Source organism: Pempheris klunzingeri, chromosome 11 (assembly GCF_042242105.1).
Source record: "Pempheris klunzingeri isolate RE-2024b chromosome 11, fPemKlu1.hap1, whole genome shotgun sequence".
Classification (NCBI taxonomy): Eukaryota; Metazoa; Chordata; class Actinopteri; order Acropomatiformes; family Pempheridae; genus Pempheris; species Pempheris klunzingeri.
This window is the reverse complement of record NC_092022.1, coordinates 24,208,490-24,280,578: the sequence shown is the minus strand read 5'-3', so window position 1 is coordinate 24,280,578 and position 72,089 is coordinate 24,208,490. Positions and strand designations below refer to the sequence as shown.

Genomic DNA, 72,089 nt, shown 5'->3' with positions numbered 1-72,089 from the left:
AAATGTTGCCAGAATGGAATTGAGCCAGCGGTTGCGACCATATGGCTATGTGGCGTGTGCTGGATCCATTCAGCTACAGCGGCGTTCCACCACCGTAGGTTTTCTTAACGCCTCTCTCAGAGCCTTCATTAGATGCCTGACGTTAGCAATGGTTCAATTCATTAAAAGCGCGACTCAGCCTTTGTGCATTTGCCTATAAATTGGTATTGATCTCTGAGAGGACAGGGAGGAGGGGAGACAGCAGGGGAGGGTGGGGAGGAGTTTGTCAGTGTGTGTGTGTGTGTGTGTGTGTGTGTGTGCACGTACATGGGGAGGGGGGGGTTGGTTGCTTGTGGATCAGGGACTGAGGCTAATGGGAGGGGGCAGGGGGTCTCAGGTGAATGGGGTTCACTGAGGCAACAAGGGCAAATGAAGACACACATATAAACACATATACACACACACTATACCCGCTTCCATACATTTACAGATTGACAGATATGCACAGTAGGTCTCTCTCTCACACACACACACACACACATATATATATATATATATATATATACTGGCATTCCTTTAGTCTGCTCTAGCTGCTTTTACCCTTAAACCTGTCCACGTGCCACGCCACATATGCCATTCAGTCTCATCATCACCAGCTTCTGCTCAGCGTGAGACTGTAACGCTACTGTAGTTTGACTGAAAGAGAGGTAGGAGGGTGGGAGAGTGTGTGTGAGCAGCAGAGGAAAAGAGAGAGAGAGACAATGAAAGCACATGCTATATAGAGGGGAGTGGGCAGTCAAGGGGAGACTGCATAACATGGTAGCCTATAGACTGCATGGGACAGTGTGTGTGAGAGAGAGAGAAGGGAAAGAGATGAATGGCACAGAGGGGGAGGGAAAGAGAGGAAAAAAGAAGAATTGCTGTCAGTGGTGGAGGACCGGTGGGACGAGTGGCTGTGCGCCGGACTAAAAGTTTTCAGTGTGAGGAAGAGGGAGAGATTAAGGAGAGGAGAGGGAGAGAGAGGATCAGAGTGAGGCTGTTAGAGAGAGAGAGAGAGAGAGAGAGAGTGTGTGGCTAAACACAGAGAGGGAGAGAGAGAGACTGCAGAGGCAGCACCTGGGACACAGACTGAGAGAAGAGAGAGCGAAGCACTTCTTCTTCCCAGTCTCCTTTTCTTCTCTGCTCTCGCTTTATTGCTTCTCTCTTTGGTGCATCGGCCCGGCTGAAGCAGGGGAGGAGGGGAGGGAGGAGGAGAGAGCGAGGGCGGGGGGGGTGGGGGGGTGGGTTCTATCCAACATCTGCCTGTAGGTAAGTGCAACATCTCCCTCATTTCCCTTCATCCCCCCACCACCCTCCCCGCTTCACCCCTCTCACTCCAGCGCTGCAGCTGAACCTCTAAGCGTGACACTCAAGGTGAATCGCGTACCGTGTGTGTGTGTGTGTGTGTGTGTGTGTGAGAAACTGCTTCATAATGTACAGTATGTCTAAGAACGGACACATGGTCGGCAGACATTGTAGTTGTGCAATAGTATTGCAGCATTTTTTTTTTTAAATGTTTTTTTCATGGAAAAGAGGCCATTTTAATGTTAATAAAGTGAAAACGGACGTTTTAAAGTGATGTTTGTAGGTGTTTCTAATGAAGGGGATGAAAATGAGCTCGATCTAATGCCATACTGTGATGTGACAATTTTATAGAAATCCAGTTTTAGATGTTTGGGTCTGTTTCTTGTTCTGTTACAAGCTTTGGTCAAGCGCTGCATGACATTTCAGAGGAGCAAGAGGGGTCATTTTTAAAAGAGTTGAAAGAAAAGTGTAAGTGCAATAACTGGCGATTTAGCATATATTTGTATGAACATGTGTTGTTTTTTTATTCCTAAGTGCCTATGTGTGCGTCTACCTGTGTGTGTGTGCTTCTGTCTTAGTCACTGATCTCCGGTGGGACCCTGAAGTGGGCGCCATGAGGGATCAGAGGGAGGTTATGTGCATTTAGTGTTCCCCTCAGAACCTGATTCAACATTTTTTCCTCCCCGTTGAGTGGGCGGGTGTCAAGGGGGGGAAGGAGAAGCTGGGATGGAGTGGGATTGAGGGTGGGGGGGGGGGCCTGATGCGCCACCAAGGACAGTGGCCTGCTTGGGGGACATACTTCTTTATATGCCCATATGAACAAGAGCAACTATGGAATGTAAAGAAGTATGTATCCCAGGTTGGGAAAAAAGTCAGCGCTGCATCTGAACAAAATCCAAACATCTAAAAAAATAACTTGACTGAGTCTGAAAACTGAGTTTACCGTATGGAAAGCCATTGGAGAAGATGCTCTGAGTGCTTCATTTCCTCATAATATTCCTAGGTACATGTGCAGTGTGTGTACTTTTGAAGCCCTGATGTGGCCCAGTTGAGTCCAGTCAGCTTGGTGCTGCAGAGAGATGCATACAGTAGAAAACCGTAGATGCAGCTGCAACTCCAGTCAGCAGTTTTCACTTGCCCGCAATAGATTTCTGGATATCTCTTTCAACCTGTTCTTTTCAGTTTATTTGCGGAAAGGCGGACGCAGACTTTAATGGCGATGATTTCAAGAGCACCCTCTGCTTTCTTTGGAATACTCATTTTTTGTTATTTATCATGCTTTTGGATTTTATATTGTGAATTTGCTAATGCTTCAGAAATACACACACATACACACGCACCGCAGACTGACAGCAGCTTCCAGTAAATGGTGCAGTGATTAAATGCTTGCTAATGGATAGCATGGTCCGAGAGGATGGTCAGAAAGAGGAAGAGGCAGAGACTGGCTGCAGGACTCCCTCACAGACTACCAGGCTCAGACGCCTGTGTGTAGTCACACTGTCTGGATCTGGACTCAACTTGTAGGCCCTGTTATGGACGTGTCACGTTTAATGTAGTGATTTAAATCACAGAAATCGGTCTTTTGTTGTGTGTTCCTGAAACTCTCACAAGCAGTGTCTGCAAGGAGAAAGCGTACGTCTGGCATTTAGTAGACAGCTCAAAGAGGCAAAACTGACAGGACAAATGGGAGGCAAGAATGAGAAAATGACTTATGATGATGGTTCTGAGTCAAACCCACAATGTCAGGATACATGATATCTGTCTCAGCCTGCTTAGCCAGCAGAACACATAGGCACCACTTTTTTTTTTTATCACTCCTGTGTGATAATTCTTACAGCTCTGATGAAGTATATGTGGGATGTAAGTGTGCTAGAACAGTGACTAATCTGGGTGTGGTTTGGGAGCAGGAACAACTATTGTGTCAGGTTTTAGTGTATGTATTTTGGCCTACTTTGTATATAAATACTGTATGTGACCTAGTTAGGGTTTACCTGTCCCTGTTTAGGTGTTATTTGGGCCAGTTTCAGTGCAGTAATTTGGTCCTGATCAGGTGTGCACCCCGGGGCGTTGTGCCTGTGTGGGAGCTGTTGGGCTGACGGGGATCTGCAGCTGGATTACACTTCCTGCCAATCTTATTTTACAAGAAAAAAAATGCTAACAGGGAATCATAAACAAAAAGAGCTGCTTTGTGCCAAGAAGAATTGTTTAACATTATAGTGCACACAGCCAGGCAGCATTTCCAAGCTAATTAACCATCAATATAAGAGACAGGGGGAGAGGGCCTGTGAGATAAACTGGGTCCTAAAATGCACACTTCAGCAAGGAGCATTTTCATGACCCCCCCACCACCACCACCACCCCCGCGCCAAAAAAATGGAAATGGGTGTAAATAAACGCAAGTGTGTGAATTACGCACGTGTGTAGGTGTGTTTATGTTGGAGGGATTTATTGCAGTGATTTTGAGGAACCAAAGGGAAAGGTCGTTGTACTGTGGGAGAATTCAAAGACAGAAGGGCACAGTGCTGAGGGTGAGAGAGAGGGGGGGTGGGGTGGGGGAGGTGGGTGACAAAAGGGAAACGAGAGAGCAGCGTAGACTGAAGTGGGATCGGAGCGGAGGGAGTTGTGGCGAGTGAGCGTGTGAGATGAGGCGAGGCGAAATAGGCAGAGAGAGAGGGAGACTGGATTGATGATGGTGTTCAGGGCTGGTGTTTGTGTGTGTGTGTGTGTGTGTTGAGGGGTGGGGGCGCGAGGGGGCTGGGCGGGTATTGTTCTGTCACTTTGCCTGTGTCAGCAGGTGGAAGCTCTCATCAGGACATTAAATATGCAACAATGCTGACTGCGGCACCGTGCTGAGACAGCCAAAGCCGGACGACTGGGGGGCCCCACTAAAAGTAAACCAGCGGCACCGTTTTGCATCGCTCCACGCTAGACAGCCATCCATCCACACACACACACACACACACACACACACACACCCCGAGACCTCCGGCTTCTTCTCAGGGCTGCCCTGACCCTCCCTCTCTGCTCTCCTCGGCTGGCTGGCTGGCTGGGTAGCCGGCTGGTAAAGCTGGCTGACTTACTGGCTGACCGACTGACTGGTTGACTGGTTCCCCCATCTGGGAGTCCACACAAGGGCAAAGGCAAAGCTAGTAATCCACGGGCCCAGCAAGGGATTAGCTGTAGTTACATACAGATCAGTCATGTGGAACATTCACTGTAAAGGCCAAAAAAATGCCTCTGTGAATATGGAATTTTATTCAAAATCTACAGTACAGCTGACTGTATGTATGTGTAAATGAATGTTTGATTGACCACCCTGTCAACTACTGATAAAGCACAATAGTCAATCAAGCTTACTGAGTTCATGAGCAATTTAAGATTTGCTGATCCAAACATCGGGGGCCAAATGTATGAAACTCGTAGTTGGTTCATGATTGGAACAATTTCTTTACGCAGCCACGTACATGCACACTTCTGTTTTATAAATCTCAAACACGGTGGAAGAGCCACTCCCGCAGTTAGGCCGCATTCAGACCGACTTGAACCCCGTTTGAAAAAAAAGCAGCCACCTCATTCGCTTGAATGGAACCAGTCGGTCGACGCAGTGCAGGAGTGTGTTTGGCTCTGGCAAAATAACACAGAGTTGTGACCAGTAAAAAAAAAAAACAGGACGTAACTCAACTTTTGCTGCAATGCAACGTGACGACATTCTGCGTTGGCCAATCCGATGCACATTTGTAGCATAATTGTTGTATGTCTACTGTTAACCCAGCAATCAGCCAGGCAAAACATAAAGTAGTTCCTGTAAAATCCTATTAATGGGTATTACAAAGCTTTTACACCAATCATCCATGATGAAGCGCTAGATGAACATTGGCATGTCAGTACTTCTGCCTGCTCCGCCTGCACCTCCACCCATCACACCTGTCAATGAAAAGAAGGGCAAAGAAGAAGTGCAGTTTGACTGACTGCGTCGCACCAGCACGCTTCTCTCTGCTTTGGCTGTTTATTCATCATTAAGTTGTCACATGTAACTTTTCCCATCATCATTAAACACCAGAAAGGTAATTCATAATTTATTGACAATGCTCATATTGACACAGACTTTTAAGTAAAGTTTATAAATCCCAGACAGCTGAGTATGGCTGCAAAATAAGTTTATTTTTAGATTCTCTCATTACTTTTCACCTCCCATTACGTCATCCATCCTCGGGTGAATGTAGAGAAAATGTATGCTGCATGTATGCACATTCTCAATGCATGAATTGTTTCTATAATGACCAGTTTGTGTTTGGGATAAAGTGTATTCATGGTTTCTGTGTGTGTGCCTCAGGAGTGTGTACTGCCATTATACAGATAAGGAGAGCTGTTTTAAACTTCTGGAGGGTTTGAAATAAATAGAAGAAGAAGAAGAAGAAGAAGGAGAAGACGTGGGTAGTTTGCAAGGAGCAGTAATTGTTAATATGGCTGAAGAGAGAAAAAAAAAGGGAATCTGCAACAAATTGGCAAAATGTGTTTGCAGTGGGGAGTTTAGTGAAGAAACACGGCAGTGATGATGACTTATTCTTACTTTTTTTTATTATATATGCTTTAGTTTATTTAGAAATTAGTTTTTTTTAATTATTGGAGATGTTTGTGGTGTCATTTTCTATGGAGAGCCTTTTGCGTTTTAATGGCCTTTAGTTGGGAGAGTTTAGTTTCTCTCTTCGTGTGTGTGTGTGTGTGTGTGTGTGTGTGTGTGTGTGAATAAAACATAAGATCATTGATTATTAGTATGTATCCTTGTGCGGTGCACATGCGCTATATGTGCGTTATAAAAAAAGAGGTGTCTGCAGGATGAGATTGTAAAGCCAGGAGTTTTATATTAAGTGTCAGAGTTTATTGCCAGGATTTTTTTTCTCTTTTAATCATGTTTATAGTAAGTGTGCATCGGCAGCAATCCACGGAATATAATAGGGGTAAAGAGTAATGGAAGTTGAAACAGATGCGGTGGAGTGGTAATGTATGTGTCGTCTCGCCCTGATACAAGGACACAGACACAGCCTATTATATCCTCTTCTGTGTTTATGTCTCTAAAGTGAACCTCAGGAGAAATGTACATCTGAACCCCCCCAAAGTCATTCCTCAAACAATAGCCCCACACATAAAATACACTCAGAGATACCGTCACATGTACCGCTGTAATGTAAATTAAAGGTGCGTATGGACACACCACTCGCAAAGTTGCAGCATATATATAAAATTTTATTTTAGTTTTTTATTTATTTGTTTTGCTGGCATCAACAGCAGCAAACCCAGCCACAGTATTGATTTATCCTGCTGTTTATGGCCTTTTTTCTAATATGTACACATTACATGGCTATAATGTATCTGTACTGAGAGCAGTGGCTCGCTGATTTGTTTCTCACTCTAGAAGCAGCTTTTATTTGTAGTATCAGCGATGGGCTAAAGCCAAGGTAAATGTGTAATTTCACAGTTTGCACTGGCAAACTGCTCATGCACTCAGTCATTACAGAACCATGTTAAAGTGTGCTGGGCTTATTAGAGATGGAACATGTGCTGTACAGTAGATGTGTCACTAAAATCACGGCAGACAAATTACTCTCAAGAAAAAGAAAAAATACAGATGACAGCAGATGAAAGAAAAACAGATAAGGCGCTGATAATAAATGACTTCAGAAACCTATTGAATTACTCATAATTATGAGCCTTAAAAGTCAATTAGTTAATTGGCCCAGCGTTTTAATGTGAGAATGATGGTGCATCAGTTCAAAGAGAAACAGAATCGATTAAGACAACACACAGCATAATCAGAAACCAAATTACGATTTATCATTTAGCGATTAAGGCGTACATTCTCTGTGAGTGGGTCAGGTCGAAGAGCTTCATCCTACCCTAAACACACACACACACACACACACAGATACACACAACACACACACACACAGTGCATCTCCAAAAAGCCGATCAGTCCCTGCGCCGGGACGGCGATCAATGTTGAGGTAATTTGTTTCAATCAATTAAACAGACATCTGCTTGAATTAGACTCCAATAGACTGCAAAAGGTCCAACCCCTTCCCAATCCGCCTGTGTATGTGTGTGTGTGTGTGTGTGTGTGTGTGTGTGTCCTTTGCATGGACACAAAAAGCGAGCACACACGAAGGCCACAAATGACTAAAAGGTGAAGAATCTAATGTTCCCACAGTGCATCACTGATACGAACAGCTGTGGGACACCAGCTGGATTTGTAAATTATTTCATTACTTTGGAGTTTATTTCCTTGTTTCAGCCTGTTATAAGTTTTGCCAAACACGTTTACCTCCTAATGCAGGGAAAACAAAAAAAATCACATCTGGAATGAGCAATGCCACGGGCAACTTCAGCACTTGTTTATTGTTTGTGGTGCAGGGAAAAAAGGAGGTAAAAGACAGTTGTACTAGCCCAAGTCTAATTTAATGACTCCCACTAGTGTTCTCTGTACATCAAGTGATGTTGCTGACACCAGAGCCTGTCCATTACTGTACGATATGAAGAGAGAGGGTCTGCTCCCTTCAAATGAACACGCAGGATAATTGTTATGCAGTGAAGCTGTGAAGCAGAGGGAAGTAATTAAAGGAACAAGGGCACTGTGGTGGTGGTGGGCCGCATCCCCCTCCTCTACGTCCCCACCGCTACTGTTTCCCCCTGCTTGCCAGAGATTACACACACACACACATTTCACATGCAGGTTCCCCTTACATTGACACCCTCATAATTACTGCCAGGGTTTACAGTCATCCTAATATTCTAATTACACTCTGTCTGTGTTTATAAGGTCATAACATTTACAATATAATGACACAGTAATTGTCATTTGACCAAAAAGTGAGAAAAAGGCATTTCCCGCTCTAATTGTTTCTTCTGATGACAACACATATTGTACATTACCACCCCAGCATAAACACTCCATTTTTTAATTAGTGCAAAATACATTTGGGTTATAGAATATACAGTATCTGTCCCAGCGCCTTTCATAATGCAGCCCCCACCTCGGAGCACATGCATCGTTCTCCTGCAGTATTTCAAACACATATTGCCTGGAGAGGCATCTCATATATCTCATAAGGTATAACTGGGAATATAATGCATTCCTGGGCACATTGTTATTCCCATTACTGGTTATGAGAATAGTGAATGAAGCCTGTGTGAGAGAGTGGTTTCGTGTGCTGCAGTTTCATTTTTGGGAAATGGTCAGATGAAGCAGAAGAGGAGGAGATGGAAACTAAAAAAAAAACTATATATGAAATTACAGTTAGAGTTCAAGTTCAATTAAAGTTAAAGAAAGTGAATTATTTCTATTGGATGCTCCAAACTACTGGACGGGTTGGCACAAAAGTTTGTACAGGCATTCATGGTCCCCGGAGGATAAACGCACGTATTGGGTTTGGCGACTCCCTGACATCCCATGTGTGTAAAGTCATCGAAAAGAAAATGTTCTTGTTGTTCTGGTGTATAAGCAGCCAAGAAGTACATGAGGTGTGTGTAGCTTTCACGTGGCTCTGCGTGATGCTGATGATGATCTGTGTACAGACAAGCACACGCGTGCCTTCATAAACCTGCCTATGTAACATATCTTCTATTCATGTGGGACCTCGTGTATCCATCTTCCTTCGGTGGAGGACTGTAATTGGAGGGGTGCAGGGTGTCAGAGAGCCGGTAAGCCAGTCTGCGCTAACTGGAGATACAGGACGATATAGGAAGATGAGTGGAGCAGCCAGCAAGGCAGCAAAGCAGTGCGTCAGTCGTGGCCCGTCAGCCGGTAAAATCAGTCAGAGAGTTCTTCAGTCAAACGGCAGAACGCCGAGCCAGGCAGGGATGGGCTGTGACCACCCCCGCCCCTCTGTCCCTCCTGTAAGTGCACATATATATCTAAGAGGAGGAGAGTGCAGCATCAGGACAAGGCTAGTTAGCATTCCTCTGTCATCACCCTCACTGCTCAGAACTTGTGTTATTGAAGAGGAAAACAGGGACAGAAATAGAGGTTGGAGCTAGAAGAGGTAAAGGACAGAAGAATGAAAGAACGAAAGCAAGCGTGGTGGCATGAAGGCTACATAAGAAACACAAAATGTGTTTGGGGGAGGGTGTGTATGTGTGTGTGTGTGTGGGGGGGGGGGGTCAGGGCTAACAAGAAAAGCATGGAACAAATGATCAATAGACAAAAGAAAAACGAAACAAAAGAGAGAGTGTGATCATAAAGACCGTGAATTATGCAGAGAGAGAGAGTGTCAGTCGCTGAAAGTAAATCTCCCAAACCCATAAAGAGTTATGCGTTGTGATCTGTTCCACCGATCGTTGTGTGCTTTGAGATAATTGCTTCCATTTTGTTGCACAGAGACTATTACAGTGTATGATAGCCGGATTACCATCTGTAACAGTGGGCTTTACACAGCAGCAGTAGTGCTGTATCAGCAGCAGGGCTACTGTAGAAACTATAGGTTTAGTGAACAGCGTGAGTGGGTATTGGGTGTATTGGCCTAAGGCTATTGTTGAAGTTATGGTCTCCTTTGGTAGAATTCCACCCGGTGGAGTGGAAACATTTTTTTTTCCTGGTGGATCCAGCAACATCAGCACATCACCTCGATGGGATCACATCTCACTGTGGGTCCGGAAAGTGCCAGCTGTGTGACCAAGTGGCTCTCCAGAATCAGGCTGGCGACTGTGTGAGGCAGACTTTTACATTCTTTTGTGTTTACTTACATGTTTTTAAAATGAGAATGGACAAACATCTAATCTAAATAATGATATTTCTTGTTATCTAGTGGAAACACACAAGAGACAGAGTAGCAGGCTGGTGATATTCTATATTCTAACTACGTTATAGTTTGTGTCACTCGGACCCAAGACTCCTACTGAAGATGTGAATCTTTAAAAAACGAGTTTTGATTATATATTATGTCACTTATTATTTTCAGGGCTATTTTCTACCGTGGATTAACCTGTATGCGACAGCGTTGGCTCGTTGATGTGACTTGTAATAGTTTTTGGACAACAATGGAGAGCCATGGCACAAAGGAATACGATATACCAGGCTTTAGAAACAAACACAATATTTGTCAGTAGGATCAATTAATTGATGGGTTCCACGGGGTTTGTTGACAATGAGAAAAATACAGAATATCACAAAACGATCTTGTTCCAATACGCTTACAAAAATCATCATGCTGAAAGTGCACATGATAGTGAGTAGCATCCACTTTGAGCAATGAGTAAGTCACACCATGGTGTGGCAAAATGCATTTTCTCTATTGAAAATATATGTTTAGCTGTATTAGCTGCTATTTGTATAATGATGCTGACCGACTGGAAGTCACATTTTCTTCGCTGTCATACTGGCAGCAGCAGCAGCGCGTACGTAGCTGTCCATAACACTGCTGCGTGTATACATACTGATAGTAGTGCTGTATATTATGGAAAAGAAAGTGACTGCTCTTCCATTCCCACATTTTGTTAACTTCAAGCAGCAGCTTAAAACACTTTACAAAGAAATAGAAGAGAAAGAACTGGAACAAGACGGAGGGGATGATATGAAACATAGGCGTGTGTGTTAAAAATTGCCCGACAGTAACTGCTTGCATTAACCGGGAAGTTGTGTGTCACACAAAATAATACAATTTCATGTGGCATTACGGCCACATGTCTGTGGGATCTGAGCTCCTTTCATGTGTCTCCAGTGGTCAGTCTGTGGCTGAGAGGGCTACTCTAAGCTTCACGAGGCAAGGTCATAGCGCTGGCAGGGAGTGATGGAGAGATAAAGGAAGAAGAGAGACTCCTGGGCTCTTGTGGTTTGTTATGGGAACAATAAAGCTGCAGGGCAGCAGGGCATTCTGGCCTAAGAGGAGAGGAGAGGAGAGGAGATGAATATTCAAAAGTATAGTGGTGGAAAAAAGTATTAAAAGTGTTCAGCTCTTTCACTGACCTTAAGGAAAAGTCACAATTCTACAATATTGACTTGTTTCATTTGCACATCATACTTTTTGTATGTGCTGACTAGAGCTGTGGCCTGTAAAACCAAAACAATGAGCTGAAAGATGCTGAAGTCTCTGTAAAGCAGAGTAATAATTCTCTGTGGCTTAGTCAGTACCAGTGACTCCTTTTTCATTTGACCCCATTTGCTGTCTATTTCTATAGCATACATGTGTGAATTCATAGCCATATTATTCATCTTTGGCCAACAGTTGATCACAAAATCAATGAAAAGCCCAGACCGTTCTTTAGGCTCCTTCATCTCTACCCATAGTAAACTTTAAGCCACCCGCTTAGTTGACTCACTTTAATCACACTTACCCGTCCCGACGCATACATCTTTACACAAGCAACCAAGAAGCTGATCTGCCAAAGATTCTAATCTAGATGGCTCTAACTAGCTCGGGCCTCTTTCGATCCTCATTGTCCCAAGTTAAAACAGAGCCGCTGTAATGAAGCCTTTCACTCTCTGGGCGCTTTTCAGGCTTAGGAAAAGCGGGAGTCCCACTCGCTCACAATAGAAAGCGTGTCAACAGGGGCTATCTTTACGCCCGAGCTCCTTTCTGACTTAAACTGCATTGGATTTTCTGTTCCGCGACACAGCGTATATCAAGCGCGCCTTTGTGGCCCTGCTGCGGCCTAGTAATGAATGCATGGCTAAAATACCTAAGTGCGGTGGTGGTTCGTTAAGAGAGGGGATGCAGGGAGCAGTGTTAGGGGTGGAGGGTGGGCGGGGGGGGGGGACGTTAGAGCGTGCTTAGAGTGAGAATCAGCCTGCATAAGTAGAGAGAGAGGGAGAGAGAAAGGTGAAGACAGAAGGCAGGTCTGCTGCGGTTTGGCAGCCACTGCATATGGATCATGACATCACTCCCTGACAAAACGAAATGACATCATCTCCACTTTAATATCGTTCAGTCTGAAAAAAAAAAATTCTTAAAAGAGTTCTTTTTCAAACCTGCACGTTGGATTGTTTAATTTAACTTCTGGGGTGCACTTCATTCTCTTAATCCGGACTCCTTTCGCTTCAGAAGCTGAAGCTTTTCCCATCATTTCTTTCCATCCAAGCTGTCTCCGTTTATCTCCCTTTGTTCTACTTTGCCAAGAACTTTTCCTGACAGCCTGTACGCAGGAGTTAGCGGCTGGTGTTTTTTATTTCCTAATGTTAGTTTATGAGCATGTAATTACCGATATTGGCTATCCCAAGCATCTTTAGACACCACTTCCATCTTTTTTTTTAAGCTGCATCTCAGCATTTTCAGTAACGCTGGCTCGATGAGATCTTTCCTGTGCTTGTTGCCATGTTTTTTTAATCTCATTACAGTTATTGATGGTGTGTTACTGTGGTGACGACAGGTCCGAAGGGCTGTTAAAGCTTGTTAGACGACTCATTCACATGTACTGTGTGGAGGCCTGTTTGCTGAACACTGTTCCAGCTTACATACTCTCTGGATATATCTAGTGAAATGAGTGGATAAAGTGGCTCATTAAGGACGCTTACGGTGTCATCCTTCTTACATTAATATGAAGAATTTCACCTCTGCGAAGTCTAAGAACAGACAAAGTCCCCAAGAGTCCAGTAAGATTGTATTAATGGGGGAAAAACACTCTTTCTCTTTTTAAAAAGCTGAATAAGAGTTAAAAAAAAACCAGACAAACTGTTTACACGTCGTAGGGGTGTACAAAGAAAGGCAGGGAGGGAAGAGAGTTTGAGGGAGCAGACGAGGATATAATTAAATATATCATCTAAATAGGTATTGATCTTCTTAAGGGTGTTGCCGTTAGATTAAAAGGTTAAGGAATAAAACCGCTTTGAGGATTAAATCATTGTGAGGTAAAATCAAGAGCGGTGGAAGATAAACACTGCAATAAGCACAAAGTATGAGCGCTGCGGACACGCTTAATGATGTCCTATAGAGGCATTAAAGATCTCATCAAGATACATTTAAGGACCAGAACCAAAACTGGCCATGGCGTTCTAAACAGATCCACTGGAAAGAGAGTGTAGGTTCGATGAAATATGCACACAAGCAGGTGTCCAGGTGGATTATGTCTGTGGAGATAATGTCAAAGTAACTACACATTATGAACTACAGTGTGGACGTTGATTTAAAGATACCATCATCACAGGCCACTGTAACCCCGAGAGTGCTGCCCACTGATAACGAAAAAGTTCACCGCCATACGCCACGGTAGCCACAGTACGAAACCTGAGCCAAGCAGCCGCACAAGGTCAGGAAGCGTTTTTATCCGACAGACGTGTTTTATCTTCAGGGAGAGTAAGGGAGCGAGGAAGTGGCTGAGCAGAGGATAAAGGGTCCTGTTACGCTCCTGTCTCCTCCTCTGATCAACCAATCAGGCGGAGGAATAGTGCTGAGTCAGCCGCTGGGTGCTGCTCACGTCCGAATGCAGGGGGAGGAGGGGTTGGTGTTGGAAGACAAGCCAGCCAGCCAGCCGGTGTCTGCAGTGGACTGCAGCAGCATTAGCACGGCTAACCCCATGACAAGGAGGCCTCGCTGTGAAGAGGGGGCCGAAACTGCAGGCCTGATCTCTCCTAATGGACCACATCTGCAGTGCCCATCACAATCCCATAGATATTAGATCCACCCTGAATGTCTGCACTCAGTTTGATATATATATCCCACTTTTCCCTCTGCCTCTGGTCACTGGGTAATTAGCAGGAATAAATACAGCCAGCCACAGAAGATAAAGTTTACAGCCTGACCACAGGTCAACTTGTTTCATTACTATAGTGTGCCTTGCATTAAGCTAATTACCAACTGGCATCTTCATCAGACATGCACAGAGGCCTTCATTAGGATGTTTGTCTTCATTGAAATGCTGCATTACAGAAGATTATTGCGGTTTTAAGTGGATTTTAATAGTTATTTTGTAACAGCTGGCCCCCAACTCCTGTTATCAGGAGTCGGTCGCGCTGCCTCGACGTGACAGGAAGTGATGCTCTCAGAGGTTTCCGGTGCCTCGCCCTCCCACAGCGCAGCACCGGATGGAGAGCTGTGGCCTGACAGTCAGTCAGTCACTGAGAGCCACTTGTCCTGATAAGGAGAGAGAGAGCTGAGAGGAATACCAGACAGTCAGAGACTGAGACACAGAGCATGTGACGTGGTCAGCGAGTGAAGAGGCTGAGTGAGTGATGGGAGTGGCGGCGTGCAGCAGGTTGTATTAGTGCAGCCCCGGTGTCAGGCCATACATCTGAAATGAAAATATCAGGGTGAGCAAGAGTGACAGAGTCCGCTGCGGGACTGGTTTCAAAGTGTCACTCGTCCTGCGTGGGCCGTACACACTGTTGGGCTGGCAGCTGCTCCGTAACACCACCTGTACTATGTATGTCTCCCCAGGGACACCTCACACCCCCATTGACCTTCCCACTGTGACTCCCTGACTGTCTTCACCACTACGTCTCTCCCTCCCTCTCTGCCGGCGTCCAGCTGTCCCTAACCCTCATGCCTCCTCACCCCCTCCTCCCCCTGTCTCCAATATAAGGGCAGGAATGCAGCGGACAGCGCAGTCCCAGAATAGACAAGTAGCCAGCCTATCGCCGACCATGCAGTCCTCCTGATAGAGGACACCTACAGCAGCACACTCATGCAAGAGTGCACACACATGCAGCACCCCTGACCCACATACAGTCCACTTCTCTGAGCTCCTGTGCTGCTAAACTTATGAATGCACAACACCTTTACTTATTGTAGTTTTGATCTTGACAGAGCGGTATTACAGTTTAATGTTGAAAGAGCACTCATCGGTGAAGCTTTCAGCAGGCATCTGAGCGAGGTTAATGATAAAACGCTATGGGTGTAATGATTCTGTTTGATGTTGGATCTGAGTGGAGGTGCACAGGGTGAAGGAGGGTTGCCTGTTTGATGAGTGTGTGGGCTACAGATTGCCGGAATAAAGCGCAGACAGCGTAGCAAAGGGATTCTCTCCCTAATCTACTGAAAATCCTGCTATGAAAAGGATTTCATGTGTAGCGCCTTCTCCTCTGGAGTTGATATTCGCGCTTGAACACACACAGAAGCTTGCCGAGCAATGGGAAGAACATACACACTGGCTCACTTACTTGCTGTTACTGTCTGTCTTGTGTGGACATTCATAGGTCATTAGTCCATAAAAATGGTACATACACATCTACATTCACACCTCTGAGGTCAAAAATAGATATGAACATCCATACAGGACATATATATGGCACAGGAGCTCTATACACACTCACACACACACACACACACAGACTGCAGTGCCGCATGTTGCAGAGGTAGAACAACAGCGGCTCTGGGACAGGTAGAGAATTCAGGCCATGCAAGCTTGTCCTCTCCTTTTCCGTGTGCTACTTCCCGCTTTCTTCCTTTCACTGTTCCCCCCCTCTCTTTCCAGCCTCCTTTCTTTTCCTCTCAGTTTTTTTTTTTTTTTTTTTTCCTCAGTCAAGGATGCATCCCCCTCATCAATTTGCCAGTCTCTTGGGTGACAAGTTTATTAAACACAAGAAAGAGATATGAAGGGAGAGGAAAACAGAGTGAACAGACCCTGCATTGCTCCGCAGCTCCATACATGCACTGCCAGTGTTTAAGCATTTCGTTTTTTAATGTGATTTCAGGCTGATGTATTTGTTATCTGGAGAGGGGTGGACAGCTTTGATACAGGACTGACAGTGTAATCTCTCTCTCTCTCACACACACACACACACACACACACACACACTCACACACACTCACACACTCCATTTTTGAGTGCCAGAACCCAGTGGAGCTAAAAGCTGTGACTGTTAAATACTAGTTTAAAAAACGTCAGGTGAAATTCAGGAAAGTAGTTTTTGAAGTGTTACATTTGAAAATAGTTACACAGATAATACCTCATTTTGTGCTAGTGAAGACTAAAGCAGTTTTTATTCAATTCTCTGTAGTTCCAACCAATCTAATGAAATCTAAGTTTGTTTTTCATATTCACCCACCACAACACTCTTTCCTACTTAAGAAAATTAAAATGGGTCATATATATATAAATATATAATTTAATTTTAAAAAAGCTACACTTTTTACAGACATTATTGAAAAAGGAAGAAATTGTGCAGTTACCATGAAGGTTTCTCTTATCTTATTTATCAAGGACTAATTTCTGCCATGTATTTCCAGCAGCAGAAATAAACTGTATGTACAAAGTATGTTGAGTAAAAATAAACTGCTCTCTGGCACAGAGGAAGAAGATCTATCAAGTTTTGACACACACGCAACACTTTTATTTTCATAGGGTTTGATGACAATTAGAAAAATATAAATTAGACTTATCCTTTAAAACTGATTTAGTTTTTTACAGCAGAAACTGTTGACAGCAAAATATTAGCATTCATACATATGAGTGCTAATACGGGCAATATTAGCATTCATGCGGGGTCGTGTGTCTGGCTATTTGATGTACTGCAAAGCCGACATTCACTCTTACATCTTACACCACTGGCTCCTTAGCTGCTAATGATCCAAAATGTTCACTTGTTAGTGGCTAACTTTGTCTGCTGTATGTTGCTGGGCAGGTGGTGAACAGCGGGTTTATCAAAGCCTTTTCACAGAAAACAGCTGCCTGCTGTGGCTGAAAACGATGATGATGATGAGCACAGTGAGACTGAAGGAAAACTGTAAAGCTGCAGCCTGACAATGAACCGTAAGATGCTAAAAGGCTACATGAAGCCGAGAGCTGCAGCTCGTGGGCGATTACTTTCTGTGGGTTCATTAAGAGCAAAATGTACTCAACTATAGGAAGATAGGATATGCTCCGAATGAATTATCACAAAATATCAGTCAGTTATGGGGAAAATATCCAGATGGAAAATATCAATAACCTGGATTCCAGGGCCAAGACTCTGCTTAAACAGTTTATTTCCTAATGATTAAATGATTAGCTAGGCTAATTGAACCAGGAAATGAGTGAGTTGCTCCAAGGACAAGCAGAGTGTGCAGCTAGCAGGAAGACTGCTGAGTACATCATCTCTGTGCCGACACACTCAGGCAGGCAGCGGGGCTGAACGGCCCCAACCACGGGCCAAAAAATGACCAAGAAGGGACAAGAGAGAGGGGAGAGTGGCTGAGAGGAAGTGTGTGAGCACTCATATGTGTATGTGAGAGAGAGAGAGATGTTCCACTCAGCACTCGGGGTCAATGAGAGTTAATTTTCCTGCTGTCCTATCCGCTGGCTTCATTAGCAGTATTGGCAGTTAGGTGATGAATTCATTGTTTTCTCAAGTTTGTCTGCAACCATCGTTTATATGCGCCTCTCTCTTATCTCTCAGGCCCTGCTCCCGGTTTTTCTCATCTCTTTTTTTTCGTCACCCACATTACTTGTTCTTCTCCTTTCTCTATCTCTCCTTCCACCTCACACAGCCTCTTCTTCTATTCTTCTTCATCTTATTTCCTCTTCTTCTTTCTTAAAATCCATCCCCGTCTTGTATGTGCTTGCTTCTTCTACGCAGTAACGCACTCCTTCAAGGGCAACGTCTCCTCTGATAATCGATAGAGCCTTTTTCCACAGCCTCTTCAAGACGGGAATGTTGTTGTTGTTGTTCCACCTCACTTTTTATATCATTATTATTATTTCATATGAAACATAGAAAAATAGAAGGCCAGCAGCGGACGCAGTAACAGAGCCGAATCAGCGTCTGTGTAAACAGGGTGATCGCAAGGTTCAGTGTGAAAAAGCAAAGCCAGCGTAATGATGGGACTTCTTCACAGCAGTTATGTGGGATCTCTGTGTGAAAAGGGCTAATTACTGTTGACTTACTGTATTTGCATGTTTGTGTGTGTACATGTGTGTGTTTTGTGCATGCATGTACAATGAGTGCTTATCTGATGCCCAATCTGTGTGCACAACCCCTTTTCTTATCATTTCCTCCTTCTGGCTCTATCTTTTTCAGGTCCCAGATTTGTCTGGTCACTTCTTCCTCCTCCTCCTCCCCCTCCTCCCCCCCCTCCCCCCTGTCACCTTTTGGACTAGACCCGGCCCTAAAATGCTTTGCTAAAGCTGGTAAAATGGAACCAAATCAACTGTTCAATGGATTTGGTCCCCTTCAACCAGCTGTAGCTGTGCATTGATCACTCCGAACACACACATGCAGAGGGACAAGCTAATGGACAGGAAAGCAGTGCAAAGACTCAAGCTAAGTCAGTGGAAAACAACTTTAAAATCTAGAACTGGAGCTGCATTAGCTTCTTCGCTGAAACAATTGGACTGAGACACAGCATGCACCAGTGACTGCGTGGATTTATCTCTGTCACACAGATTACCCAAAAGGCATTGAAGTCATTTGCTAAATCTGAGTAAAACAAATCAGGTAAGTAATTATAGATACTGTGTCTTGTTGAATCAGTATTTTTGTTGTGTGCTGTTATAATTGCGTCGCCCTTTGGAGACTTTTTTATTGTTCTTTGCAGATGTTTTGAAGTGTGTCTTTGGTCCATGAATTGCTCTTACTGTATGTGAGCGTGTGGCCAAACGGGTGGCAAGGTTGAAGAGGTATCGAGTGTAAGAACAGATACTGTGTAAGAAAAGCACCGGTGCGTACGTATGTGTGTGTCTGTGGCTCCTAATGCACATGTCTGATCAATAAAGCCTCACCCTGAAGTTCATATAAACTGCTGAAGTGGTCTTTGCTTTGAAATGTGGTCTTACTGGGGAGTGGAGGGGTTTGGTAAAACATATGATGTGGTGGCGGGGGTGGAAATGAGGGAAGTACACACTGAAAGTCACATTTTTAAAATGTTGGGTCAATATAGAATAGATGCATTACTAGATTAACTTTACCCCGTTAGCGAGATGCATGTTTGGGATTAAGTTGTGTCAGATGATTGTATCTTGTCATACTTGCTTGCTTTTTAATATTTTTCTATCCAAACTAAAATATGGGTATTTTAACACAGTGTAAGACAAACTTAAGTTTTACCTTACGGTATGCACAAAACGTGACCTTAAAACCTGCAAAGGATTCGTGTATCATTAACAGCTGGCCACAGATAGTGAAATGTAACTTTAAAAAGAGTTTTTTAGAGATTATATTAATTTGCAACCAAACTGTGTCACTGTTTAGTCTGGGCAAATAACCCATTTTATAAAATAACACTAACACAGGGTCATTGGATGGTTTTCTACCAGGGGGCACTGGGTTACGTATGGATTTTAAAGTGCATATCATATGGAATATGAGTGAGGGTGGAAGAGAGGGATAGAGGGAAAAAAAGGAAGCAAAGCAAAGGGAGAAATGGGAAATTCATTATAAGAAATGGCGATGAAGCAGAAATTTGGGCATTCCAAAAATTGATCTGTCTTTTCCCACACTTTCTCACACACACACACACACACACACACACACACACCGTGTCTTTCCTCACTCCTCACAACCCGCTGCCTTCCCTTTCTCACTCCTCCATCCTTCTCCCCTCCGCCCAAGCTGCTGTATCGCCTGCTGTGCGTGACTCTGGAGGTGTGACAGATGTTTTAATGTGGCTGCGATTCCTTATCACCACTCAGCTGAAAGCTCCATTTGCCTTGGTCCGCTGTGATAGATGGGAGGCCGAGGCTGAGCGGAGAGGAGACGCTATGCTAACGAATGGGAGAGGAGGCATTTCAGAGGCTGAGGAGGTGGAAGGAGGAGGGGGACACGATGAAGATGACACACACTGCTGGAAATGGTAGATGTGGTCATTTTGTGTTTTTCATGTCCCGGGTGTGATGAGCAAGTGAGTAATTATAGGAGGGAAGGGTTGTGTATGCAATTACACTGGGATGAAACAGTGCTTGTCAAGACTGGGAGCGCTGCTGCAGAAATGGAGAAATCAAGCAGAACATACACGTTACAAATAAACTCGCAAATAAACAAACAAACCGACAGCGATTTTGATTAAAGCTCTGTGTGTTTACAACCCGTTAAATCTGTGGGATTATTAAAAGTCAGAGGCATTACATCTTCTCAGTGTTTCAAAGCAAGTGAAGAGAAAGAAAAACAAGAAAAGAGCAGAAGTGATCCATCAAAGCATCATACCTCAACCTGCGAACCAGAGGCGCATAACAGAAACACAATACAATCTCTCTAAAGCGCTTCTCAGACAAAGGACACAACTTCTCCAAGACGCTGGAAAAATCTGTTATAGAAAGATAGATGATTTCTGCACAAGACATAATATACAATGTCTACTGGAATATGGTTTCAGAATTGGTAAAACTACTTCACTGGTGATGATGCAGCGTGTGGAGGAATAAACCGCAATAATAAAAAAAAAAAAAGTATTTTTAGTGTAAAAAAATATCTGATAAAGTGTGGCTTAGATAAAATAAAATAAAAATATGACTTTATGAAGGGCTGGACATTCCCAGTTAAAGATAGGTGTTGATATTTATGGACAAAGGTCCAAGGTTACTCGTGGAGTTCCTCAAGGCACATGGTTGTTTAATTCAACCGTAAAGGATTCACACAATGTTTCCCAAACTTTGAAATGTATTTTACTTGCAGATGATATAAATTTATTCTGTATTTACTTTTCTTTTGTGTATTTTGTAAGAATTTTGGACAACCTTTGGGGAATGTTTAAGAGCCTCTTAAAGCTCCATTATAGACTCTGTTATTGGTTATTGCTTACTGTGCTGCCACATTTAAAACAAATACAAATCCACTTTTTATACTTCACCAGGGACGAGATAAGAATTGCAAGAAAAACAGTTTATCAAGATCAAGCTAACCCATTGTTTGTTAAATTAAAGACACTTATATGCAGAAACTTGGTCGATTTTAAAACAGTACAAACGATGAATGAGGTCAAAAACAAATTAATGCTTATACAAGTATCCAAAAGTTGTTTAAAATCAGAAAAGAAGAAAGATCTGAAAAGAATCTGCATGTTTAAGAAAGTAAGGGTCAGCACATTTATAGAGCAGCTGTGGTGGTAAACTTCACTGGCTAACATGTAAGACCAGAGACCTTTGTATTACAGCAGGGAGAAGAAAAAAAAAACACCTATGGCCTACGCAGTTGCTCTGAATATTAGACTTCATGAATATTCAAAATATCTTCTCCAAACACAAAAGCTCATATCAGACAACACATCACATGCAGTACACTTGCAGGTCGGCGTTACACTGAATTCTTTTAGGGAAAACCGACTGAGGCTCGGAATGAGAGATGACCCAGCCGCTGCAGAGCACACCGGCCCATCATGGCATATGATAACGCTGCCCTTTACTGTGCATCGATTTATTTATCAGCCCACTGACATTGGGGAGCAAGGAGCAATGTGCCAAGTCACATAAAACAATGGGAGACATTTTAATATAGAAATTGAAATGGAGGTTAGAGGACTCGGAAAAGGAGGGGGTACTTTTGCAAAGTGGTTTGTGAGTGCATACAACTGTGAATGTACTGTAGCTGTGTGTGTGTGTGTGTGTGTGTGTGTGTGTGTGTGTGTTACGACGCGGTGCCAGGCCTCATCATTCACGCCGTATTGATGTTTGACCACATTCATCAGCACTGGCTGACATGGCTCTTTAAAGAAGGGAGGGCTCCTTTTCTCAACTTTCAGCCTCTGACTCGTCTTTTTCTCTCCTTCTGTTGACTCCCTCTATCCTCCTTTATCCTCCTCTCTCTCTCTCTCTCCTCTTTTCACAATCTTCCTCCACCTACTGCATCACTTCTTTTTCTTTCCCGACTCCTCACCTCTATCCTCAGGCAACAACACTAAAGGTTCAAGATTAGAAAGTTTAACAAAGTATTTCAGTATCACAGTTGCATCTTGAGAACCAGAACGTACCTGATGAGTAAGAAGGAATATTTGGAAATGAAGAAATATTTGATGTGAATAATTACATTAAATGTTAATGATGGATTCAGGATTCAAGTATGAGTGCCCTTTACAGGACAATGAGCCAGCAAATCAGATCGGATCGGATCTTTCAGTGAAAGTGGCAGCAGCGACAGTGGGCCCTCAAAGTGACCTCCGAGTCAAACGATAAATCAGAACAGCAAACATTTACTGAAATTAACTTGAGCACAGGTTGTAGTTAAACTAAGTTAAGGGTTAACACGTGAGTAGGTAATAATCAACGAGAACTGGACGCAGCCAAACTCTTTGCATGTTGCTTGGTTTGCCATAAGAAAGACGTAACAATTGGCCAATAGCTCATTTTGTCAGTTTTTGATTTGCTGACTGACGCACAGACCGCTAACTTTAACAATGTGAATGAAATATGAGCATCTGTGCATTTAAATAAATAAATGGATAAATAAACCAAGGAATGCAGATAGTTTTCCCATAAATCTGTTTCTTATCTGAGGAGCTGTACAAGTGATCAAAGTTTGATTTATTACTAATTGTAACTGTTGGTTGTAAAAGGTCTAAATCATCACTGTGAAGAAGTCTATCACAGCGCTCCTGTGTTCTCATGTATCCTGCACAGGGTCAGTCCAAATATATATTATTATTTTATTTTTATATATATATTAAATGATTCATTTTACATTTAATAAGCTGGCTGCCGTCAATGAATCTCCTGGTAGATCCTGACATGTTAGGACACCCCTGGAGCTCTCCCATCAGCACAGATACGGGTCATTTCCTACGTTTAAAAAGCCTATAAAATACTTTTACTCCTGGTCATTAAAGTGGGACCACATATTTTTAATTCTAAATTTCCTACTCTGAGAAGCTTGAATAAATAAATAAATGATAACTAGCAGCTCAGAATAATTTTTTCCCCCACTAAAATACAAATTTTACTTTATTTACTCAATGTAAATTACCAGTAATACTATTAATATTATCATTTATTCAAAATGGTCATATTATGACAATGGATGTTGCCCCCTCTTGACCTTCAGTCCTTTTTGGTGATCTTAGTAGGGAGTTGGTAGGAAGCCTCCTAGTGGACAGAGTTTAGGAAGATTTATAGCATGTACACAATGTCCTATCATCAAACGGCTCCACTTCCACCTCAGCGTTGCAAGTAAAAAGCTGATCTGAATAAGGAGCGGGACTTCCTCGGCTACGCTCTGATGGAGCATCTGTCTAAATTGTTTATCGGCCTTATTTCCCCATTTCTCAGGGGGGAAGAAGAGCAGATTCTGCAAAGGGAAATTAATGGGAAAGGAACTTTTTACTGTGGATTGCGTTCCCCTGTAAATGAAAAATGACAGTAATATGCTTTCATTCAATAATAGAGGAGAATTCAGTAAAGTAGTTTGGTGTGATATACTGGAAGAAGCATCAGGCCAAATGTGTGCTCCATGTGTATAAGTGAGTGTGTGTGTGTGTGTGTTTATGGGAGCAATTGTCTTCAAACACAGAATCTTTGGAGCTAAATAACACACATATGAGCTAAACGCGTGCCGTGCCAAATTACTGCCTGCTCAAGAATAGCTGAGAAATCCCTGCATGAGCCAACAGACACCATGCATTATGTTGTAGGACAAGATGTGTGACCAACATCTGAATTCCATCTGAATTTTAATGAAGTGAATCTAATAGTTTTTACACTTGAGCAACATCTCAAGGTGCAGCAACATTCTGCAGCACAAAAACACACTGAAACTATGTCCATATGAACCTGTTTAGACTTCTGTGCTCACACTACACAGAGAAATCCCTTTTAGTGCTGTTTCCAAGATGAATCACTTAGTTATACTTCTTTTTTATATACATATACAGAATATTTGCCTTTTTGTGTTTTGTTGCCCCGAGGCTACACAAAGTCTTCTTGCCCGTCGCCCAAATAACAGATCGTAAAGTTTTTGGCAAACAAAAAGATTATATGTATTATATACCAGGGACGTGCGGTCAGGGTCATCATCCTCACCTGCCATCATGAGATGTATACTAATGATAAAATAAATATTTGTCCACTGATCTGTGCTATAAATGCAATTTCTGTATCATTTTTATAATCAAAATCGCTTTATTTTGCGTATTTCCTGTTCAATTACAGCGTAGGCAGCGAGGTGAGGCAGCACCGAGCACCGAGTGTATGCTACCAATGTAATGCTTTATTAAAATGTTTTTATACATTGTAGACATTTTTATTATATGTCCTCACTTTCCATATAATAGGTAATGTATTTCACGTATGTCTATCACTTATTTAGTGTCAGGATCTGACATAAAGCCGCACTGAAAAGACATGAGGTGAGGCAGGCAGGAGCTCTGCCGCAATGAAGAGTGAGCTCACGTTTCTTCTTGTTCGGTGGTTGCTCTTCTTCTACGTAGTCAAGTAAAGTTCAATAGGAGGTAAGACCAGTGTGCGAATCCTGTGTGTGTGAGTGAGAGAGAGAGACAGAGCGCATCCGCCGTGGTGCTGTGCCGCTTGTTATAGGCTGTCTGTAGCATCCACCTTGGTGTTTTTTGGGAGGCATACTGAACCGCTATACATTTTACATTCTTCCTTGGTCCAATCTGTACCTGCTATGTGTATGGAAAGAATGCTGATATGAGATATGAAACACAATCGGTAGTTGGCAAATATATTGGGTGCATATATTTGTAAATTTGACTCTGACTCTGACTGAATACATAGAATATATAATACTTTTCTTTAAAGAACTGGGTTTTACAAGGGTAATAAGGGTATTTAAAGGAACAAAGGTTGGTTTTGTGATTGTTATAACAATGTAAACATGGTGCCCTAACCCTGGCATGCCCTGTCAGGAAACTGGAGCAGGGGGGCAGATTCCCCCTGGCTGGGAGTTGGCTGGGAAGTTTTTTCCAGCTGTCTGGCAGCTGTGAGGCCTTCGGTCTGTAGTGGCAATGCCTACTAGCTGCCATTGTATATATTCCTAAGCTAAAGGCAGTGTTGGGCAGTCGGGGTACTTCTCAGGCCAACGTCATGCTCACGTCAATGATGGAGGTGTATTATAATGTAAAATAATGTCCGTGGTCAGTGGTTTTGCTTTAATATTCTCTAGCAGTTTTGGCCACAGGTACATTCTGTGGTCTGAAGGGATGAAAGGGATGTGATGGTGCGGTTTGGTAGTGACAAGAGCGGTGGATCACACAGTCAGGTTTGAGAGGCGGTTCAGTAGGTTTCACCAGTCTGTAGCTGACACATGGAAGACGCATACTTTATGGAATTTGACATTTCTTATTTTATCTTCATGATCCACGTTTTATTTATGATAATGCAAACAGTATTTTGTGACTTACAGACTGGAAGAAGGTGGAAGGAGATAATAACGTGTAGACATTCACATAAAGTATATTTCTTGAGGCAGACTGCAGAAAATGTGAAATCCATCTCTGTTTCACGACCAAATGCAACTTATCAAGGTTCCACACAGAACTGGTGATGTCAAAACCTGCAGTGCAGAACTTTTGTCTCCCCCCTCTGGCAGTGAGAGTTATTACAGTCACTGACGCGTCTCGATAGCGTGAGATTACGGCTTTACTAGCTGTGTTCTACTCCATCGACACAGTTGCCCCTCCCCCCCTCAGCTCTGGCAAACCAATTATTGTTGGAATGATATAGAGTTAAAAAAAATTCTTGCCTACTGCGGAATACATGAGGATAGGCTTAATCAGCATTGTATGAACTTGTGCACTCCAGCTTTAATATATCATTAGCAGATGACTCCAATATTCCAGAAATATTGAAGATTTGGAATTTGGCAGTTTCATTGCCTCACTATGCAAGAGTGGAGCAGAACCACTGCAGTCCATGCAGACACCGGTAAAGTGTATTCCTGAATAGTAAGGCAGCTGAGAGACGAGTGACAGGCAAGACAAGAAAGAACTCCTTTTCTTCATCTAATTTCTCTGTCCTCCCTCCTTCCACCATGTCTCTGTTCCTGCTACACAAGGGCTTTCACTAAAAATATATTGATTTCTGCCTCTTCTGTCCTTTCTTTCTTGCCACACACACACACACACAGATACACACAGTTGTGTCGCTCTGTACGTTTTCAAAGAAGCAGAAAAAGCAAACACCAACGCTTCATCCATCGTGTCATAAATAAAGGGCTGGTAGATATTCAATCGACTGATAAACTGACATCCTGTATCTGCCAAAGTGAAAGTCAATGGAAGAGCAACCGGGAGGTCTCCCACACAGACTGCTACACACACACACACACACACACACACAAATACAGCTTCATACTAACATGCCTCCTGAGGAGAAATATGTCATCAGTGGACATAATGGTTCCAACACAGTCTGCTGACCCATACAGTGCTGCTTTTTACATCAATGACAATGTATTCTCAATTGCCACTTGGTTAGGTTTAGGAAAAGATCATGGTCTGGGTCGAATACATTCGCTGCACATGCGTTACAGGTGTGATGTAAGTTATTGGTCGTTTTAACCGCCGTGAACAATCAACCGGTGTTGTCGTTTTCTGATGAGGTCAGGCTGTACAAAGTGAAAAGATTTTATCAATGATCAGATCACATGTACAAAACAGTCATCGTGGCTGCGGAGCAGAGACGAGGAAGGACACACAGAGGAAGATCAGAACTCCTCCTCCTCAGAAGAAGAAGCCTCGTGGCCCGATCGTCTCCCTTCTTTCCCTCCGTGCCCTAAACCTGTCTTTGAAACTTAATGATCATTCGACAACTGCAACTGAACAGAAGCGAACCTCACAGATAGAAAATAGCATCATGAACGTGAAGACTCGGGATTTGATTGTGACTTTTCACTCTTATTGGAGACAAAAAAATGCTTGTTGAGCCTCTAATTTGGATAAAATACCCACGTAAGGATGGTCACTTTGGTCCAGACTGAAATATCCTAATAACTTTTGAATGTGCCACTGTCAGATTTTGTACAAAGATTTATGGTCCCCAGAGGATAAATCCTATTAGATGGATCAGATGGATGGGTTAGATGTTCCCCTCAGGATGAATTGCACTCACTTTGGTTTATCCTTTAACTTTTTATCCAGCACCATCATCGGGTCCAAATGTTAATCATTTAACTTAAGCAGCCCTGTAATAAAATAGCACAGAAAGTTAAAATAGACAACAAGACCTCCCTCAGAAAGTAGATCCTATTTGACTCACTCCTTGGTTTTCAGGGTTTGAACTAGCCGATGTAAAAAGACATTTATATCCGATTGACAAGAGCTGTGACACTGTTTACAGAAAAAAAAGTTCATAAACTTTTCAAGTAAAGGCGCGGACTGGCCGTCCACCTCAAGGTGTATTTGTCAGTCTTTACAGCTTGAGCACTTGGTGTGGAAGTTGGTATGCACACAGGCTATTCTCAGTGGACTTAACTCTTTTCAGTGAGTCCAGTGCATGTGTCAACCTGTCCCTTTTCTTAATGTAATGTAAGTATACCAGAAAAATACAAGGAAAAGGAAGGAATGACGTCATTACACAAATACTTTGAATAAAAAGGGGAAGAGGACTAAGTGCTGAGAGTATGGGATGTAGCTTCACATGTGAGTCTGCACTCTTACTGGAGGAGCTGGGAGAGAAATCATTCTTTTAGTGGATCATAACAGGGGAGATACCCGCTCCAAACATCAGCCAAAACTCATCCCTCTCCTCTTCACTCTCTTCAGGGGTGAATAGTGTTGATCTGAGAAGTCTAGTCTATCTCGCCAAGCCAGCTTATTATCTCCCCCAGCGCTCTCTTATCTGAATGGATGCGATGTCAGCCTCGTCTATTTATCTTTCTCTGTCTATCTCCAGGCCAACTGTGGAGTGTGTCTGTGTGTGTGAGTATGGGCAAGCTTGTGTGTGTGCGCCAAGTTTGGGATATCCTTACGCGGGATGATGTGCAGGATTTCCCCCCGACTTAACTCCGTCCCACCTGTCTCCTTGTTGTGTAGCTAACTTTCTGACTGTCTCTCCCTCTTTGTCTTGTCTTTCTCTGTTTTTCAAATCCGTCCTCTTCTTCACCTCACACAGTCTGCTCACTGCCAAGATCAACCTTCATTATCTGTCAGGAGCTAAAACAAATAGATAAACTGAAAGGTACTTCATTTTTATGGGCACCATATAAATTCTCAATCAAGACGCATATTTCAGTCTCTGACAGAGCGAGAGGAAATCATGTTTGATAGGTTGTGTAATTTCCTGTGGTGTTTCTAGCGAACTCACGCTCACACCAATGGTACTCTTAATTATTCTAGTTAATGTGTTTTTACTTACCAGTTACATTCATTAACCTCAATTAGCCTCAGAAAGTGGCGTAGAACCACTGCTGGTTCTTCCTCACGACATGGACGCGTGTCTACGTGTATGTGTGTGTGTGTGTGTGTGTGTGTGTGTGTGTGTGTCTGTGCAGCAGTAATGGAATGATAATTGGAGCTGGGAATAATTAATCAGTCATTACTGTGTACAATCAGAATAAATGTGTTGTTAACATGGATGTGACACTCTGAGTGCATGAGAACACATATAACACACACACATACGCAGAGAGTCTCTGTTGATGTCTTATTCAGCAGGGAGATGTAGCCGGACAAATGAACCTTCAGAGCCAGGAGTGTGTGTGTGTGTGTGTGTGTGTGTGTGTGTGTGCACCCAAGTTAAAACAATAATTTCTTTTTTTTGGTGTACATCGTTATCATCATAATGATGAATGTTGCCAAAATATGTAAAATTTCACACAAACACAAAAGTCCCATATTATAATGCTCTTTCTCAAGTACATACTTGTATTTGGAACTCCTGCCAACACAGGTTTACATGGTTTAATGTTCAAAAAACCCTTTTTTTTCTCACACCAGCTGCAGCTGTTTTCAGCCTCTGTGTGAACTCCCCATACAGAACAATCTGTGAGCTTTGCTCTTGCCTTCACTATCTTCGTGTTGCTAGGCAGAAAGATGGTGGACAGCATGGTGGACTGAGGAAGTGTCCAGTGGACGAGGACAGTCAGCCTGCTGAAGGGCTGGAGGAGGTCACATGCTCAACAGATCCTCCTATGACATCATAAGGGGAGAAAAATCTAAATGGTGTGTTTTCAGCAGGAGAGGATGGTCTTTTCTCCTCGTTCGGCCGTTGTTAGGCGACATATGTGTGTTAAAAAGACATAAAAAAAGTGCATTTTGCATAATATGGGACCTTTAATACGCAGACCAGGGCCACTCCTCCGTTTTCTCTCATTTTCAACACAAGGCCTGTGTTTACAAGCTAGTGTGGAGTTGAATGCATTGTATGCATGTATTGTTGTATGCATTTTCAGCCAGAGATGGTTTAATTAAAATACATAAGTTAGGGTCCTGATGAAATGTATGACCCAGAAAAGTCCAACTATGGCTTGGGTGGGCACAGGGACTTGCTGAGGACTCTGCTGGCAGCCTCACAGTGACAACGAGAGAGTCACAGCGCCACTTTGAGTTCAAACAAACAAGATGTAACATGTTAATTAGTGAGTCGTGAGCTTTCACAGTGCTGGGAGATGGATTTTGTTATTTTTTGACAGAGCCATGCTAGGTAGAGTCATGTTCTCCTTGTCTCTAGTATTTATGCTAAGCTAAGCTAACCAGCTGCTGGTTTCATATTCAACACATAAACAGAGAGCCATATCAATCTGCTAATAAGCGTATTTCCCCAAATGTCAAGTCAGACAGAAAGCCTGTAAAGAGAGGGCAAGGCATTTTAAAGATGTGGGCATTTACCTGGGCAAGGAGGATGTCCTGAAAGATGCTATCAAGTTGCATTATGGGAAATGTAGGATAGAGCATTTTTAAAGACTCATAGTGGGGATCAGAGGTGAGGATATCTCAGCCTGTGCTGCTTTGATTTTGACCGTTCATTTTAAAATGTACCCCTTTCCCCCATGGTAATACTAAAGGACTTATCGAACCTTAGAGGAGTGAAGATATTCTGACAGAGCTACTTTTTTCTTTTGTCACCCATTAGTGCATTAAGTAAGGTGAGTAAAGGTAAAAACAGACACTATTGAGAGATATCTTATGAACAATATTACGTTTTTAATATTCAAAGCTTAGAAAAGGTGAAAGAGAAGATCCTGAAGTTGTTGAAAGTCAAAAATATCCAGCTAAAGAACTCCACCAGCTGTCCACAAGCCGGCTGTGATGTGTTGTTCCTGCTCAGCCAACCTCTGCAATGCGTCCATATTGGACAGCAGCAGAAACATACCCTAAATACAGTGCGCCACTGGGCCGTCCCATCATGTGAGTGGATCGCCATGGTTACAGTGGTTGGACTGGATGGCAGGTTAGATGTGTGAGATCCACCCCAATGCACATATCGCACACACACCTCCTCTTCTAACCCTTTCCTCCCCCACTGCTGTGATTGGCCTGGTTTAAACTGCTCGATGCATCCTAAAGAGGAGGGAAGTCCCAGCGGGCCGGCAGATAATGAATGCCCTCTATCTATCCTGGAGAGCGAGCACCAGAGAGAGAGACAGGCAGAAAGAGAGAGAGGCTATATAGTACTCTCTTTCACATAATGTGTTGTTATGGAAAGACCACCACCCTCCCCCCCTCCCCCCGCTCTCTTTCTCCTTCGTTTCTTCTCTATCTCTGCCTCTCTAACCCTTCCCCCCATCACCTCCTTCTCTATTTCTCGCTTACTCACATACATATGGAGCTGAACTCACTGACCGTCTGCTGCACCGGCCCTGACATCCATCCATATATCCAGACTGTGACCTTCAGACGGCTCAAAGCTCCAGCTGCTAAGCACCTCCACCAGGCCTGCAGCAGGAGAAGGGACGCGGCGGAAATTGGGAATGGCAGGTGTCATCTCCTCTTGTGATCGATAGATATTAAAATCACACAGCAATAATAAACAGCGAGGAAGGAAGGAGGTGGGTGGGTGGGAGCGGGCCGTCTGGTTGTGACAGGGATGATGGTTGAATCGGAGGTGGAAGCTCAGCATTACTCTGTACAAGCCTCATGATTCATTTTAGAGTCAAGCTGAATTCCAGCTTTGTCAGGCATTGTTTGTTGTCCAGAGGAGAAGGAGAACCAATCAACCTCTCTCATACAGTGTATGCTGAGCTCAAGTAGATCCCTGTGCAGTTAGAAATCAAGGGGGATCATTTCTGTTATAATTATTTATGAAAGGTGAAGTTGAGTTTGAAGTAAAGTATAGTTTGCAAAGTTTTCTACTTCCTCGTATACGTTGAAATGTCTGAGTCACGTTCCTGAGCTCCTATAAAGGAGGCGAATAAGATTCAGGTGAAAAAATATTTTTAAAAAAATCTGAACCTCGAGTCAGATGTGTTTTTTATTCCTTGTACAAAATTTGCATCACAAAACAAAATACCACCCTCAAGCAGCAGCGGTCCTCTCACAGGTGAGGAGAAAAGAAATTGTCACTAACGGAGAATTTTGCAAGCTGTTACTTGTGCTGCGGAACCGCTTCGAGATCTGCTTTATGATGTCAGGAACGCAGTCTGATACTTAACTAAAAATGCTGCAGGCAGACATCAAGACAGCTGGCAGTAGATACACACACACACACACACACACACAGGGCTATGCTGTATGACGCTTCAGGGAAACATGTTTGTAAAAAATGCTCATGTCCATTCTTCAGCTAAACTTCATTCATAAATACAAAGTTCAACTCTCCCACCTGGCAGCTGTAAAACTAAAAGGACTTTATAGGTTATAGGAGATTTTATCAGTGTCAGATATATTACAGATACATTCTTATTTATGTCTACAAAGAGCTCAAATATGAGGCATGTAGAAAGACACAATGTGCCATGTCGGGTTTTTCCATGGGCCTGCGCTGTGATGACATTGTTTCCACAGCCACTCCAACTCCACTGTCCATAAACTTCTCAGCTTGCTCGTTTAAGTTTGATATTAAAATAGACCATACTACTGCTTGTACATGTAAGGTCTTGTGTGCATATTGGTCACTTGACAAAAAATGTCCTTATAAATGTAATAAAGCTGTCGCTCACCTCCCTCAGCCAGTCAGAAGATGCAAACTGATACCCATCTTAGTCCTCCTTTAAGGAAGAAACACAAGAATACGGACAAAATTCACCAAAGGACTCAGAGCAAACTCCAACTCCTCGTTTCAGTATGGATGACCAATTGGTAAAAAAGTGAGCCATGACGATAAATCAACTTTGAAATATAATAATAATGACAAATGACTTCTTTGAGGAAAAGAGATATGGCTGACCTGTCTTTCCACTTTGTGCATGGCGGAGCAGGAAACTAGGGAGGGCTGGGAATGTGTAGGAGCAGTACTCCTGGTAAAAGCTATAAAATGAAGTACTTAGATGGATAGTTAGGGCAGGTAGTGTATGTGCCCTGTGAGTGTGTGTGCATGTGTGTGTGTGTGAGTGATTGCATGTGGGGTGTAGACTGAACAACTTGATGAAGCGGTAAATTTCACTTCTCCTTCTTGCCTGTATGTTTCCCCGAGCAATCCCCCCATCCTAAACACACACACACACACACACACACACACACACACTCGTCATACCTTACTAGCTGCTCTGCTCTGGCTTGACCCTCCTTCACACTTGAACTGCTCTGCTGTTGAGAATGAACCTCCAGCACTGATTCAGATACACACAAACACAAACACAAACACACACCGCAGCCCTCAAACAGAAACATAACCAGCAGTGTGTTTCTGTCGTTTACTCAGGGAAGAAACATCTGTGATTCATCTCCACGGCTGCGGCTTTGATGCCCTCAGACACATCCGAGTCTTGCCCGTATCTTCGTCTGTCACTGACTTTGACATTGTCAGACACGGAGACAAGAACGGGAGGATAGATAGTGAGAGCAAAGAGATTAATAAAGAAGAGATTCACCGCATCAGAACAGCGAGGAGATGGACCGAAGGGATGCGTGGAGGATGTGAGGGGAGATAAACGGCGATGTGAGGGAAGATGGAGAGCGGGGGACCTGAGGAAGGAAAAGAGAAGAAAGTGAGAGGAAAAAGAGAAGAGGAGGAGGAGGAGGAGGAGGAGGGAGAGCGAGAGGAGTAGAAAGAGCGAGCTGATGTTTGCTGACAAGGGCAGAAGCGAGGCCTCCTCTGAGAGCAGCCTGATGCAGAAACAAATGAGGCGACAGGAGGGAGCAGACAGCTCCGTCACACACTCTGATGTGCGTGAGTGTGCGCGCTTGTGTGTGTGTGTGCGTGTGTGTGTGACACTGTGTGTGTCTTTTCATAAGTGTGAAAACCCCCAGAGTGGTTGTCACTGTTTCTGACACTCAACCAAAGGAAAACATCCACCTTCAAGAGAGCCACAACAACAGTAAGGCTCATAGGTGCATTTAGCAAGGACAGAGAGGACAGAAGAGGAGAGGAGAGGAGAGGAGAGGAGAGGAGAGGAGAGGAGAGGAGAGGAGAGGAGAGGAGAGGAGAGGAGAGGAGAGGAGAGGAGAGGAGAGGAGAGGAGAGGAGAGGAGAGGAGAGGAGAGGTAAAAAGAAAGTGTAAAAAGGATTCCTCTGCTCCTGGTAAAGAGGACGTTAGTGGGGCACAAGGGAGAGTTGGCAGTGTCACGATGGCACGCGAGTGTTTCAGTCAGATTGCGATAACACACACATTCAAACAAACACACACACACTCTCTGACAGACAGGGACCCCCTCCCCGGGCTGGCAGAGTGGTATAAACTACCAGCATGTGTCGCCTGTGCCGGGCTTCAGAGGAGGCAGTTAGCAGAGTAATGGGCGCTCAGTCGCTCACGCAGCTTGTTACAGGACAGGCGGAGATATGAAGAGACAACTAAGGAAGGTAGCCGGAGCGGGAGGGAAAGTGACAGAACTGTAATGATTAAGGATGTGAATCTATGTACAGTGTCTGAGAAAGAAACCCACTCTCATACTTGAATGCATCTCAATCCTACGGTGGCCCTGAAAGCTCAGTTGCAGTGTATCTTGAGAAAACACATGCACAGCAAAAAAAAAAACACCTTCCACCACCGGTTTGACAACACATGCACAGCGTTTAGGAGAAAGTGCTTCTGGTTCCCTCATTAGCAGTTTGGTTTAGAATAAAACTTAGTTCATTAGTTCATTAGTTTGGTTCAACCTGACAAGAACCTGCAGGTCTACATGTGTGTGTCAGTGAGGATGAATGTGCTCCAAATCCTGTAGCGTCTCAAACACACACACACACACACACACACACACACACACACACACACACACACACACACACAACACACACACACACACCACACACATACACTTAATAAGCGTGAGGAAGAAGACAAAGCGCCTTGAAATTAGAAGTGGGAAGAAGGATTAAAATCAGTGGTACTTAGAGTGTATGAGTGTGTGCTTGTGTGTGTGTCTAAGCGTGTGTGTGTGTGTGTGTGTGTGTGTGCGCTGCCATTCTCAGGGCTAATATGCATAGCCACCGCACCAGTCCTGCCGGGGAAGATTAATACTTTAGCCTTTAGCAGTGGTTGCCGGCTGCCTTTTCCTCACTGTCTGCTGCTTCCACGTCCATTTCTCTTCTCTTGTTCTTCTTCTCTTGTCTGTTTTGACGTCACCACCACATCTCCACGAGCACTAACTGACTCCAGCTCCCAGTCTGACGTCTCTTTTTTTCTACTACTGCAGTACCTCAGTCGCTACAAACTCTTTCTCTTCTTTTTCTAAAGCATCATGAGCAAACTCATCACCAGCTTCTTCTTCTTTTCATTATCATCTTACTAAACTCTAATTCTGTTATTAGTCTCTTTTTTTTCTTTTATCTTTACAACCCCCTGCCTTCCTACATCCTTCTATACATCAGCGTGTCCCTGGTGTCTTGTCTTTCAGCCGAGTGAGTGATCAGTCTTCAGTGCTGTAAAGCTCCATTCAAGGCTGCCATCAGTGTGACAATTAGGCCGGTAAATAAAGATAATGTGAGCCATCCGGAGTCCTTAACTGCTGCACTGCAATTAACGGAGCTGATTGGTGGGCAAAGCCTCAACAAGGATGATGGGAAATTAGTGAGACAGAGAGAGTATTGGGGTAGTCAGACCACCACTTTATTTTGAAAGGAGCTACACTACACTTAACAGAAAGAAATAAAATGTTACTTAAGTAAACTACTCGCTCATGACCATAGGTGAGGGCTGGAATGTAGATCGGCTGCTTAATTGACCCGTATGCTCAGATCTCACTGCACCATGATCATCCTGTTCAACAGCAGCTTATGCAGCATCAGTCTGTCTCCTGACCCTTCTCTTCCATCACTTACCTTACCCGTGATCAAGATCCTGACGTACTCCTAAACAAAAGGGAGCAATCCACTATTTTCAGGGACAGTAAATGAGTTTTCTTCACAGGGTGTCTAGGCTCAGAATTGGCTATCCTGATTAGCCTGCTGCCACTATTACTGGATTTTGGTTTAATTTGTCCATGTTTTGAGAAATCCATCTCTGAGATTTGTGCCCCAATACATTTGTACTGCTATGGAGGCAAAACTCCCAGAGATAGATACCTAAAAAAGATCCCAGCAGCAGGTTTGCACCACCACCACTTTGCGTCTGCAAATGGTTACAGACCCATGGGTTTAATTAGCAGAAACATTGCATTATGATTACTTATTAAGCCACAGAGACAGGAAACATGGTTATCCTTTTTTGGGCTTGCTGGTGCCTGATAGTAACAACCAGCTGGAGGTCATACTTCACCCGTCCTGGATCACCACCACAGTACATCCCCGTATACATCAGAAACGATGGACAGACTGAAACAAAACTTGCTCTGGCAAAGAGTGGAAGTGAAGTGACTGGGAGGAGTAAGAGGGAGGCGCTATGGGAAAAATGATCATGAGGTCTTACACAGTTGGCATTGCGTCGGTGTGCAGCTGAGCAGTGTTCACCTGATGCCAACTCTCAGGGTAAGTCTGGCAATGCCAAGACTGCCCACTGTGACTTCTGCTCCCCAACACCTGTCCCACAGCAGCACTTGAGGCATCTGCCTGGCATCACAACACAAAGACACAGAGGGAGAGGTCCCATCTGCAAACCTGGCAACACATCTGAGGGGGAGGAGAGGCTGACAAATAACATGAGAGTCAAACATTAGTCTTCTCTGTGTTTCTCAGTCTGGATAGCTCAGCCTCAATGGACCAATCATGATGAGTGGATCCTCTCGCAGGATTGAAGTTATGAAGTCATTTCAACTTTGGTGAACTCAGACTCAGAAAACACACTGTTGACCAATAGCATGCCAGTTTGACAGTGTTGACCTTTGGGGGAACAGAGTCCAAATTTGGGGAAGTCATCGTATGTTCTTTGCAGCTTCATCTACTATGTAAAGCCAACCAGCTGTGTGGATTTTGTTTGTTGACTAACTAGAATTCTGATTTTGTACATGGCATAAAATGTAGTGAGCTTGGTTTAATGTTACTGGACCATCATTCTACATGTTATGGCTGTAGTACTTACCTGAAGCAACTGGTGTGAGCATAAAAGTTGGCAATTCTAGCTAAGCTGATTAAAACTGCTCAGACTGACAAGTGCTAGAGTGTTACTTCCTGCCCAGCATGTTATCAGTCCGCTCATCAAGTGGAATAGTTCATCACCCAGCCCTGTGAGTAGTCTCTCATCACCAAGCTTTTAGTGACTGGGCCTGAACGCATTTAAAGACGACTTAAAGGAACAATTCCTTCACAATAAGAAATTGTTTAGCTGGCACAGGTTTTTTTCTATATCAGGTTTTTTCCAATTAGCTAATCTGTGGACTGTCTCCCTGCATACTGAATAGAATGACACCATTTATCATGGCCCTGTGCTGTGCTAACCACATCATGTGGCATTAAATGACATTTTTGGATGTTATATTTGAACTTCTTCTTGTGTAGTATGGCAATCAGCCAGTAGAGTTTTAAGGCAGACACAAAGGCTGACACAGACTTCCGTCTCTTACTAACTCCTTCTTCCTGATGCTACGGCAGAGACACAGCTCCTCACTGTCTGTCAAGGCCCTTGCAGCAGAGGACCAGGACACCAGCGAGGCGAAGACAAGAGAAATCGATGGGGAGTTAAATTGAAGAATCTGTGCCCATTACTTTCCCTGTTTCCCTTCTCTCTCCCTGTGTGCCTGTGACAAGACTGCAGCAGTGGCTGTCCCATTCACATCCACTCATTCACAGAGCAGCTTTGCACATGGAGCGCAAACGCACACCCACGAGGCAACGAGAAGAGCTGAGGATGACGACCCTCTCTACTTCTAGCAGAAAGTCGACTAGTTCTAGCTTTTTCTGACGTGGCTAAAGCCGTCTAAATGTGAACATGTGTCATTTTTTCTGCCAGGTGGAGAGTGCACAGTGTTTAGTCACTTCCAGAGTGGTCTGTAGGTGCAAAAGTCGATTTGCAATTGAAAACTTCCTCGGCAATATCGCAATTTTCAGCACTTCTGATGCAAAAAGATGTTGAAGCACATATTCAACGCACCAGTGTCTCCTTGTGTGATTGCTCCTGGTCTGTCTGTCTAGCCTGCTCCATCCACAGTCCACAGGCTCATTACTCATTACACACCTAGCAACGGAGCAGAACAATTCAGGATCACATCTATTTCAATCTAAAATAATCACCCTCGTGAAATCTAATAAATTATGCAGCACTCAATAGCTCGGCACCGGCCCACTTTGTATTAGCACCGAGCTAATGATGCCAGCATATTATTCTCAAAGTCAGTGTGGAACAACTTTATGCACTTCCTGTTCACAGGACCTTAGGAGGCACCGAGAACAGACAGGTGGGTTGAACAGACACTTTCTAACTTGTTGATTTGATATTTGTCGGTCTGAATGAAATTTTCTCGACACAGGGCTACTTGTACGCGCCAGAATACAGTGTGGAATAATTGCAGCGTATGGAGTAAGAAGAGGCCGCCACTACTGAGAGTCAAGCATCACCAGGCGGTGAGGATAGCAGCGCTGCATTGCATTCTAATTGTTGTGGTTGTTGTTTCTACCATTTGAGCCAAAGGGAATACCACAGCCCCTTTTTGCACCTTTCTGCTGCATGGACAGCTGTGAAATACTACTTTAAAAGACTGATGCTATCAATACTGGACAGAAATCTACCAGACATATTACTATATCTGTGGGTCCTGGTTCTGCTGATGTGGTTCTCTGGTTCCTATGGATCCTGGTCCTGGTCCTGTTGATGTGGTTCTCCACCAGCCAATAGATGTGCGTCTGTCCAAGGCTCCAGCCTGTCCGTCCTTGGGAGCTGGATCTCTCCTTCACTGTGGTGCTCCTGGAGGTTTCTCTTTTCCCACTGGGTTTTTTGAGTTTTTCCTTCCTGAAGAAGGAGGGTCATAAAGGGCAGGTGATGCCTCGGACTGATCCATCGGACTGATCCATCGGCCTCATCGACTGTTCGCTTACACTTGTTTATTTCAGTGAACTTTGTAAAGCACTGTGAGACACTCTGTTGTGATATTGGGCTATACAAATAAACTGAATTGGTTAGCACTGTTGCCTCACAGCAAGAAGGTCCCGGGTTCGAATCCCGGTTTGACCCCGGTCTTTCTGTGTGGAGTTTGCACATGCTAGCGTGGGTTCTCTCTGGGTACTCCGTCTTCTTAGGTTAATTGGTAACTCTAAAATTGCCCATAAGTGTTAGAGTGAAAGGTTGTCTGTCTGTCTCTGTCTCTGTATGTGGCCCTGCGATTGGCTGGTGACCAGTCCAAGGTGTATCTCGCCCGAAGCCAGCTGGGATAGGCTCCAGCGCGACCCTGACGGATGAGCGGTATAGAAAATGGATGGATGGATGAATTGAACTACATGGCTATGTGTTCAGAAATAGAAGACAGTATTTTTTCCATCTCTGCAGCTCATTTTTCATGTCTGCTCAGCCAAGATGATATAAAATCTCATAAGTGACTTAACATGTTAACCTTTCCGCCTGCACCACATAAATAAGCTCTGTAATACTGCCACACACACATCTCTGAACACTTCACACTCACAACATGATAAAGCCTGCTATTAGGGGTCACCTGAGACCTTCATTCTGACACCACCCTCTTTGCCAGTCATATAAACTCCTTCACCAACACTGCAAAAGCTAATTTTGGATTTCAACTTGTATCCATGTTACAGTTTGGTTTTCTTTCCGAAGAGCGTGGTAGTGTGTCTGTACTCTTGTTATCAGACATGTTTTATGTCAGTAACATCTGTCTGTAAAACAGAGCGCTGAGTGACTAATCAGCTTCACTCTCGTTCTGATGTGACCTGATGATCCAATAAAATAAAACTTTATAGGATGATAATGTACTGTATACCATAATAATAGCCAGTCAAGTATCTCATTAAACTTAATTTCTACAACTTTACATCAGGAAGCAAAACAGGTCACAGGCCTATAGCTGGCGGTGGGTCCCTCGATGTCACGAAAACCAATATATCTTAATGAGCCTGAGACCTGGGGCCAGACAATAATTTTCTTATTTGGGTCACAGGCTGAAAAGTTGAATAACCTCTGCTGTAAAATACATGGTATTTAATGGTTTACTTATAGCCCACGGTCTCCACTTATCACCTAGTGGACAAAGGGGGGGGGGTGGGTGTGGGGTTGAATTTTACAGACTAGGGTCACACTGTGTAAAGAGGCCAGTGGAGATACGGTCAGTGATGAGTGTGGTCTATTTAAAGGCCCTGAGGGTTGGACACTATCTTTAATTCCTCAACCACCGGTTGGCCTGTTATCTGCTTTACACCACTGGGTGACTGCAGGTCACACACACAAAGACAAAGTCAAGATGTCGTATACCAACGTGTGTTTGTTCACGTCAGACCGTCTCCCTGAGTGTTCCTCTGACTGCGTAGCGTCTTCCCCACTTCACTTCTATCACCCCTTCGGCCACTACACTATAAACCACCCAGCAGAGAAAAACTGCTCTCTTCAGATACACAAATGTCTACATAATCTACATATAGTCCCCTGCCCTTTGTCTTCAACAAAGTGTTTAACAAGTGTGCTTTGGCGTGGAGCAGTGTTGTAAACCACACAGTGAGGCAAAGTGAGGCATTCCAAGGCCTTTCTGGGCCGTTATTTACTGTGCCTCTGTGTTTGCTACAATAGATCACAGCAACCCCGTCGTTTTGGTTTGCAATATTTCACTTGATTTGCGAATCGCATTCCAAAGCGATTACAGTAAAATCATGTGTGTGTGTGTGTGTTCAAGGGACAATGAGTAGTTTGTTTTTGGTCTCATCTCTGTGTATCTGTGTACAGTTGAATTTACTAACCAGATAGCAAGGAGATGAGTGTGTGTGTGTGTGTGTGTGTGTGTGTGTGTGTGTGTTCTCCCACAGTATGGGGCCCACAGTGTTTTGTGGGGCCATTTGGATGGACCCTGCTGAAGGAACTATGTTGTGAACTATGTTGCTGTTATTGACAAAACTAAAGGACGTCAAAATACTAGTTTGGTGATGGTCAGGGTCAGGGACAGGTAGGTGTATAGATTGTGTCAATGAGAAGTCCTCACAAAGATAGCGACACATGGTTTGTGTGTGTGTGTGTGTGTGTGTGTGTGTGTGTGTGTGACTGCCATAACAGGGAAATGAACCAGAGGAGACTGAGTAGTCTGAAGGAAAAGTGAGCGGCTGGTTTCTAATCTTGGAAACACTTAAAGAGCCAGACCATTTGGCTGAGGTCCAGATCACTCCCTCATCAGCCCCCCTCTCTTCCTTCACTCTATTTGAGTTCTGTAAATTTGTGAAAGAGTGCAGCGCAACTTTCCTTGTAACTTCTTCATCATACTCAAACTCACAGTATTTCTCACTCCCTCAGTAAGGACAAATGGCCCAAATATGATTACGGAACAAGATTCAAGATTCAAGATTCAAGATTCAAGATGTTTATTTGTCATGTGCACAGTAAGAACACAATGGTGACACTGAGCAATGAAATTCTTACTTTGTTCGTTTCCCTCCACTTAGACACAAGAATAAAAAATAGAAAAACAATTATAAATATGAAAAAAGAGGGCAATGTACAGAAGAATAATTTAAAAGGATAGTGCAAATATAGTGTGCAAAAAGTAGTGAGCAGAAAGTAACAAAGGAGACAACTTTGTGTCCTACTTTTTTTTTGTTTTTATGTACACATGGGGTTAATAATATCTGCAATATTCTTGTTTCTAGCTGATATGGCCTCTTGTTGCTGCTGGTTTATGTCCTGTCTCCACCACTCAGTGGGAAGGAGAGAGCTGAGAAGATCGGTGTCCAGGAAGCTGTGAATCATGTAGTCGGGTTTAACAACAACTTTCCGAGTGTTATCTTGATGTCAAGTTGTCCAGCTGTTTCATATGCAATCCATTTTTTTCTTGTGGATGGTCAGCTCAATCTCTGCTTCGGCTTCGTTTTACCTTTCGGCCTTTGATGAAGGTTTCAAAGCGCATTATGTGCTTGATCAGGCCATAAACTATAAGTACACATTTGTGTGGAGCAGCATTTACAACACTGATGCTGGTAGTGCAGATCGTTGTCATGAAAGATTCCCTACTTTTCTCTCTCTGTATCTGATCAGCAAAGTGAGCCATCCCGTTGTGCTGTAGAGCAATCAGAGAGTTCGACAAGCTGTGAAAGGAGTAGGCAATAACTCAAGAAATATGTGCATCCATTATTGCAAAACTACTCTGCTCTGGTGCAGCGACTAATGTTATTAAGTCTGTTGCTGAAAATTTAGAGGAGTTTGTTGAGGAACTGCATACAAATATCAGAGATTATGCTGTAAATTTATTTTCCAGGTAGAAAGATTACTTTGGGAGCCTTGAAAATCCCCTCACCAGTGTCCTCACGGACAAAATGGAGCAAAGACTTTAGTGAGGAATGGGGAGTGGTGACGTCTTTTGAGATTAGGGTTCGAACTGAGTTAGGTACATAGCATCAGGTTCCTGTAACAGCTACATTTGTGTACATTCCCCTGTTGGAAACTTTAAAAGTCCTACTTTCCGTCTGCAGTTTCATTCAGCCTTGTGATATAAGTGAGATGACAAAGATTTGTGTGATGGTAGTTCACTGTGTCTTCTCTCTAAATGCTGCTATTCTTTGATGCGAGATTTTGAGACGAGGCCGGGAGGATGAGGGGACACACAGAGAACAATTAACCAGCTCTGAGCATATAGAGTCGGCTTCTCTGTTTCAGTAGAAGCACATTTATGAGAGAGTCACTGTGTTGCAGCTGAGCTAACAGCTCTACTACGAGAGGCTCCCCTTGTGTGTGTGTGTGTGTGTGTGTGTCAGTGTCAGGACATCGTCATAGCCGTGCTTCTACAGTGCTGTTACGGTGGTTGAGTTAACATTACTGAATATCTGAATACCCGAGCTGAACACAGTACAGTTATCCTCAGGCTGCTACAGAAGATAAATCAATCTTATGTTCACCTCAGCCTCTTTTCACCAGTGTCCTTGAATGCTGCGTTAGCTAACCAGGCTAAATTAGCTCAGAGACAATGCAAAAGCAATTCAAAACCAATAAATGATGAATGGAAATGACAAGATATTAAAACTATAGGCCCAAACTGACTCTAATCCTTCTGGATCTGACAATAAGTTTTATACACACAAGCATTTCAGAATAAACAGCCTCTGATTATTTCGTCCTTTAGGAGACGCAATGCTCCAGATTTTTTTTAAGTAAATACTTTTACGTATATGTTCTGTTATTCTATCGTTCTATCATATTATTCTAAGTGAGATAAATAATTAAAAAAAAAATGATGCAAAAACATTTTTGAGTGTATTCACTCTTAAAAAAATCACTACATGCTAGATTTGGAAGCAGGAAAATCTCAGCTGCGTCCGCCTCTGTGTGTAAAGGTATAAAACTCCTGAACCTGTGACCACATCCAGCTGTGATGCAGCATGCTATATGAAAAATAATGTTGCCGTCACGGGTTGGCAGTGCAAGCAGGATCACTGTATGAGTGGTCAGAAGCCAAACGACAACAAGAAAGTTAAATATAGGAACATGGTAATCTATCAATTCTTCTGATATGGTCACCCCACTGTGCAGGATGATTTCCCTGTGGGTGCTCACAATTGGCCTTTACTCTAAGGATCAAATATATATGAATACTCAGAGGTCAGAGAATTCAGAAATTCATTCATTTCACCATTATCACATTCAATAGGCAATAAATATATAGAGGGATGGTAGAGGGATGTGTGTTTCACATTCATTATTCCCTCAGCCTACATTCAGTGACAAAAATTTCCATGTTGACAGCTGGATTCTGTATTTCATCACACGTACGATGGAGGGTCAGCCCTGTACAGTAAATTGAAAATTTGACTGCAGCAGCTGTAGCTGTAGGAATACTTTGGGAGGCACGCAGCGCTCAGCCAGACACCGTTGAAGTCCTCTGAGATGCTGCAGCCTCGAAGAGCTGCTGGATTCTGTAATCGAGTTCAATTACAGAGTGAACCAGAGGGCTGTGAGGGAGGAGACAGGATATAATACAGTATGTACAGTACATCTGGGCCCCCAGTGCTGTGAGTCTACCCACCACGAATCTGTCCTGCAGGCTGCAGACTAATAACTGTAAAATATTCAAAACCAGAGTACAATGTTAACAGATATCCTACTTTACTAATTACTATCATTAGCTACTATCATAACATTGGGCTCTTTATTTTCCCAGATAGCTTATGTGCCATAAAAACTGTACACTTATATATTTTTATTTTATTTTTAGCATTATAATGTGAGGATAGTGTATATGTATTTGTGTAAGATTATGATAATGATCTGTAATTGAGTCATTTATAGTCAAAAATAGTGTCAACATGTTTTTTAAATGTGGTGTAAATAGTTTTAACGTTACAGGAAAAATGGTCTTTAGGGAAATATCAGACTGTTTCACTTCTCAACTGGCTGAAATTGGAGTTAATGCAGAAGAACGTAGCAACATCCTGGAACCCAAAGAATCTAAATTTCTCCCTTTTGGTTTGCAGACAAAAGTTGACAAACAACAGCCCATAAAATACCAATGGAGACCAAAAAAGGAGAAACAGAAAAAAAGAGCATGTTTTCTTGCTGACTTGTGATTTTTTTTTTTGCATTACCTGGATAGAAATATTCCAAAGCAGATCAGACAGTAACCTCAGTATCTCCTTAACCTTTACAAGGAGTCATAGATCTATGAATAAAGAATTGAGTCATTATCATTAGAGAAATTACATGAATACATGAATATTTCACAAAATATCAAGTCAATGTCTAATGTGGCAAATAATGTGCCTAACATATGGCTAATGTTTTAACGCTGTAATGACGGCAAATTTAGAAATAATGTAAACAGCTGTTTCAGGAAATATCGAGTAAATAGTTAACAATAAATAGCCGGAAAAGTAAACGACAAATAAGGTCAAGAAATGGTCAATATATGAAAAAAGTAGCATATTTTTCATTCTTGAAAAAATGACATCAGTTTGACAAAAAAATCTAAACTGAAGGTCGACTTACTACATCTCTCCCAGAGCTTTAACACGTATCTCATGACCTCCATCAGCAGATGATGTTTGCTCATGCAGCCTTGTCATGGAGAGTAATGTTTTTACCCTTCTATGGTTTTTAATCTGGAAAAGTAGCAAACTGGTGGCCTGGTGTTAAATTCTCAGCGTGATACCGCACTGAGCGGCATACTGAACAAAACCAAATCACAGAGTACAATTTTAGAATATAATTACTCTCTTCAAACCAAAAATATCAATAAATAAACATTATTCTCATTTTCGAAAGCCTCCAAAAACCAGAAATCAGATTCAGATTTTTCCCCGATTGGATGAAATAACTCAATTTATCTCATCTTATCTTATGAAAATGCACAAATCAACTCTGTGTAGCTGAAAACAGCGTCCAGTAGTTTCCGTAGTCACTCGTTCTCCTCTTTTGAGTGAGTTCTTTCAAACGCCTTCTCTATCTCTATCTCTATCTCTATCTAGTCGCTGGTTGACAGAAGCTGTCAACATTTGGACTTTATACATTTCTACAGCAGTTTTTCAGCTGGACACACTCTGACATGCATTGTGTTGCTAGGCTACATAGTCTGCACGAGTTTTGGGGCCTCCTCGTGGCTGCAGCTCTAATTCAGTGCTGCTAAAATGCGGTAGCACGCGCTTGCATATGCAGAAACACACACACACACACACACACACACACACAATATGATGGGAATCACAGAGCAGGTAGTTTAAATCTGACACCGGCATAAATGAATATGACGGGATGAAATGGGATTAGCCTCTTTGCTATTGATTAGCTGGTCCGTGTAATAATTAAAGCAGACTGAGCCGCAGGGCTACTGCAGTGTATATGTGTGTGAGTGTGTGATGAATGCCAAGGTCCCCAAACTCAAGATCGTTCCACTCAGCACAATCACCACCACCTCTCCTCCTGCCAGCACGACTACAGCGAAACCACTGCATGGTCACGCAAGACAGGGTTTACTGTGTGTGTGTGTGTGTGTGTGTGTAGGAGAGAGAATGAGAGTGTGTTTGAGGGACAGTGTGGCCGTACGAACGTCCTCATCTATTTTATTTTGACATTTTTGTTACATTTATTTTAATTCAATGTAATTAAATATCAAAATTAACGTGATTGCAGTTTATTTGGATGCATATTCTGCTGAGCTCCACACACACACACATGTGTAGGCCTAGTGTGACACTGTGTGTGTGTGTGTGTGTGTGTGTGTGTGTGTTGTATGTACACCACTGAGCAGTTAGTCCTCTATCTCCCCCCAGCGTAATCTCTTGATTTGTGGGATTGACCCCTCTTAATTCAATGGAAGAGAATCGCTGTGACAGCAACACTGAATGGATTTTCAATGCACTGCACCTGCCCTAATAAGTTTAAGGATAACCTCCTCCTTCCTGCCACACACACAGCGAGACAGGGAGGGGAGCGACAGATCACACGCACAGATATTGTACAGGCTGAATGAAGTCATCGGCCTGAATCAACCGATTGAATTCCTCCATTCTACCCTCTTACCTTTTCCAGTCTCTGTAATGTGTCTCTTCAGTCTGGTGGCTCTGATCAATGTCCCTTCTATGGGCTCCGTCTCTGTGGACTCATCTCGGGACATCTTCATTAGGAGTCCGCTGCCAGATCTCACAGTCCCCGACAATAAAGCCTGTTAAAGCTCTGATCCATCAGTCTGATGTCTGGCTGTCAAATGGCTTACATTTTACATTTTAGGAAGTTGGCTGCCACTCTCCTATAAGCTCAGAACGAGTGTCTCGCCCACAAAGGACACTTCGAGACGGCTGCTGGTGTGTACGTTTGCAAGTGTGAAGATCAAGCTTGTGATCTTTTAGTGGCTGTTTTTCACTTGGTTGCTGTTGAGTTGTCTTGGCTGCATAGGTGACCTGGAGCACGAGTGACTTTGGGCCCCTGTGCAGCTCAGGCCGTGTGAGCGACTGTCTGGTGGTGAGTATGTGGGGGAGGAGGTCAGGGAGAGTCCCACCTCTATACTGGGCCGAGTAGAGCCGGGGAAAGGGGAGAGGAGGTGAAGGATAAATGAAGGAGAGGAGAGAACAGCTGCGATAAAGAGCAAGGTGGTGTGGATGATAGAGGCTGTGTTAGATTCAGAGCACACAGAGGCTTTACAGTATTTGACAAACTGAAATACTTACTCACTCAAGTATTGTTCATCAGGGGTACTCAGTGGGAAATATCTAACATTTTACTGTTTGAGGCCCAAAGAGGTCAAATTACTTAACAAAAAAAGGAAAGATTAGAGAACAGGCCAAAAATAGGAGTATAAATTATTGTCCTCCCATTAATCATTTCACAACCCCTCAGATTTCCCTTGTGACCCTTTGGAGGTGCCCGACCCTCAGGTTGGGGACCACTGGACTAAACTGCACATAAAGTAAATTGCTCCACCATGACCAGCTACAGCAGTAAAACACTGTTTACACATGAATGCATCAGCATTAGCAACCTCAGCAATTAACAATAACATATTAGTTTGTATTCAGCGCTTTTAATTGTAATGGAGCATTTTCACATGGTTGTGGTAGCACGGTACTAGAAGACTGAGCATCTATGTCACTGGTTGAATCATGGTAGGTCAAAAAAAAAACCCAGGGTGCACTGCAGATCCAGACCTTTTCCCTCCTGGAGGGAAAAACATTTGTGACCCCCCCATCTTGTGTGTCGGAAACTTCAGAAAATCACCTGTGAAGTGACGTCAATCTAGTCCTGCAAAGATCACACAGCCACAGTATGACTTTGTTTCTATGTGTCTATGTGTGAATCTGTTATTGGATTTATTCACCATATGAAAACTCCAAATGCGTTTTCTAAGTGTAATTGGGACGTTTTGCTGTAAATGGATATCTAAGCTGTTGTAGAAGTTTTAAATGTCGTGTGACTGACTACTAATGATAAGCTAGTAAAGTATTCTGTATTGAAGCAGACACTTTACGATGCTTACATTTCTACACTATTTTCTGGGTGAGGTTGTTTTGTCTCAAAGAACTACGAACAAGAGAGTGATCTCATCTGTCAGTACTTTTTATGGCAACACTAGTTCTGTAGTGTCTTCGCTGGTGTTCACTGTAGAACTGATCATATCAATCAGAGTCAGGCACGCAGGTTTCTTCACTTTAAAGCTTCTAGCTCTGCACTAGCTCTACAACAAGCTCAGCTAATTGTCTCCAATTCCCTTCTCCATCTACAATTCTATTGTGGAATAGCTGCTATCTGTCACTAAGATCAATGTAAAAGTAATAATACTCATCTCCAGTTAACAATCAAGAAGTGTGTATTGCAGTGATACAAACAGCCTGCACAAATACATACTGCATCCACTGTCTTCTCTGAGTAATAGCCTTTTAATTACAAAGAACAGGGAGAAATCGTTTGGCAATTTTCAGGGAGACCACTAATATCTCATAGTGGGGGTGACAGACAGAGGAGAGGGGCGGTGGACAGAACAGAGTGGGCCCTCTAGTGCTCAACAAGTAGAACTACCTGAACCTTTGGGAACTTTCCTCAACAGCCCAGCGTGTCAAAGTGAAGGATGCCGAGACATCACATGCAATCAGACCCAAGAGCAGAAGTCATCATGTAGAGATGACTTTTTCTTCTTCTGCACTGCCTCTAGAAATATGGCGGCTCACTTTTAATACTGTAAATATGATCACTCTGCTCCACTGTACCAACAGCATGCGCTCACTGCCCAATAAAGCAGATGGATGCCCGGGACGGACTCAGGCTGATATTCATCAGGCCTGAACAGGATTATTTGTGGAGCATTACATCACTCAACTGTAAGCAATCCTTCACTTTTATACAGCACATTATCCACGCCATGTAATGCACATGAGTGCCTGCTTCTCATAAAGAAATACTGTAAAGTTTCCCCCGGTCTCCTCATCTCCTCTTTATACAGATAGAGCAATAACCTGAGTGGACTTCCAATTGTTACAGTATAGCTGTGGCAGTAAAGAGAGCCGTGTTTGATCCAGGAATGTGGTGACTGATTACTAAAAAGTGCGCATGTGTGTGTGTTTGTTTGTTTTTTAATGTCAGGAACACACAGTGGAATCGTTAAATTCATGATATCCCCACAACAGTTGGAACTATTAGATCATACTGTGTTTAGAGTCTTAATGTGATAGTTAGCCGGGCCCACACTTTGCCACCCTCCTGACACACAAGTTGGAGGTCGTCTGGCCCCTCCACTCATGAGCGTGTTTCACAAATAAATGTATTGCTCAGTCATCAGTCAGGTCGTTTTGCTCATGTCTATGATCTGATGTTTTAATCCCTAATATAATTAATTACTAATATTATAATGATATTATAGAATAAAATTAATTATACTAACTGTGCTTTCTCTTAACCCTTCCATGCACAGAGGTCACTACAGTGTGCAGCTATTCAAAAGCTGTTTTCTTCTATATGCATGAGTTTTCATGGCGTAGTTGCACATCAGCCGCTACAGTGGATGTTACTGCATCATCTCACACACTGACTGCTGCCCAGTGGGAAGCCACTGCAAGTGGAAAAAAGAAAGAGGGAAACCAAGATGGTCGACAGACAGTTCAAAAACTGTTCTGTTCAAATCTTCTATAAAAAGAAACCCTTGCAGGAAAGAAAAATATGGTGACATCAAGTAACATCTAAGGAGTCATGCAATTGTTAAATTTTCCAAGTATTGATTTTATATTGGGAGGAAATTCTGATTAATCACATGTCCACTGAATTGTACATCATGCATCACTGGCTATATTTCAACTACTGGACATGTAAATATATTTTTATAAAATCTGGGTTGAAAAAAAAACATGCATGAAAGGGTTAATGACTATGAACTATGAAATTGATGCATTTCAGGCATCAATTGGTGCATAAAAATTCACCAGAATGCAGGAAATGAGGTGTCAAACTCATGTCAAATCATGACTGAGATTCTTCTGCACCTTTTGAATTCATGTCGTGGAATAAAAAGTAAAATATTTACCTTCAAAATGTGGCCGAGTGGAAGTTTACAGTAGCATAACATGGAAACCTCAGAACTGTGCCTAAGTACAGTACATGACTAAATGTGCTGAGTTACATGTTGTCACTGCCTGCCTGTGCATGTGGCACTTCATATACATGTGTGTGTGTGTGTGTGTTTGTCTCTGTGCTTGTGTGTGCTCAGTGAGCAGGCCACAGCTCCTCTTGCCTCTTTAGTCTGGCCTTTATCATTCCCGGCCCTGCACGGCCGTCTCCTCTGTTGTTAGCCCAGCGTTAGGACAGAAGTCGACAGATCTCCACGGCCCATGTGGCGTGAAAAGCCCTCTCATTAATTCTGCAGAAAGACTCGATTACTGAGCTCTGGACCCCGTACTGCTGAGAAAGCCTTTCCCCCGCACGCATTGATTTCTCCGGCCCGTTCACCTCTCGCTCCCTCTCTCTCTGTCCAGGCCAGCTCAGCACACGCGCTCCTCCACACTGAATCATCTGAATATCATAATACAGCCCATGATGAATGCTAACTAGACAGCAGCTCCCACTTTGATTAATGAAGATACCGTGCTGGTTCACAACAGTAGACCTGGCGCCTCGCAGCCGAGACCACAGATAACTATTCAGTGGGTATTAATCATGGTTAACCGGCAGCAGTTTTTTACAGGACAAATGAAGTAGCTTACTTTGGACTTAGAGGTACAATGAGACCACCTACACACACACACACACACACACACACACACACACACACACTTACTGTATAGCCACATACATTCACATGGCAATGAGACTACATAAAGCACAAGGTGAGCTTTTGAAGCTGGTTTAATTACGCGTCCGCCCAGGTCTGAGAGTCTCTGCACGAAAACAGAAGGCCGCCAGCCTGTTCGCACCTTGTTGGACACTTACGAACTCAGTTCTACTTCTGTGCTGTTTTTCTCCTGACTTTGCAGCTCCATTCAAAACAAAACATCAATCTTTATTGCTCCCATATTTTTATGGATGCATGGCTTTTCTTATTTTCTGGGGAGAAATCTGATGACTTATACAAGTCTGTCATCAGTACCTGGCTGTAGAATAACGTGTATTTCCATTAGTGGGAACCACACGCTGTCAGACAAAACAGTGTTACTCTTCACCACTACAGCATATAACTTATGGAGTAAGGGGGCGGGAGGTGGGGGTGTATGTCTTTGGTTTCTCCATGCTAAATGTGTAATTGCTGTGTTCTTAATTCGATGAAGGATTTTTAATGGTTTTAATGCAATAAAAAGAAAACCCAGAGACACGGACGGTGAAACAGTGGCTGTGTTTGTTTGTTTTTCTAAGGGCACCCCCCCACACACACACACACACACAAACACACCCTCTGTACACATATACATATAGAACATGATGTCCAGTTTAACTGATAAAGTTACACCTCTAATAATCTGGATGCCTAGCTGATGTTACTGTGTCTGGTGTGATGGTGATAATGATAATCAGACTAAGGGCAGCTCCACTGTAGTAGTATCAATAAATGACAATAATCCGACAATATACAGCACATTTATTCATAAAAGCCGGCAAAGGTGAAGCCGCTTTAGACACTTTATGTGCACATCTGTGCAATTCAAATATAAAGCAATGACTGAAGTAATGTATGGACCAGCTGTGCACTGTGGAATTTGCATTTTGTTAAGTTATTGATTAATTAACATCAAATAGCTTTGTCTCGTCCTACCAACAGTCCATAAACGCGACTATTGTGTCAGTGTAAACAAAAAAAAGCAATAAATCTGATTTGAGCCAGAAAATATTTGATGTTTTTACTCTCAAATATGAAACATTTCCTCCACTGTGTCCAGATGACCTCACACTGTGAGCAGCTCAGCAGGTGACCAGAGCTGACTGACTTGTCTGGTCCTGCTCTGGCTGAGGGTTAACAGACCTGCTGCCCCCTGGCTGCTGACTGTTGAACTGTGCCAGGCCCCGGTCCTTTCCACGGCCACTGCCCACAGCGGGGGATACCCCCCCACACACACACATTCACTGTCAGGAGTTTGTGTAGCTTGTTCCCTTCGGAGGATTTTAAACACAGGTTCCAGAGGTGGGAGTTGGATCCTGCATCCACACCAGCCAGGGAGACCTTTAAATGAGTCTGCTCTGAAGAGGTCTATGGTGATGACCATCCTCTGACCCCGGGCCCCCTCAGGGACCCAGTTTTGAAGAACCAATGAGTCAGTGGAAGTCAGGTCTAGAGATGGAGAAGTTATTATTCATTCTCCATCCATACTAAGTGCGAACTTCAACAAATGATCAAAATCTCAAAGGATAGAAAACATGATGCGGCATTTCATTCGTTTCATGTATCAGTGTGAGGAAGGGTAGAGTCTCCTTATCACTCCGCACAGGTCCGATGTTTTTGTGGAAGCTTGAGTGATTTTCAATTCACATGTGCAAATTAAAAGTGCACATAAAACCATTTGCATGGAAATACATTTAGTGTGACCATGATCCTAACTCTGGAGTGGGCACATTCTGGGAGGGAAGACGTCACAGTCAGCAAATGCTGCTGATGGTTGACCTTCCCTGACATTCCCATCATAAGGGACAAGGAACTACTGAATTTCAGGTGTGTCATTACTGATATATATGTAGATGTGCAGCACATGTGGGTATGGGCTTATACATATGTATACATATACTGTACATACATATAGATGTTTATTGATCATATTCATATATTTTATTTTTGGTTTATTACACACTGAAAACTGATGAAATCAAGCCAAAGACAAACTGCTGTAAACCAGCCTCATGCAGCACGTCCGGTGACACGAACTCTTACAAACCCTGGATAACAGCACCCTCGGGTGGTCACAGAGAGGCAAGGAGTATGTCATACAGGGAAGCAGATACAACCACTTCAATAGAACAGTCAAACCACACAGGCTCACAAACCATGAAGTCATAATATTCACAATCAGATAGAAAATACATACACTGCAACCATAAGCTCTATAACGCAGCCTACAAAGACAATCTGAAATATTAGAAAGATAAGAAATGCATTCTTGTACTATGGAACTCCAAATATGAAAAAGATAATGATGAATAAAGTGAGTAAAATACACACAACAATTTCTGAAATAATTGAAGACGTTATCTAAACCGCTGCTGTCGTCATTCATCTTCCTGTAGGATAAAATATGGTCGATTTTAACTTTCAGATAGCTCTTTGGATCTTGGCTCAACAGCATTCAGTGGCTTTATTTCAGCTACTAATACAAATGTCGTGAACACAGTCGCTGAAGTGTTCAGGCCGGACACAGCATATTTAAAAAAATCAAACTACATTCTGCAGCTGAAATATTAACATACAATCTCAAACATTATAGTAATTATGTTCCATCAGTGTGATCAGTCACATCAGGAGTCAGCAATCATTCAATGATCCTAAAGATTCCTACTGGTTTTTACATTTTAAATTGAGAATACACATTACGTACAGGAGCTCTCACTGACAGCTCTGCTCAAAGAAATGACCGACAGCACGTAAAAGCAGTGAGTAACACGTAACCAGCCAGTCACACTGTTCACTCTGCTGATTAGTGCACTTAGGTACAAACTGATGGGGAGCAGGTTAGCTTCACACAGTGTAGGTTACCTCTCTTTCTGGAACCCAGAGCTTTCCTCATCTCAGGGTTAACACACTTCCACTAATCCTGCTCTCTGAAATCACTCTGTGATCACTGTTCTAATTTGGCCATGTCTTCTGTATTTCCTTGTTTTAAAGGGACTTTTGGTGCCTAGTTTTGTTCCTGAGATCGCTTCGTTCAATGCATCACCTGCAACCAGCACTTCAGTACCAGCACACTGTCAGAGGGTTGGGATCTGGTGCTCTGGATCTAATGATAAAATACGCTGACAGTGGTGTGGACACGACCACAGAGCTCACGCTGTGGATATGTGTCATGTTGTCTGCATCATAGAAAGAGAGCCGCTTGGATGAAAAGTTCAGGTAAATCCCAATCTTTCTAGGTCTGCCTTCTAATGCCAGCTCTGTGGTTATTTTTGACCTATTGATGGCATATTTTTGGCCATCATATTTCAGGAAATGATCTGCAATGCCTAGTTCCCAATAGTCCCTGTGTCCAACCTCTACTTCCCAGTAATGCTGCCCTGAGGTGAACTTATTGACACTGAATGCAGTTTGGCCAGATGTAGAAGAGCTTTCGCTTTGAGCAAATCCTGGGGTGGAACCAAAAAGAGAAGAGCTTTTGCTTTGATCACATGCTGGGTTGGAACCAAAAATTAAAGGGCTTTTGCTTTGATCACATGCTGGGTTGGAACCAAAAATTAAAGGGCTTTTGCTTTGATCACATGCTGGGTTGGAACCAAAAAGAGAAGAGCTTTTGCTTTGAGCAAATCCTGGGTTGGAACCAAAAAGAGAAGAGCTTTTGTTTTGAGCACATGCTGGGTTGGAACCAAAAAGAGAAGAGCTTTTGCTTTGATCACATGCTGGGTTGGAACCAAAAAGAGAAGAGCTTTTGCTTTGAGCAAATCCTGGGGTGGAACCAAAAAGAGAAGAGCTTTTGCTTTGATCACATGCTGGGTTGGAACCAAAAAGAGAAGAGCTTTTGCTTTGAGCAAATCCTGGGGTGGAACCAAAAAGAGAAGAGCTTTTGCTTTGATCACATGCTGGGGTGGAACCAAAAAGAGAAGAGCTTTTGCTTTGATCACATGCTGGGGGGGTGCAAAGAAAAAGGCCGGTCTTGGTCTGGTCCCTGGACGCTGATTGAGCTTGGCTGCTTTCGGGAGTACCAAACAAACTCCTGCCATCATCAGACACAGTTATCTGTCTACTGTTGCTTCTGAGTGAGAGCAGCTCTGCTCGGGGCTGGATCACCTGAAGCATCTCCTTCCACATAAAGAACTGCAGGTGGCTTTCATAGGGCCCCAAACAGAGAGCGCAGTTCTCCACTCTGAGATCATCTACTCTGGGCCTCAATAAATGTTCTGAAGTCACCGTGCTGTTACCCTCAGTCCAGCTCATTAAAAACCTCTCCGAGCCCTCGATGTTCAGAACTGATGTCACCTTTCCCTGCAGCTCCCTGCTCTCAGACAAAACTGTTTCTATCACGTTCAGCGCCTTCGTCATTTCCTCGACAGCATCTTCCTCTTTGAGTTTCAGCTCGTTCTTTATCTCATCTTCTCTCTTTCTCAGAAACTGGTGCATCTCTTCAAACTGTCTGCAGATTTGGGTCATCAGCTGCTGAGACTTCTCTTTGGTTTTTCTGATTTCTTCCCTCTGTGTGTTGGCTCGACTCCCTGTAGTAAGGATATCATCAGAAAGGTTCTCCACGCCCTTCTCCAACTCCCGTCTCAGAGATGCAGCTGCTTCCTTGATGGGTTTAAACTTGTGTCCTGCATGCTTCTCCCCATCTCTGCATATGATACAAGCTAGCTGCTGATCTGTGACACAGAATAATTTCAGCTTTTCTTCATGCTCAGGGCACAACTCAGCCATCTGTAAAAAAGATTACAATTATAGAAATACAATGTATAGAAATACAACAACTAAAATATGATCATATATTGCAAATGTAAAAAAAAAAGCGCATATTGTGACAGTATAGTCATTCAAAGCAGCGCTAGTGGCTGTAAAGAAACAGATGTTACAGACTGCTAGTCTAAAGCCACACTTCAGCACAGTGTTGCTTTTTAATGCTATCAATGCTAACAACTTCAACATGGTAACATAAGCATAAGCAGATATATTGATGGTGGTCAAAAGATTCCAACATTCCTCAGGTATTCAATCAATGCAGCTAGTAAAAGCTGAAAAATCCTGACTTGAATTAACTTAAAGTTCCACCTTGCATTGCATTGTGCTTGTACATAAGCAGCCCAGAAGATGGTACTATGTCAGAAGAGGAGGGGGAAACGAGAGCTGCGTTCCTCTCAGCAGCAGAACAAAGCGGGAACAAGGTTGTACCAGGTTGACCCCAGCAGTGTGACAGCGTTGCCTTCAGGAGAGCTGCTGCCTGCGCTGCAGCCAGGTCAGCCATTTAGTGTCCGACTGTCTGATAAAAGGACGGGCTGACTCATCCAGAGGCTGCTGGTGAGCCAAGCCACACATTCTGAAGTGACCTCTCATCCCCTGCTTTTCCTCCTACCAAGTCTCCTGAGGAGCATCTGCTCCTGACGAAGGTTTTCAGCACGGTTTTAGTGACGATTATGATTACAAGCGTATGCTATGATTGGTCTCATGTCGCATTCTTACTTTGATTGCTTCTGCGTTGTTTATGTTACAGACATTTAAATTAAAAAAAAGACTTTCGTCAAAAGCTTCCATGTGACGGTGACAAATAGGACACAGCCCTTTGTATTGGATTTTATAGCTTCTTCTGTTTCATAATAATAATATGTTTATGTGCAATTTAACATATTGATTCAATGCTATTATTTCTAATTCTTAATCATAGTTTTAACTAACTACTGAGTAAGCGTGAAGGCATAAAAACTGTGTCAATTAAACAGTAACTTCTTGATTTTAAGCACAGGTGGGGGGTGAACCGTCCTCCTGCTGCCAACACGGGGTGAAACTGAGTGGGAACACACTGCTGGGTCCACAGTGAAAGTAAAAGCAAATGAAACAGTTGAACCTGGCAGTGCCTGCACTGGGCTGTAGTGACGCACTTTGGACAGCTGAGTGTTTACAGTGCAGTACAAACTGCCTGCAGGCACAGAGCATAATGACATTAAAACATGACAGATTACATGGAGCTGCAAAGGTGTGTATGCAGCTCACATCTAATGTTATACGCACATTGAATTAATTATACCTGCCATAGACTGTATAAGTTAATTGATTGCTTTGCCTCCCCTCCTACCTGTTTCTCCTGTCCATGCTCTGTCTTGATCTTCTCCTCTTTAGCCTTCTCAGCCAGCCTGTTCAGTGTGTGGCTGGTTGGGAGATATTTGGCATCTGTTGGAACAGATCTCTGACACAGTGGACACTGAGACCTCAGCAAATGGCTGATACACTCTCTGCAGAAAGAGTGTCCGCAGGGAAGATTCACCGGATCAGTGAAGAAAGTCAGACAAATAGCACAGGTCAGATCTTCAGAGTAACAAGCTGATGCCATGACTGCTGTTGATCTCTTCCCTCAGTCTGTGTGACACAGCTTTACTTTGAATTGTTAGTTTCACTTTCCTGGAAATGCCACTCCCCACATGTCCTGTGTCTCCCCCTTCAGTCATGATGAGTTTTTGCCAGCTCATGAGCCAAAATAACATTAGCACTACTATAAACTGGAAAAAACACTATTTCTAATCACTATATTTGTGTTTTCCAGAAGACAATCAGAGGCAAAATAGTTAACTATCACTCTGTATTTGAACTGCAGGTTGGATGAGAGCTGTCTTTATAACTGAATTCTCCTTTTCCAGAGTGATTCACACAGTTTACTGACTCACAGCTCAGCTCAGCACTAATGTAACCTTCATACACACCTCAGGATCAACTCTTGTACCTGAGCACTGACACGGTCATAACATTGTTCTTCCAACACTTCCACATTCATTATTCACCTTTTTTTTTTAAATCACTAACTGCAGGCCACTATTGTCTTCATACAAGTATCTTATTTATCATAAACTATCTATAATTCTATCACAATAAAATGAAGGTAACTTTTCTACTGTATGGATTGTGCATCCTTACTGTATGTTACAAAGATGGATCAGAAATGTTGCACTTTGCTTCAATAGACTTTGTCTATTATCTAATATCTAATATCCTTATCCATTTTTGCAGAAAGTAATTCCGACTAATTTATTTCAAGTAATGCAGTAGAGAACTACACATATTCACTACATGCAAAAGCTGTATCAGAGGTAGAGTGGGTCTTAGTCAGCATGTCAAAGTGTCCCAGGGCAACTGTATCATTGAATAAATAGTCTTTGTCCAAGCCTGGGGTCACAAACACATCCAGGCTGACTCAAAACAATACCAATAGCCACATACTAGAAATGTGCACATAGGTAATTATGACTAAATATATGGAGTGACAATATGTATGTGTATCTTGTATATACAGGTGGATTCCATTCTGAAAACAGCATCAAAATAAGTCTTACAAAGGTCAGACGTCGTCTTGAAAGCTCATGCTCTCTAAATCACCCACCAAAAACAGTGTTTGAATCTATGTTATCTGTAAATTAGTCCCTGAGAAACCCTTGGTAGCGGAAAATCTTCAAAATAGTAACAAAAATATGCTATATGAACAAATAGAGGAAGCAAAAATGTTCTTCATCTTCACTCAGTAGTTGTTCAATAGAATTCTTGGACATGTTCAACACACACATTATTTTTATCTTTTTTAATCTTTTGAGAGTATGATAGGGCCAATTAAGTTTATCAAGTGTATCTGGCAGCCATATGGCATTAAAAACTGATGGTATGAAGCCCAAGACTTGTTTTTCCTCTGTGTGTTGTCTAGTAAGGATATCATCAGAAAGGTTCTCCACGACCTTCATCATTTCAGCTCCTCTTCATAATATCTGATGATGCTCATGTGGGGATTCTTGAATCCTTCATTTTGAATTCCTGAATCGTTGGGTCTCTCTCTTAATTAAATAGTTTGGTCTAGACCTGCTCTTTATGGAAAGCGTCTTGAGATAACGCTGTTATGAATTGGTACTATGTAAATAAAGATTGATTGATTGAGGGCACAACTCAGCCATATGTAAAAAAAACAAACAAATATTTATTAATACAACAGCTAAAATGATAAACTGCAAATGTAAAAAGAATTTCCTTTGGCTCAGGAAGGAAAAACATTGGTATTTCCTGTAGCTGGGAAAGGAGGGGATGTGGGATGTGTTTCATAATGTACCTGTTTAACAGAGGTCTAAAATCAGCCTTGTCTCCAGACGCTCCAGCAGCTCTGCCTCATCAGGGCTGTCACCTGTGTCCGGGGCAACACGATCATGTCCACCCACCACCCAGAGGAAGCAGGGGGGAGGACTGGTGAACTGAAGCATGTAGCCTAATGAAACAAGCCCTGGCATCCTTGTATTCTGTGCAGCAGGCTTTACTGCTTTAAGGGGGTGCATGTCTGAGAAGCCTCTGTCAACATAATTTTCAGCCAGCCCCCCTCCATCCTCTGAGCAGTGGCAAGAAGGAGTTTTCCCTCACCGCCCAAGGGAGGGCGCCCTGGTGAAGGACTGGGACCGGCTGAAACTACCTGACAGCACCAGCTGTGTGTGAGACTGAAATGGATCATATCACCTGTAACTTGCCCTTGTGGGGTGGGGAGGGAGATGAATCCTTATGGTCAGTACTTAGTTAGTTTTAAAGGAGTTGTTATGGAGTGGATGAGTTAACATGTTCAAGAGATATCACTCATGTTAATGTTAGGGAGAGACCTAGCTGACTTAGTGGCCTTGGTGGAGACAGCAGAGAACACCAGCGCTATGTTGTTTTTGTGATCTGAGCTGTAACGGTAACACAGGCGGCCATATGATCCAGAGGAGTCGGCGTTGATGGTTTGCACTTGCTGAAAAATACACCCATGGGATGCAGGATGCCCCAGATTATGGTCCTTAGCTTCCCAGGGACAAAAAAAAAGACGCCTTCTTAAAGGGACAGAGCTCCATGAAAGGAGGCCACAGTGCAAGATTTTTAGTTCCTGGTCATAAGAGTCCCCACTCAAGAGGCCACAAGCAGGGACAGACTGTTCTGCAATTATGAAAGTGTGTGCTCTGTGCAGCAGCAGCAGGAGACGAGTAAGGAGAGAGAAACTATAGAAGAACAACAGAAACGATAGAAAAAAGTAGTTTACCATCAGTGTGAGTATAAGAACCAAATGTCATGGCAATCCATCCAATAGTTGTTGAGACAATTCAGCTAAAAAACTGTGAGCCTCAGGCAGGAACAGTCGGGATCATCATGCACACAGGCACAGGTGTTCAGTCAAGGGAGACCAGACGAACACACACATGTATAAATGTGTAGAATAAGGCACATTGTTGTACATTCTCAGTGGTTAAATCTGAAACACACATGAACACAAAATTACAGAAGGATACACAGTATGACTGAGGATACTGAAACCTGCAATAAACTCAGCTGCTGCTATAATTTGGTCAAAACTGCAAAACTTGAACAGAAAGAAATAGTAAACATACAGATGTAACACGTATCTGGTTCCAGCTTACTCTGTGGTAATGATGCATCATTGTGACACCGTCTGTCCTCACAATCCTTTTTTTTTAATTTCCTTACCCCGCAGGCTCATTTAAGTGCACAAGAAGACACAGAGATCCAGTCTCAGCACACTGGACGCTGGACTTACAAGAGAAAACCCACCAGGAGAAAAAAGCCTGGGATGTACACATACCATATAGCTTCCCTCCTACTACTGCCACAGATTGTAAAACCTAAACTATGATCTACAGTCCTCCACAGCACGCTGTTATTGAGCTCAGGCAGGAAATGCTGCCAATGCCAAAAGGGTATTATTGTCAAGTAATAAGTAACTAAGATAGAGAGGCTATGAAGGAAAACATCACTTCACTTTTATTCTTATATATTTATCTATTTTTGAATATTTAATCCCATAATCTCTGAACTTGGAGGGGGACAGTTTCACTTTTTTATCATGATGGAAGAATTGCACCATTCGCCTTGTATGCATAATAGAAAATTATTCCTTTTCCACTATGACATGAATCTATTCACTGATTTATATACAGCCCAGACAGAGGTATACATGACATATACGGTACTGTGCAACAGTCAGGCAGGTGTGAAGAAATGTAAATATAAAGTAAGATAATGTTAAGAATGTCACAGGGCATCATGTTCAGACTGAGCACAGCAACAAGACACCTGCACCGGTTTCAGATGTGCTGCTCAAGCTCTTTGAAAGAAGCACAAAAAACGGGTAACGTTGAGAATAGTAGACGCAGTGATCGGACAAAGAAACTTAGTGCAGCAGATGAAAGAACCATTATGCTGACTTCCTTTTGAAATCAGAAGATGTCCAGCAGCCAGCAGCTCAGAACCAGCAGCAACCAGTGGGACCAGGTGCACCATCTACTGTCTGGACAAGTCTGGTGATGTGGACACATCGGCAAGCCGAAAAATGGCAGCAGGTGCTCTGGACTGATGAGTGAAAAGCTGAAATGTTTGGCTGCAGCAGAAGGCAGTTTGTTCTCTGAAGGGCTGGAGAGCTGAACAATGATGAGTGTCTGCAGGCAGCAGTGAAGCTGGTGGAGGTTCCTTGTAAGTTTGGGGCTGCATTTGTGCTAATGGAGTTGTGATTTTGGTCATTTTATGTTAATGGTGTCCTCAGTGCTGAGAAATACAGGCAGATACTGATCCATCATACAACACCATCAGGGAGGCGTCTGATTGGGCCCAAGTTATGTTTTTTATTCTGCAGCAGGACAACAAACTCAAACATACACACACACCCTTTGTATGTTTTTTTTAAGCTTCTCATGTTTTCTCTTCCTGATTCCTGATCCTCTTGCCACATCTTTCACCACTGCCTGCTTCTATTGTTTGTCAATCAGCACCATGACAGGTTGGTTAACCGTCACCAGCTTGTCAGTCTGGATCTGGAAACCTACTCAATCTACTCAATCTACTCAATCTACTCAATCTACTCAATCTACTCAATCTACTCAATGCCTTGGACTTTATGAACATGCAGTTTATTCTCTGTTATTACAGTTTAATAGATCACATCTGCTTGAGGCAGCTATAGCACATTATGAGGCTAGAGCCTAGAAGACAGTCCCTGTTTTTGACTACATGGGCTGTAACACAATCAATGCAAAAGGAAAGAGGAAAGCTTTCACAGAATATCAGACATCACTTGGCACTGAGATGATCCAAATTCCACGTCAAAGAAAGAGATCGATGAGATACTGCGGGGGAACAGGAACAACACATACCAGCATCTACTTGACAGTATCACCGATGTGTTAGACATTGTGGACGCGCAGTCTAAAGAGTGTTTTAATCAGGTGGACGTAGAAACGATCCACAACCTAGCAGAGGGGGTCGCCCAGCAATCGTAAGATTGGCGGTTTGATCCACGTGTCTATCAGTGAACTTTTTGGTGCATGATGAGATTTAAGGGATGTGCATGTTTGTATTAACACCAATTCATCATAATTGAAACAGTTTAAAAGTTAACGTGCTGTGATTGTTCTGATAACTCCTGCCTTAAACTGTGTTCAATTCTATTTGTTCTATTTCTGTTGTACATTTCCTATACCGCTTCTGTGCAGTCCAGGGGTTTGAGAGACAGTCTAGGCTCAATTTCAAGCGAAGGATGTCCTTTGTTTTATTATGTTCTTGCAGCACTGGCTTGATGAGCACAAACAGATAAGCAGTAATTCATTTTATACTTATTCAGCTTTGAGATACGAAGAGCCTTGTTACCAGATGGTGACAGCTACAGGTTCAAATATATATTTCTTATTCATTCTATTGTGCGAGTGCAAATAGCCAGACAGCAGCTGTTCAGGTATTAACACTCAGGCCAGTCGCACAGTATGAACAATGACAGATCCATCAGGTGAGCATGGCTGTAGTGGCAGAATGGTTTCAGTGCAGGTTTTTTTTTTTTTTCTCAAAGATATTTTTATTGAATTTTTCCACAAATGTATGGTACAGATATAAAGTGGTGACAGGAAGTTTGTCAAAAACATAGTCAACTCAAAGAAAGAAAGATAATCCTGTCTATGCACAGTAGGGAGAGAGTAAAAACACAACACAGAACAAAAGAACCTTATTTAACCCCCCCATCATTTCCAAGCCAGATTTTTACATAAAATAATCTTCAGTGCAGGTTTAATACCCACGAAATAAGGGTTCAGCATCTTAGCTGGAAAAAGAAATCAAAGAGAAAACCTTTGTTTGACCGGTTCATCACTGAACCTGCTGCACCACATACAGCCAAAGGTAAATACAAGAACCTTGAAGTCTGCGTGTTTGGACTTTCCCTCAAGACGGAAGTTACCACAAATATGCAGACTTACTTTCCCAGAATGCTTTGGATTGCTTCAGTGCTTTCACCCTGGCTACTTGGACAAAGATGCAGTTGATTAAATGGCATGTTACATTTTTTCTGTGTAGTTCGTGGTAATTTCAGCATGTTCTGATGGGTATTTATTCATTAAAATGTTATTAACTCAACAGCATTAACGAGCACAGGACTCCAGCTTAGGTGGCAACTGAGCTTGTACCCACGTCACTTAAAGTGATACAAGCAAAGCACGGAGGAGTTAACACCAGAATTCATCAAAGAAAGCTGCCCAGAGAACAAGTGTGACCCTTCAAACGTAGCACACCTTATCTCTTTGGTCTACTAATGTCTTTCTGTAAAACCCGAACCAGAACACACACGCCTTCCTCTGTGACGTATAAGATCTGCTGACAGTTCAGCAGTAAATAAATGACTAAATCAGTGTTAACCTGTTGTTGTTTCTTTAGAATTATTGTATTTCTTTTTGTGTATGTAGGGTTTTTCTGTATATATTGTGTTTATTTCATTTTCTGTTTCTTTAACTGTGTGCTTTATCTGTCCTTTGAGCTGCAGTAACAGCGAACTTTCCCCACTGAGGGATCAATAAAAAGCTTTATCTTTACCTTTATCTTTTAATAAAACACTTTGAAATTACCACAAAACAAGGCTTTATTTTTTTCAGCAACAAAATTAAAGCATCATGAGTATTTAGCTTTATCTCAACACCTCATGTGGTGTCACAATGCATTATTTGTCAGAGCAGGGGGATCCTTATAAATCTTCTACTGTCAAATAAACAGGGGTTCATTCTTTAATTGAACCACGAGTGAATGTAGTTGTATGTGAATAAAGTGTGTGTTAAACTATGTTTCTGACACAAAACTGAAACAAGTTCCACAAGGAAAGATAAACACAGTTTCTATTTTTGTATTGTACTCCGTTAGGGTGGGAACAAGACTAGTGAAAAAAACCCTTGAGCGTGATAATTGACATTATATAACCTCTGGAAGTGAGCCACATGGATCCATGGCTGAGATGAGAGGCAACGTACATACAGAACAACTCATTGCCTAAATGATATATCAATTTAATCAATCAATCAATCTTTATTCATATAGCGCCAATTCATAATTAGTGTGCCTGGGGGGGCACAGCACACTATATTACTGACAATAGAGACAGTAATGAGCAGCAAAGACAAAGTCCCTGCTGAAAAATACTCACATGACATCTGGAGAAGGAAATGTTCTTTGGTCTGATTTAATCAAATTCTCATCAACCAACAAACGCGAACAGGAATGAGGATAATGATCATCTACGGTTTCCTTACTTTGTTTCCTCTCTGTCCACCGCGGGGAGGCCCCATTCAGAGCCAACGGGTATAAAACAGCTGACTGGTCTGTCCCTCCTGAAACCTGTTGTCTCCACATCTGCTCTGCCTGTCATCACCGCAGCAAAGGTAATATCTAAGAGGTTTTCTAGCAAACCAAGTTCATTCTCTCCCTCTCATCTCTTCTGAATGATCTGCACGTGTTGGGCTGTGAAAGTCTGGTTTTAAACTCTATATATTATGCTCTGGGTACATCTATTTAAATGTCTGTTAAATGTCTGTCTTTCCATAGATGACACTAGGTCTTCAGTTGGTTTCCATCCTCTGTTTGACCAGTGGACTGCTGGTCGCAGGAACTGTAAGTAAAAGTTTAAGTCACCTATGATGGTGTGCACGACGCACACTAAAGGCAAAAAACAACACAGCCTGCACACGATGATTTTGTCATTCGCTGTAGGAGAAGAAAGCCTGAAGGGCTGGGACAGTTTCATACGTTCATACTGAAACTCCTCCAGTTATATTTAATGTCAGAGCCTATTATTATTATTATTATAATTATTATTATTACAAAATTAAAATGACATGAAGCTGACATCACACAGAGCCAAGCCAAACACAAACCACCTGATCCTGAGAAGCAGCTAGCTGAGTGTTCTCCTAAAATAGAAATAAAATAGTTAGATAGTTAGAATAGTTAATAGAGTTGCCCTTTTTTGAGCCTTTTGTCAGGTCCAAAAAAATCAAATAAAAAAAGGGTTCATTAAAAAAGGCAGTTTAGGATAAACTGGTGTGTATTTATTTTTTAACTTCGGACGTTTTCTGATGAAAATGATGAGAAAATAATAATGCTTACTTCTGCAGCACCTTCTCCTTCATATGGACGATGGACTAAACATGACATATTTAGGTAACAGCTGAAAAGTGCAAATACCAAACTGATTAAACAATGTGTTGTTCATGGTAACAGGTGGCAGTCGAAGATGACACAAGCCAGCAAGGTCAGTAACTGTGAATTTGTTTCTATATTTGTTTGATTGCTGTATGTATGAGCCATTTCAGTGCTGGGAAAAGCAGAAAGAGTGCAACCCCATTTTGACTTGTAGGAAAAGCACAGGTGTTGTTATTAACATTAATAATGGCCTGCACAAGAACAGCACCCTGAAACTAAAGCAGCTAAATGGAATCCAGCCATCATTCTTTTGATTATCTGCACCTTATCCGCTCTTCCTGCTGTGACAAGGCAAGTGTCAAGTGTCAAGTGTCAAGTGTCTAATGTGAAAAAGGTTCCTTGAGTGGCTCCTGCATGATACCCAGAGCGAGCCCAGGTTGGATGCCCTGCCCGGTGGGGGCTGTGCAGCGTATGCATGAGCTGGGATTGACACTGCGTTAGAACCTCCTCCTGCTCTGATTGGTTGTTTTCCTTCAGGAAAACGGTGGATTCTTGCAAATGACATTAGGAGCACTAGAATGAGCCAAAGGGTTTTTTCACAGGTTACCTGTTTCATGTACTACTATCAGGACACAGTGACAGTTTCAGCCAATATGACAAAAAGATATTTTAATAAAAAGCTATCTACTGCTGCTTTAACAAACCAGCATGAGTAATACTGGGATAATGAATCTTTGCCTCAAAGGAATGCAGTCATGATTAATATTCAAACTTATTTACACAAGATTCAAAATGTCTGCTGTGATGAAGGTGTATTAATTACTTAAAAACAGTTTCACAAAAAAGTTGAAGGCCACTGGAATCACAAACTATCATAATGTGTGGCCATCAAAATATGACCAGATGTCGACTTTCCTGACAGGTATATGGATAAATAGTTAACTCTTCCATGCACAGAGGTCACTACAGTGTGCAGCTATTCAAAAGCTGTTTTCTTGTACATGCATGAGTTTTGATGGCGTAGTTGCACATCAGCCGCTACAGTGAAGCTGCTGCATCATCTCACACACTGACTGCTGCCCAGTGGGAAGCCACTGCAAGTGGAAAAAAGAAAGAGGGAAACCAAGATGGTCGACAGACAGTTCAAAAACTGTTCTGTTCAAATCTTCTATAAAAAGAAACCCCTGCAGGAAAGAAAAATATGGGGACATCAAGTAACATCTAAGGAGTCATGCAATTGCTAAATTTTCCAAGTATTGATTTTATATTGGGAGGAAATTCTGATTAATTACATCTCCACTGAATTGTACATCATTCATCACTGGCTATATTTCAACAACTGAACATGTAAATATATCTTTATAACATTTAGGTTGAAAAAAAAAAGTTAAAATCTTGTTTTTCAGCCGAAAGATGAATAAAAACTTGTCAGATCACAATTCATGCATGAAAGGGTTAATTAGCTTAACAGGTAAATAGACACTTTGTCAGGATTTCAGTGGATATTCGATGGTTTGTAAAAGAAACTATTTAAAAAGAGTACGTGGACTCTGTCTCCGTCCAGAACCTACGAGATTAAACACTACAAATCAGGGCTCATCCGCCAACATCCCCCAGAAGCCGACCTCAGTTTGTGAGGTGGTTGCAGAATGACAATGATCACAAATGTAACGTTCAGGTGTAACTTTCTTATATGATGACTGTGTAGCAGGTTCAGGCTGTCCTGAGGGTTGGACTCGGTTTGGATCTCGCTGTTTCATGTTCTTCCACATGTCAAAACCTTGGACTGATGCAGAGGTATTTGATGGAACAAAAACATTTCTCACTGTAATTCTTTACATCCACTGAAATAGTGCATAGAGCGTTAAATGTAGCTCCACTTTAGTCAACCTGCTGCAGCTGTTTTAGAGGGATGGTAATGTATGATGATCCACCCCATCATGCAGTGTCCCTCTCACTAAATCACTGCTCTACTCTGCTTCTACATTCTCACATCCCCTGGTTTCACACTCCGTCTCCTCCCTCAGCATAAATGCATCTCTGTTGGTGGGAATCTGGCCTCGGTCCACAGTGCCGATGAGAACGAGTTCCTCAGAGACCTGATTGAAAGAGTGTCTGGGTATCGTCGGCATACCTGGATTGGTGGCTACGATGCAGTGAGGGTGAGATGCATAACCAATGGGGGTCCTACATGGGGAGTTGTTGCATGTCCTAGTAGTTCAACATTTGTGCTTTGTAAGCTTCTGTCTGAGAGTTAATGTCTGTGCATTGAATCCAGAGCTGAAGACCAGAGCCTAGCTTAGCATAAGTATGTTCAATGACAGCAGCACCTCTGAAGCTTACCAGCTAGCATGCTGTATCTCGGCTAACGGCACACAGAAATGTAAAAGCATTATTCAATAAGTACATTGAATAATCATCACCTCAATGAAGAACAGCAACATTGGTTTATTGGTAAATCAAGCAATTATAGTGGAACAATAATTGAGAATCAGTTTTTGCTAGATTCACTAATACTACAGTGGTTTAATAATGATAAATTATCATATGTGCAGTGGTTAGCACTACTTTTGAGAAGTTTAGACACTTCAGTGACCCCACAGAGATCTGAGAGACCTGATTCCTCCGATCTCAGGTACTTTGAGGCATCAGGTCACAGGACATGGACGGGACATTTCTTATTATTTTGTTCTGCATGTGTTACACTGTACTACATTACGCTCCCTCTTCCAGGAGAGAACTTGGATGTGGACCGATGGCACAAGTTTTGACTATAAGCGCTGGAGTATCGGGGAGCCCAACAACCTTGGAACTGAACACTGTATAGAGATGAACTGGCGAGGTACAAACGTTATTGCTTGACTCTGTGCTGTTCAGTTTTATTGTAGAGAAATATAGAAGCCTGAAAATCTATTTTGGACAACACACAGTCCTCTTAAGGACTCCTCATTAAACAAAAACTCAAAAACTTGTGTAAAACACTCATAACGGACTTTGTGCTTTGTTTTTCAACCTCTCCCTACAGGAAACTACTGGAACGACAGCAGGTGTGAACACTGGAAATCTTTTGTTTGTGCCAGGAACATGTGATACATCACAGCGTCCGCCACAATGATGCAACTTCCACAAGTTCTAAATTCACTCCTACCCATTTTAAACAGTGGGTACGACTTGTCCTACTCTCATACAATACTAACTGTGGCACCTACAGCCTTGCTAAACACGGTAAATCACAGCACATTGCTTACAAACATCTACATGGTTTCTCTCACACAGCTGTTCCTCATTTCCATCTTTGTTTTACACATTTTTACTTGGAAAATGATGTAATCAACCTGCCAATCGGGAATATATAAATCATTTTTAATGGAAGCATATTTCCGTCTGCTCACAATTTCTTGAATTTTGCATTTTCAAGCGTTAAAAGATGAAAGCACTAAACATTTACAATCAAAGAGAGACAGAGTGGGAATGAAAACTGGCTCCGACCCTCCGACTCACACCAACATGACCGACATTTTTGAGGAGGAATGCATTTCCTGAATCAAAAGGTGTTACCCTTGTCCTTTAAGAATATAAATATCACAGATTTATTGAGAAAATGACAGTTTAATGCCATAAAACGTGGCCTAAGACGTACCACAGTATCCTAAGTTGTGGGTTTACATGTATGTGGCAGATTTGGCAGACTGTATGCAGTAATAAAGTACTGTGTATCACACCACAGATTTACTGTGTGCAGTCAGAACTTGCTGTCTTGTTGCATCTTGCCATAGAGAGGGAGAAACCATGACCAGAGGGGGAAATGTGAAGCAAGACTATTAATCTGATTCACATGGGGACAATAAACCTGGTGGTGCGTTCACACAAGCAAAGAGCCAGAGGTTAGCAAAATGACATATGACGCGTTTCCTGCATAAGTCAAGTTCAGTGAGAGTGTAGCACATGAATGAATGAATGAAGGCGTGTCTTTACAGAATAAACTCTGGAAGTTTGGGCAAAGGTTTTAATTTGCACAAAAGGTTAAACTCACATCATATCTTCTTTGCTGTGCATTTTTGTATTGAGATGAATAAAAGCGTCTGATTTAATGAAAGACAGAAACGTCTTCAGGCTGGATTTTAAAGACCTGCACTTTTCTGGGAGTTTGTTGCAGATCTGTGGGATTTATATTAGTAGTTACAGGTGAATTGTAATAGAATCACAGCAAAACGTGTCCTGTACACAAGCGCCTGAAGACAAACACTTGAACTGTGACTCCGTGCCAACATAAATGGCCACTGTGGCTGTTTTGCAGCTTTGTTTCTGGCTAGTAGTGTCTCTGTATATCAGCAAGTGAAATGAAGACTTTAACAGCACAGTTTAACTAAAGGCCAATTCTGCAGTAAAATTAAACTTCAAATGTGAAAATATATAATACTTACTTAAAATGTAGATACACTACTCACTAAAAGTTAGGGATATTCGACTTTCAGGTGAAATATATGGAAAATGTAAAAAGTGAATGCTACAGTGATGTTATATCATGAAAGTAGGACATTTAAGTAGAAGCATGCACTGGTAGTTTTATTCATCTTAAACAATTTATTGAAAGAAAATCTACCAACAGTGGTAGGTAAACCACAACAAAACATTTTCAGTGTCTCAATAAATTGGGACGTGGCCAAAGGACGTCCACTCCTCTCCTTTCTGTGACTCTTCCAGTCTCTGTATCACTGTTCCAACCTCCTGATGACACTCTGTGACCCTCTAAGCTCAGTGAACACCTCCGTCTGAGGACTTCCTGTTTGAAGCCTCCAGTGTTGAGGTGCTGCTGATCAACTGTTAGGTGTCGTCTTGGTCTCATGATGTCAGAATGTGAACAGCAGGATGAGGAGGACTGTTTAAATACCAATTCTAACTGAAGCAGGAAATGTATTGGTGGATTCATGGATCAAACCTGTTGTGAATGTTGCTGTTAAGCTTCTTGTTAGAGAACAGCAGCTGGTGCAGAAAGTACTGAGACACTGAACAGTTGGACATGTGCATTCAAAGGTTTAGAGAAGGTCACATTAAGTTCACCTGGAAAGGTTACAATGCATTTTAGGTTCATCCTGAAATTTCACCTGAAAGCTGAATATCCCTAACTTTTAGTGAGTAGTATTTGTACTATAAGTAAGCGAGAGGTTGTTGTTTTTTTTTTAACAAAATAGAAACACTTTCTTTCCTACCTGATACACAGCCAGAAACTGAGGAACTGATCTGTCACCATTTTCTACGCAGCTTCCTTCCAGCTTCCCACCACCTCGGTCTCCCTTGAGCTTCATGTTTTCTGGCCTCCTCTCAGTTGTGGGCTGGTTTCAGTCAGTATTACCAACCAAACACCCGCTTTTGTCCAAATTACAGTCGCCAACGCTGGCGGTTATATTTGAGTTCTGCCGTGAAGTTACCTTTGATTTGCTGCTGCTCACCTTGACTCCTGTCAGCATTTACCTGCTAGCAGTGCCCCGCCACTGCAGAATGGAGCTGTAGCCTGCTGAAGCTTCGGTCCAACAGTTTAAACAGTGAATCAGCCTTGGGGCCTGATCCACTGCAGGCTGACATGGCTGTCAGAGCACCGTTCGGTTGGCTAAATTAGGTCGGCTGATGCAGGCATGAGGCCCCACTGCTGAACTTCTCAGCTACATCTCAAATGAGAGTTAGGGTTAGATCCAAGATGGCGCACAGTTTCTTCCTCTCAGTGTTGCCTCTGGTGGGCACAAACTACAGTTCACACATGCATTGCAACAATACTGACACAGAAGCCAAAATATTCACGAGGGTAACTTTGACTCTTTTACTTCACTTGACTATTTCTATTTTGAGCTACTTTCATAGGCCTACTTCTCAAAGGGAATATATAATATATACATTTCTCTTACATCTGTAGTTAGCAGTTACTTTTCAAATGAAGATTTAACATTCATGAGCAGCTTCTAAATGATGTTTGTTTAAGACTAAACTAAGGTGTTGTCTAGTTTGACCCCACTGTAATGTCTTAGATGTCTAAGTTGACGAATGGACTTCCCCCTCAAAGATGGCTTCACTTACACTACTCACAAAAAGTTAAGGATATTCGGCTTTCAGGTGAAATTTCAGGATGAACCACCACCAATACATTTCCTGGTTCAGTCAGAATTGGTATTTAAACAGTCCTCCTCATCCTGCTGTTCACATTCTGACATCATGAGACCAAGACGACACCTAACAGTTGATCAGCAGCACCTCAACACTGGAGGCTTCAAACAGGAAGTCCTCAGACGGAGGTGTTCACTGAGCTTAGAGGGTCACAGAGTGTCATCAGGAGGTTGGAACAGTGATACAGAGACTGGAAGAGTCACAGAAAGGAGAGGAGTGGACGTCCTTTGGCCACGTCACAATTTTACGTTTACCCTCCACTGTTAGATTTTCTTTCAATAAAAGATGAAGAAATTACCAGTGCATGCTGATACTTAAACGCCCTACTTTCATGATATAATATCACTGTAGCATTAACTGTTTACATTTTCCATAAATTTCACCTGAAAGTCGAATATCCCTAACTTTTTGTGAACCCTGTAAATACATGCCCACCCAGTCCTGATGGTGTTGCACATGATTAACACCTCTCTCTCAGAGCTGGACCACTAACCCCAGCTGATAGCCAGCTGTCTGATACCACTGAGGTCATGTAACCCAAAGAGAGACAGAATAATATGAACTTCATTCATAGTACAGGCCGCTGGTGTCAAAACCTGAATGTGAAAATAGTGAATAAATGAAGGTCACTGTATTTCCTACCACACCCAGTTGACTGTGATAAAAAGCACTCAGCATTACGTTTGGAGATGATCTGGAGTGATCTTGATCTTTAAGGAGGAACAATGCTGTGCAAAAACACATCAACTACTCAGTGACAAGGAAAAGGAAAAGCCAGTGACGGAGGATGAGGCAGTAGTCATGTCCATTTACTGTCATTGCATACACACTGATACAAACATTGAAATGAAAACAACAAAAAACTGAGGATGAACAGGGGGAAAAAAAAAACCTAAACAAAACAGCAAAATTCTCTTTCCTTCACCCGAGTTATTATACAGACAAAAATCTGAATCAAATAAGCAGCTGCACTTTTTTTTTTAC

The 72,089-nt window shown here is 42.6% G+C and overlaps 2 protein-coding genes across 2 annotated transcripts; one reads left to right on the top strand and one right to left on the bottom strand.

Annotated features, from left to right (window-relative positions):
• Window positions 1-53,557: 53,557 nt before the first annotated feature.
• On the bottom strand, window positions 53,558-56,839 carry LOC139209336 (nuclear factor 7, ovary-like). The gene is made up of 3 exons (XM_070838986.1): window positions 56,575-56,839; window positions 54,323-55,208; window positions 53,558-53,586 (listed from the first exon to the last, which is right to left on the bottom strand). Exons 1-3 carry the CDS (start codon window positions 56,827-56,829, stop codon window positions 53,558-53,560), a joined length of 1,170 nt encoding a protein of 389 aa, XP_070695087.1. The 5' UTR covers window positions 56,830-56,839.
• A 7,305-nt stretch (window positions 56,840-64,144) lies between these two features.
• LOC139209818 (galactose-specific lectin nattectin-like) lies at window positions 64,145-68,697 on the top strand. Its single transcript, XM_070839685.1, has 7 exons — window positions 64,145-64,189; window positions 64,353-64,418; window positions 65,028-65,058; window positions 66,658-66,746; window positions 66,977-67,111; window positions 67,683-67,791; window positions 67,975-68,697. Exons 2-7 carry the CDS (start codon window positions 64,353-64,355, stop codon window positions 68,037-68,039), a joined length of 495 nt encoding a protein of 164 aa, XP_070695786.1. The 5' UTR covers window positions 64,145-64,189; the 3' UTR covers window positions 68,040-68,697.
• The last annotated feature ends 3,392 nt before the right edge of the window (window positions 68,698-72,089 follow it).

Bases quoted from the DNA above. Each gene is read 5' to 3' on its own strand.
- LOC139209336 (XM_070838986.1), bottom strand. From the start codon at position 56,829: ATGGCATCAGCTTGTTACTCTGAAGATCTGACCTGTGCTATTTGTCTG. The intron at 55,209-56,574 runs GTAGGAGGGGAG...TCTTTTTTACAG, and splicing joins AGCATGGACAGGAGAAACAG to ATGGCTGAGTTGTGCCCTGA. The intron at 53,587-54,322 runs GCAAAAGCTCTT...TTTTATCATTAG, and splicing joins CACCCCAGGATTTGCTCAAA to ATCCAGAGCACCAGATCCCA.
- LOC139209818 (XM_070839685.1), top strand. From the start codon at position 64,353: ATGACACTAGGTCTTCAGTTGGTTTCCATCCTCTGTTTGACCAGTGGA. The intron at 67,112-67,682 runs GTGAGATGCATA...TCCCTCTTCCAG, and splicing joins GTGGCTACGATGCAGTGAGG to GAGAGAACTTGGATGTGGAC. The intron at 67,792-67,974 runs GTACAAACGTTA...CTCTCCCTACAG, and splicing joins TATAGAGATGAACTGGCGAG to GAAACTACTGGAACGACAGC.